General features: G+C 43.8%; 2 protein-coding genes across 4 annotated transcripts; one reads left to right on the top strand and one right to left on the bottom strand.

The window, feature by feature from the left end:
- Window positions 1-21,223: 21,223 nt before the first annotated feature.
- NIM1K (NIM1 serine/threonine protein kinase) lies at window positions 21,224-33,252 on the top strand (the record flags this gene model as incomplete). Of its 2 annotated transcripts, XM_084278898.1 has the most annotated exons (4): window positions 21,224-21,294; window positions 21,855-22,093; window positions 28,383-28,651; window positions 31,020-33,252. In XM_084278898.1, 4 exons carry the CDS (start codon window positions 21,224-21,226, stop codon window positions 31,767-31,769), a joined length of 1,329 nt encoding a protein of 442 aa, XP_084135024.1. In that variant the 3' UTR covers window positions 31,770-33,252. The 2 variants fall into 2 exon arrangements, with proteins under 2 accessions (XP_084135024.1, XP_084135023.1); XM_084278897.1 differs by lacking the exon at window positions 21,224-21,294 and having other exon boundaries at window positions 21,802-22,093.
- A 142-nt stretch (window positions 33,253-33,394) lies between these two features.
- On the bottom strand, window positions 33,395-44,490 carry HMGCS1 (3-hydroxy-3-methylglutaryl-CoA synthase 1). Of its 2 annotated transcripts, none has more exons than XM_084278896.1 (10): window positions 44,447-44,490; window positions 39,435-39,892; window positions 38,918-39,043; window positions 38,246-38,410; window positions 37,357-37,525; window positions 37,063-37,233; window positions 36,181-36,287; window positions 35,779-35,904; window positions 35,357-35,520; window positions 33,395-34,977 (listed from the first exon to the last, which is right to left on the bottom strand). In XM_084278896.1, the coding sequence occupies exons 2-10, from the start codon at window positions 39,880-39,882 to the stop codon at window positions 34,885-34,887; spliced, it is 1,569 nt and encodes a 522-aa protein (XP_084135022.1). In that variant the 5' UTR covers window positions 39,883-39,892; window positions 44,447-44,490; the 3' UTR covers window positions 33,395-34,884. The 2 variants fall into 2 exon arrangements, with proteins under 2 accessions (XP_084135022.1, XP_084135021.1); XM_084278895.1 differs by lacking the exon at window positions 44,447-44,490 and adding an exon at window positions 41,412-41,446.
- Window positions 44,491-60,948: the final 16,458 nt, after the last annotated feature.

The following is a 60,948-nucleotide window of genomic DNA, read 5'->3' as shown; positions in this document are numbered from 1 at the left end:
GTAACATCCCACATTTTTCTATGCCTGATCTGTCTTCAGAATAACTAAAAAAAGTTACTTTAACACTAAAGTGTGTCTGGCTGTACCTCCGTGCGCCATACCCTGTGCCGGGCTGTGGGACGGGGGCAGGGATGCCCACCCGCCACCTCACAGAGGGAAAGGGGCCTTCTGGCCTCCGGTGGAGGGGGTGGGTGGTGCCAGGGTGGGTGGGTTTACTTGCTATTTAAATGCACATTATTTGATAGGCGTGTGTTTTATCTGCCCTCTTATGCTAAGGCTAATTGGAGCCTAAAGGCAAAATACCTTTAGTCTAAGAAGTCCCATGTTGCGTTTAACGTACAAAATGTGTGGCCGATGCCATGGAAGGAGCCAGGACGTGCTTCAGTGTTTTCTCTGTTAGGATACTGCTCCTTATATAGTGTCATCTGTTCGTATTGCTTTAGAGTGGCTGGCAGAGTTACTGTTAAACGCATAACCAGGCGTCACAAGGAATTTGTAGTTTCAGGACTTCCTCTTTTAAGGATGTAAGCTGACATTTCAGTGGATTCATGCATAATAGATTTGTTGATGTCATGGGTGCACGTGTTAGCAGCATGCTCGGATTGTTCCAAGAAATTTTGATTTTTCAGGAGGAAAATTACAAACCCAGTACTCTTTTTCGGGGAGAAAATGCAGAAGGGTGTTTGTGTACGTGAGCATAAAAAACTGAATTTAAAAAATACCATTCTATCCAGAAAGGTCCTAAATGACATAAGGGTTTTTTTTTTTTCCTTGCACTGGGTAATGTAGTTTAAAATATTTTCTCAGAACTAAAGCAGTTCCAGAGGCTGAGCAACCCCATGCCTGTAAAGGAGCAAATATTATGGTTGAGATTTTGTGACCACTTAAGTATCTTTTAATGCATTTAGTTCAACAGGTACTTTGTTTCTAAGTAGTATCTTATCCTGCAAATAGATGAAAGGACCTCCAGATTTTAGTGAGTTTTAGATACTTGTTCTGTTTGGGGATTAAGACCTAAAACACCTGAATATGCCAGTTTAATTATTCTTATAGTTACTTGCTTGGGATATTTTGAAATTGTTGTTTTAAAAATTGCAGCTTCAGGGGTATTTTGAAAAATGTCCATTTCTGTGTCCTTAGCTTTGTCACATGAAAATACTCAAAATTGTTTTTTTAATACAGGGTTTGCACTATTGCAAATGTGAGTAATTTGTTATAATACATTCCAGTCTACCGATTCTGTTTTGAAGGCAATTAAGTTGCACTGGAAAAGGATTGATTGCTCATATTATAGTCACATTGAAATCAATTAGCCCTTTGCTAAAAAGAATTTTTCTTTGGGTCCTGTAGGTTGAACTCGATGGGAAGATTTTTCTGGCCTGGAAAATGAGATGCTCTTTGCAGTGGAGGCACTGCAAATTCCAGCTCCAGACACAGAGTGCTGACCCAAGCAGATACAGCATTGTGGCAGCTGTACTGCTTCCCCTGGGAGAAGCACAAGTAACAGAGGTGGTTGTAAGATGGGTTCAATGGGTGCTCCTTGCAGGGGGATGTGGGTTTGGTTTTCTGGGTTAGGTTTTGGGGTTTTTTTTTTTGCAGTGAAGTTACACGGGTGGGGGAACGTACTAAATAAGAGCACGTGAATTTGAGACATACTGACAAGTGATGTGATTAGCTCCTTTTTGCATGGCAAGTCTTGGCTTCCAGTGTTATTTCAGGGGTCTGGAAGTCAGGAGTGATAACTTCTCTTCCTGATTTTTACTGTTAGGCAGGAAATAAACTTTAAGCATTGAAACTCTTGGCTAACACTGAGAAAATCTCCACTATGGCTCCTCTGTGTGTTTGGAAAAGGTAGTCCTTCATGCATAGACAGCTTTCTTTTAGGACACTTGGCAAATACTAATTAGCTCAGCCTCTGACTGGTCCTACAAATAAATAAATGGCTTTTTTTTTCCCTGTACTTTATTATGGTTGCACAGATGAAATAATTCTGAAAGCAGGCAGTAGTGGAACTGAAAGCACTGCCCAGATTTCTGACTTTTTTTCCTGGAGCACAAAATCAAAGATTGTGCTCACGCATGTGTCTTGCTTCAAATACACAAATGTGGGATATAGAGCAATAGTAATTTTATTTTGTTTATAAAAACTACATATGTACCATAGAAGATGAATTTGAAACCTTAATGTTTTCTGGGAAATTATACATTTGAGATAACATCCAAGAATGTTTCATTGGTTGCAGCATTCGTTTATAAGATGAGCCTCTTTTTCCTTCTGGTTGCCAACTGGCATTTTAAACTGCAGAGAGAGTTAGAGATTATACCAATCTAGGTATCTGCAGTGAAATCACTATCAGTATGCCTGGGCTGGTGATAAATCTTGTTAATGCTGCATGGAGACGTATCTGCTTGGAGAGGATTAGTGGGATACATTTTCTGCTGGTTGTCATGACAACCATAAATCCATGCAGCTGTACAAGGGTGTGTTAATCTCTGCAGTGTAATCCAGTTTCCAAATTAGATCATGAATATTGAGCTGCTAGATAACAGCTGGTTTAACTGCTCTCCATTTCCTTACCTTAAAATAGTGCCTAGAGTCCAACCCATGCACCTCCAGCCTTCTAGGAAAGACCTTGGAGCAATTTGTTGCTGTAACAGCATGGCTTGGCTTAGTGTCCCAAGCCTATTATTTTTCAGGTGTTTATAGCAGTCATTGTTCTCACTCTATATTGCTGTGTCATTTATGTTTTAGAGATAGTTTTAAAAGTTTTAAGTACTGTTTAGTTCCTTGTTAAGATCTTGTTATTACACTGTGCAACAATGTGTGCTGATACTATCATGACTTTAAAATCTTTTGTTGCAAAATGAGAAAGTGTTTAGTCTGAAAGGAAGTTAGAAAATGTAAGTATTCTCTTCAAGGTGACTGGGCTGTGCTTGAACACTTGTCTGGCACTGAACAATTCACAACTACTCCTGGTTTGAATTCACCCCCAGTTATTTTATTAGTTTGCAATTACTCTGTTATAATATCCAAAGCTTTTCTTATAGGCAGCTGAGATGAACATGTGAACTAGAGTTTGTGAAGCACTTCATTGTCTGTGAAAGTGAATTTAACCAGGCCCAGCTCACATGTGCAGGTTGGCCTCTGAGATGCTGCATTTGTGTAAAATGACAGCGCTTTCATCCAGAATATAAACCACCTCCATATATAAAATGCTGTTTTCTGGAGAGCACAGTTGAAAGAATCCACTTTTCCAGGTTTTGCAGGAAGTGGTTGTCTTCTCTGCCCTGTTAGGCCACTGTGAATTCTTTCTGGGCTAACAGCAGCATGAAACTGCATTGACAGTTACACAGGAGAGTCCATCAGTGCTTCTCATATTTGTTTTTGTCTTTATACATGAAAGAGTTGTGTAACTTGTTTTTTCTTATTGGTTGCAGGTACCACAGAATCCTCATCTGGAAAACAGGATTTGCAGAAGTCAAGTTGAAGAGTGTCTGTCAGCTCATGCTCAAATTCGGTCTGATATTCAAAAGGTACAAAAATTACTCTGTAAAATCGAGCCTGGGGCTCTGCTCTTAAATAAAGTTCTGCTTCTCTGGCCAACCATGGCATAATTGCACCAAAGGAGAGCTGATCACTTACCAGCATCAACAAATGTAACAGTTAAAATGAGTAGTCAGTGTTTAAATCCCAGTGGCTCATTTTCATTACCATTTAATAGGCAAGTCTTGCTCTTCCAAATGCTCTGAAACAGGCAAGAGGAGCAGGAATGAACATGAGGAGGCAGTTAATGCACCTTCCTGTGGGGTGTCACGCTGCAGTGTGCAGTGGTGGCCTTGAGCAGCTCTCCCCCAGGCTCCTGAGGCTGCCTTTTTTTTCCACTGTGCCCACACTGTGTTTGCTTCATGTTGATGTTTGTGATTGTCCCTACCCCAGATTCAGCCACAGAGGGAAATGGAGGGTGGGAAGCAATGAGACTGTGCAATGTTTTTTCTTCAATCTGTTTTTTTCTTCAATAGATTTACTATTTTAGGGTTTTCTTTCTAAGAATGGGGCAGAAGGAGAAAACACTTCTCAAACAATTGTTTTAATGTTCTGCCTGTATCTTTGATTTGTTAATTTTCAATGTGTCTTTCTAGAGAGTAGTTTTGGAAGAGAAAGTGAAAACAGTATTTAAAATGTTCTAATGATCCGGCAGGTAGAGATGTTGATTTGTGAACACAGTATCAGCTGCTGCTTCACATTGTCAATTTTAATAGCTGCTTCTTCATAAAGACCATCATTATCAAGACAATACAGTGCAAGAGTGTAGGTGATTATAGGGGGAAGTTTTTTACAGAGAGAGCAGTGAGGTGCTGAAACAGGCTGCCCAGAGAGGTGGTAGATGCCCCATCCCTGGAGGTGTTTAAGAGCAGGTTGGATGGAGCTCTGGGCAGCCTTGTGTAGCTCCAGGCCTCGAGGTTGGTGGCCCTGCCTGTGGAACTCTATGATCCTTGGGGTCCCTTCCAACCCAAACCATTCTGTGAATCTGTGATTCATAGTGAATGGCATTTGCTGTGCCTGCTTCTTGTTTAGGCCTCTACTGCACAACTGTATCCCCTCTTGAAAAGTAAACATTAGGATGAGCTGGGCAGTAAATCTCTTGAGCACTAGTACTTCCTCTCAGCAGTACACAGGGCTGTTTCAGCTACCAAAGAACAAGCTGCAGCGGTGTGGGGATTTGAGTTCTCCAGGAATGATCAGCCACTCTGAGTGTTATGCTTTCCACTCATGCAAAAAGCTGTCTGGAAAATTTACAAGGCATTTACTGACAACTTGCCCCTTGTCTCATAGCCCATAACTTGTTTTCGTGTGGGTGTACTGCACAGCTACACCACCACATTAAACACAAACATTGCAGACCTTTGTAGCTTCATGTCTTGCACCCTTCTGCTTGGAAGCAATCAAATTCAGTGTGGGCTTCCTTCATCTGTGCTGCAGCAGCAAGGGGAGGGGAGTGCAGCTGTGCTCTTGTCCTTAAGGACTATAATTGTATCTGTCATTGGGACTGCATTTCTGCAGGTGTCATCCACAGGCTGGGGGTGCATGTGGAAAATCTTAAAAAATGCTCAGATTCTAACAGCATCAGATTTAAAAAAAAATCAAAGGAAAGCATTTTAGAAGTAGTCCTAATGCAAAGTGCCAGCTCTTCTGCAGTGTATCAATGACTGATTTTTATCTTAATTTGAAGTATAGTCAGCTCCATTTAGTGGAGGCGATTACTTCTGACAGCAGTTCAGTTGTAATTCACTGACAAATTCTTGCATCAGTAATGAAGATTTTTTTTTAAGTATTTTGTTTCAAGCTGCCTTGCTTATTCTTCTTTATACTCCCTTGGTTTGGGGCTGGGGAGAGGGGCAGTTAATCCCTTTGTTTTTTTTCTGTCCCAGGCCCCTTTTGACTGTTTTATACCACTTGAAACAGCTGGTATCTTGCTGAGTGAAAAAAAAAAAAAAAAAAAAAAACAGATGCAGGTTTTCTTTCAGAATCCAAGTGCAAGAGCATCAGTCAGAGCTGGGTTTGGCCTTTTTCCCAGCTGGGGATTATATCATCCTCTTTGCTGTTCTTGGTCTCTGGTAACCCAGGATTTGATGACCTCCTGAGTACGTGTTTGGCAGAAAAATAAAAGCTTAAACTTAAGAGATACCTAGAAGCTAGCCTTACACTTCACATGAAAATGTAGCCATTAAGCCAATTACATTGAATATTTATGGGATTATAAATTGGAGTTGCCAGAACTTCTGTACTCAGTGGTCAGAACAGACACATTGCAGCTGAGGAGTAATTCTTGATAAACATCACACTACTTAATTTTGGTATCTTGCAAAATGCTTTAGGTGAGGCGGTGATAGTCTAGAATATAAATTTTGTGTGTAAATTGCTATGTGGGTCTGCATCAATGTCAGTTAATTGCCCTCCCCCCAAGCCCTCTAGAAACTTGCTTTAATGGTGCTTAGAGGTTTTTAAGGCATGCCTGTAGGATAGCTGAGCAGTGACTGCATTCTCCTGCATGGTGAAAGGCTCCATGTGGAATCCATCTTAAGGGTTTAGGACAGAGATTCAAATACACTGTCGAAGTCTGAATAGGTGCTCCAGCCACAAGGCTACTTCATGGTAGCTCTTTTGACCAGGATTCTGTTGGTTTTGTTTAAAAACATATGAAAATTGGTTTAGTCCAGATGTGGTATCACCTCAGGTTCCTTAAAGAAACAGAATTCTCATTGTCAGCTCCATGTAACCAACACATGAGGTAATGCAGGACATTTATGAAAAAAAGGAAACTGTCTTGAGATATTAACTCCTGTGTTATTCATAGGGAAAAGATAGTGGTATGAGTGAAACTTAAAAGCAGAGCCAACACAGCACTAACAAGAAGGATGTAACTTTCTTAACAGATGTATTGTTTCAGAAATTTTTCAGAAATTGTTTCCTTCAGAGAAAAGCCTGCCTTGGCAGGTTCCTTGTTTTCTTCGTTATTTTTCCTCTGTTCAGTCTGATCTGAGAACTCCTTACCAATAAAAGCCTTTACATGGCTGGATGAGTACATTAAATGATTTCAGACGTGCTGTGTTGCAGTGGGCTGCCCACAGTGACAGCAATATTTAATTAGAAAGTGCTGCAACTGTTGGCTCTACAACATCTGGGAACGAATGGGAGAAGACGTTTCCATTAGCCTCCTCTCCATACTTTGCTCTTTGCAGGCAAGTGAGGAACAAGCACTGATGGTTTGTCAGGAGTGGTGCCAGTGGTAACAATGGCAGGTACTTCAGCGGTCATCAGGCCCAACATGGGAACAGGAATTCCAGCAGTCCCCAGTTCTCTGGTGATCAGTGGTTTTCCTTGAATATTTATTGTCTCTGTGAGTCTGTGGTGGCTATCTGCCCACGTATGTGCCTCTGTGATAGGTATATTGTAAGATTCTGATGAATTTGGGATTGGAAGAGTGTGAAATGGAAATGTTGAATTCAGGGGGGAAAGGTTGAGTGAGCAAGAACCCTTGAGGTCACACACTTGCATCTGACTCTGCTTTTGTTTCACTGGTGCCGTGTTTCACATCGAGCATGTGTTTCTGTGACATGTGAGTCCATGAAATAAGAAGGGCTTTCTTCTGATTTAATGTTACTATTCAGGTCACCTTAGAGACAGGCATAATTGTCTGCATGAGGAAAAATGCTGAGAAAAGTCTTAAAGTCTTAAAGTCAGAGCTAGTTTTGGGGAATGCATTCAGTAAATGTATCTGGGCTTTGAAGGCTTGCAGACTTGGCAACCGTCTTGATGTTGTGACTGGCAGTCTGCACAAAACAGTGCTACAGAAGAGCCTGGTTTCTGACTGCTGCAGCACAAAAATGAGACTCTGTTTCTTGCTCATATCAGAGTCTTTTTCCACCAGGGAACTGAGCTTCAGCTTATAGATACTGAGACAACAATAAGTTGCAATATAGTTCTCTGGAAATTTTTGTCTTTCAGGAGGACTTTGTGAAGACTCACTACATTTGGCACCGTTAGCACACAGAGTTCACTTCTGGGTTTGGTCTCCACTAGTCCTCACAGTAGCAAATACAACATGATGCATGTAAGGGATTTCAGTGCTGCAAACAGGCGCTGGCTCAGAGAGCCTCATGACTTTTAAAGCTGGACTCTGATTCTGTTTGCATTTGTAATCAAATTTTACATCTGCTACCGTAATTTTCATTTGTGTAAGACAGTCTTCTGAAAGAGGGATTGACAAATGTGTTTCTATACAGAAGAGATATGGATCAAAAGATGTCTGTTCTGAACCTTGGAGTGCAAACACTAGGTCATCTGGTGAAACCATTTAAGACGGGATGAAAAAATGCCTCTATTTACATTCATTCTTTTTTTCCTCCGTGAATTAGTATGCCTGAAATTAGAATTTTGAAAATCTAAGTTACTCTGAAATAATGGAAAGAAAACTTTGTTAGAACTAGGATTCTCATATGGGCAAAAGGAAGAAAATTCAGCTTCATCAGGCCATATTAGAAGTCCCAGTATAAATATTTTTAGTCTACTTCAAGATACTGCAGAACTTTTCAATGAAACCTCAGAATTCTGTCTTAAATGTATTGTTGTAATACAAGAAGTTCAGAATTAGCAAATGTATTGCAAAAACTCCTTTACATGATAAGAAATTCTATGCTGGTAATAAAATAGAAAAGGTAAACAGATTCCATCTTCTTCAGAAATGAGCCTACATCATTTGTATCTCAGCCTTCAGAATAGTATCCTGGTTCCTCCAGCAATCTTTCAAGTTCAGCTCCCACAATTTATGAAACTTTGTGGTCATCTGTGTGTGTGTCTTAGGCATACACTAAATACTCACTAAAGCCGTTGGCTTAACCTGTTTACTTCTCCAAAGTGGACTGTACATACAAGCAGAAATTTTGTACATTTGTTTGTTGTAATGGAAAAATATAAAAACACCTTAAAGGAATATCAGGAGTATCATCATCAAGGGTAGCAAGCAGGAGCAGTGACATAGTCTAGAGTAAGTTAGTCTTTGTGCACATCTAGGTTTATGTTCATGAACAAAACCAGAGCACAGCACACAAAGAGAGGTTGTCAGTTTGCTTTGGTTTTGATTTAAGAGTGCTCACAAATGGTGTGTATATTCAATTCTGTACCACTCCTGTGAAAAATTCTAGAGTTCTATGTGAAGATTGCATGGGGTGCAGAATACAGGCTTGATGCTGGCTTGGAGATCGGAACAGGCTTTCAGAGTAACAGTTCACTGGGTTTTATGTTGAGTACTACCACAATCACTGTAGTAAATAACTATATCTTTGCCTGCTGAGTGGTTAGTGCTACCTCCAGGTTTTAAAATGGACAAAACTGGATGAAGTTCTTTCTGCTCATTCGTGCCAGCCCTGTGGTTTAGAAGTTATGCAGGTAATATCTTTCCAGTCCTGTGGAGCTCTGCACATTGTCACCAGATTAAGTGGTGTGATTAGCTGGATTTAAGTGCTAATTTTATTAAGAGGATGCAAGAGACATACATTTTATTTCTTTTCCTCTCTCACCTAGTGCTGTGTCACTGAGAAATGCTGCTGCTGTAGGGAGACAGAAGAATAAATATTGATGATGGTTCAGTCAGAAACCAGGCTTTGGAGGACCCAGAAAAATTTGTTCATTTTTACATTGGTGACTGAAAGGCTTATTGCCAGCAAAGCAAGCAGTTCTAGCTCAAGGCACTGTTGACTGTGTTTTCATGTGGTATGTCATCAGATATAATTAAAGACAGTTTTGTGTCTACACTGAGCTGCCTGCTAGAGGACTGCTTCCAATACACCTCTTTAGGTGTTTACTGTGAGTCTGCTTCCTTAGAGTTTTCAGACTCTTAATGGAACATGGTTTCTAGACTGAGGGGATAGGAGACCAAACAAGTCCCCTCTTAGCTGTAAATATAGCTATCTGTTAGAGCGAATTTGGGGTCTTTTTCCCTTCTCTTCAGGATGCACTGATCTTGTGCTAGGAGGAAATAGTCTTTGACTACTGACCAGCTCTCTTGAACCCCCTTACCCTCTAGATCCCTAACCCATGGAACTCTCCCAAGCATGTCTTTGAAGAAGCTAAAGTTAGTCCTCCTGAAGTCCAAGGTTATACCCCTACTTTTTTCCCTGCTTCTTCCATGCAGGGTCCTGAACTTCACCATCTCATGGTCACTGCAGCCAAGACTGCCTTCAACCTTCGCATCCCAACCAGTCCTTCTTTGTCTTTAGTACAGAGTCCAGCAGCACCCCTCTCCTCATGGGCTCCTTCATCACCTGTATCAAACAGTTACCATCAGTTCTCCCTAGGAATCTCCTGGGCTCTGCATGCCTGGCTGGGTCGCCTTCCCAGGGTGGTTGAAGTTCCCAGTGAGAACCAGGGCCACTGATCGTGAGGCTACGTCCAGCTGGTTGTAGAAGGTCTCATCAACCTCCTCCTGATCTCTGCATCTTTTACATACTGCAACTTATCGCAGTCCTGTTTTCTGCTGTTGCTCTGTAATGCTAAAACAACATGTCATTCGTAAACAGCTGTAAAGAATAAAAGGCTTTGGTTTTGAGTTTACAGTTCTTCACTATGCATTTTTTTAATAATCAGGGTGGTGGAAGGGTGCTCCTCTGGATAGTATTGCATCTGTCATGTGGGAACATGACCTTTTACTGCCAGAGACTGGTTGTGTCCAGGCTGCCATCCTGCCCAGCACCTGACCAAGTCACAGGGTTTGTCCTGTTGATTTCCAGCTTCACTGCATTCATATTTCAGGGGAACATTAAGCATTTCTCATTTTATTTTTTCTTGCTGGCCATGTGGTGTTAGCCTGCCCATGTGGAAAATCTCAACAGGCCATTCTTCTTTGCCTCTTGTTCCCATTTTCCTCTGTTCTCAAGTGCTACCCTAGAAACCTTATCAGGTTTTATAACTATATTTTTAAGTGTGCAGCCACTTGAACTGCAAGTGTCACTGTGATACAAAAATAGTATGGTTTTATACTCATCTTTTATTTTCTCAGTATGCTTTCCTGTGAATATATAATTTCATGTGCATTCTACTTAAACAGCAGTTTCACTCTTAACTGTCTTGACAAAAATCCCACCCAGTAGATTTTCTACTTAAATTAAAGTGATAAATGAAAAAAGCCCTGTTCTGCTCAAGGAACTGTCACCATAAAAGTAGTACTGACTCATAATATTTTGACTCTACATTTTCTTTCTTTTTTTTTAACACGAAGTATGAGCTAGTACATCTGATTGTTTTCTACTGTTTTTTTACATTTTATGAAGTAAAATAAAAACAGAGAGTTTCTTTCCTTTCATTGAGTTGTGCTGCACTGAGGCATCTATCATGTGATAGAAGGCTGCTAGAAAGGGGTAAAGCATTAAGCAAATCCAGGATAAATTAGTCAGTGAATGAAATTCTAGAAGCGTTATATTGTCATCTATTTAAAAATAGATTGCTATTTCAGAACTTTAGTCTAATAGGAATATCTCATGTCTTCAGCATGTCTCTGTGCTCAGATGCATTTCTGGATTCTAGTCTGGAGATTTCTTCAAGAAGTGAACTGAGAGAAGGTGAGGAACTGGAGTATCTATAGACTTTTGCATAAACTTGGCATTTTTGATTGTGTGATGTGGATGGTTGTTCTGAAAGTATAGATGCCACGTAACTGCAGCAGGGGGAGTGGATGTTTGCAGGGGAGATTATGGTTTAAAGATGTTCTAAAATTGGATTATGCTCTACTTTTGTGTATCTTTCTTTTTGCTTCATTAGTGAACTTCTGCTTCCAGAAACCACAGAATAAAATTCATATCTGTGTTATACCATAGAGTAGGACTTCTTCTCAGCTTCCACTTTTTCAAGTTTGTCAGAACTGGTCCCCAGACTTGAACATTGAATGTATTATTTTGTTAAAATGTTAACAAGTATCATCTGTCTTAGCTTTTGAGATGTTTTGTGGTCTTCTGTGTCATAAATTTTTCAATCTTTTGTATGATGGTTCAAATGCCACATGATACAAATTTAGCAGTTCCAAAAATCTTTGGAACAACAGTTCCTTTTCCAATGGATTTAATTAGAAAAACTAAATGGGAAGAACACTGACTGTCCCAGAACAGATACTCAAGAAATCTCAGTAAGATTAGCTAAAGAAATTAAATTCTAGCCAAATTTATTTATATTGATTCAAGTCAGGAAAGCTTTTGCTGTTGTAATGTGGTATGAAAAGCAGGATGGTTTTAGGGATTTAGGATGCAGCAGCTTTCCAGCATGACCCTAACTTCCAGTGGATCAGTAGAAAACTGTGTATTGCTCAGACCTCTGAGGTGTTCCCAGCCAGAGGAGTATTGGTCTGTGCCTGCCCTCAGACACGGGCAGCCTTCCCTGTCCTCAGACCCTGTCTTCCCTGCTGATCCTTGCTGCAAGATAGGGCAGTTGTCTGAACATGTTGGGGTACTGGCTTCTTGGCACACACTGCTGTATTTGGGTATTTTGTCTGAGAGACAATATCATGAACTTTTCAAGGCTCCAAACCCAGACAAGGAAAAAAAAGGAAAAAAAAAAAAGTCACAGCATTATGCTGCAATGCTGAAGCCAAGGTTGTGAAAGAAGAGTAAAATCCAGACTTGTTTTCCATCTTGTTGGGGTTAATATTCCTCACTTAGGATCTTTAATGTGCACCACAGCAGCTGAAACTGAGAGAACAGTTCGATCTGTAGTAGGCTGTCTTGAGTGTTGCTTGCTGCTATCACAGTGTTTCTCTAGATCCCAGTTTCATAAACACCCATCTGTGGTGGTTTAACCCCAGCTGACAGCCAAGCCCCATGCAGCCACTTGCTCAGCCACGCCATGGCAGAATGGGGGAAAGAATCAGAAGAGATGGGGTAAGAAACAGAAAAGACCTTGGCTCCATGTAAGCACTGCTCAGCAGTAACAAAAATGTCTGTGTATTATGAACACCCTTTTCTGCACAAATCCGAAACATAGCCTTATACTAGGTGCTGTGAAGAAAGTTAACTCTATCCCAGACAAAACCAGCACACCATGCTAATTTCACTTCTGTTCTCACACCAGTAGAGGCAGAGTCTTTAATTGGCAACATTTCTTTGATATGCAGAGATTAGTAAGTTATGACCTGTAGGATGTAAAATAAAATCAGATTGCTTCCTGCTAAGCTTCTTGCCAAGTCTTGAAGACTTACTATGCATTAAGCAGTTTCCAGAGGTTAGTTGAAGCTTCAGCGATTCTGGCAAGCTTGAGCTTATTCCCCGGCATGGCTCTGTGCCTGCCAAGATTGTGGAGGATGTAAGGATAGCAGACCTGGTAGCAAGGCATTGCCCAGTGCAGAGGTTCCTCAGTACATGGTGTCCAAATACATGTTCAGGGGCAGGACCCAGTGTGAGGAGTGGGCGTGCTGCATGGTGAGAGGACCACACTGGGCTGGGAAGGTGGCATGCTCATAAATTGCTAGGGAAAAAATACAGCCAGGACTCCTTTCCTTTTCAGTGTTATTTTCTGATGGATTCCAGAGAGTTCCAATCTAATTTTAGATAAAAAGTACTAGTATTTGTCTTTCTATCTAGATTTTTTCTCTAAATGTTTTAAAAGTTGTCAGTACAGTAGTAATTTTGGGACATACACAGTTGGCGAGGACAGAGCAGCTGCAATGACACTTTCAGGGGATAATTCTTCAGCAGCACTTGTAAAATGAAACAGTCTATGGCATTGCTCTGTTTCTCCATGGCTCCTGCTGCTTGTTGACTACATTTATGCCTTCTTTTAGTCAGGCTCAGTAATACAATTACTGCAGTACAGTGGCTTGTTAATGCTGATTCCAGATAAATCTCACGTACCTCATGCATTACTTGGAAAAACTGGAAATGCCAGGCAATATAAAGTATGTTTCAGAGATGCATAGACTCATGGAGTGATTTGGCTTGTCAGGGACCTCAAAAGTCATCTGGTTTCAACCTTCCTACCATGGGCAGGGACACCCTTCACTGGACCAGGTTGCCCAGAGCCCCATCCAGCCTGGCCTTGGACACTGCAGGGACACAGGTTCTCTGGGCAGCCTGTGCCAGAGCCTCACCAGACTCACAGTAAAGAATTTCTTCCTAATATTGATTCTAAATCTCCCCTCTTTTGATTTAAAACCATTGCTCCTCAACCTGTCACTCCATGCCCATGTAAACTCTCCCTCTCCAGTTTTCCTGTAGGCACATTTCTTCAGGTACTAGAAGGCTGCAAGAAGGCCTCTCTGGAGCTTTCTCTTCTCCAGGCTGAACAAGCCCAACTCTCAGCCTGTCTTCACGGGAGAGGTACTCCAGCTCTCTGATGATCTCCATGACCCTCCTCTGGACTTGCACCAGCAGCTCCATATCTTTCCTGTAATGGGAACCCCAGAACCAGATGCAGCACTCCAGGTGGGGCCTCACCAGAGCAGGGCAGGAGGGCAGGATCCCCTCCTTTGAGCTGCTGGCCAAGCTGATTTTGATGCAGCCAAAAGTTTCAAAGTGCAGTGCAGAATTTATAGCTTTCCAAACATCTACCTGGTAAATAATAGCAACTGCTTTTCTTCTGCCCAGATCCACTCAAAATTTACCTTATGAATCCTTAGCCTTTTACAGCTCAGTACTTTTCAGGAGTGCATATATGTTGATTATCTTATAGGAGGTAACCAGAGTTATTTGTATTTGCTAGTGCCCATCTAATAAGTAACTGGGGAACAGTGAAAGACAATTGTGACAGACAACATAAACAAGAACATTTTCATTTTTATTTTGTATGGAAACACTGCAAATAACAGCAGGGTGATTTTACTGCAGGCCATCTGCTTAGCAATGCATATCTGCCTAAATAGACAGTAATTTTTTCCAAATAAGTAAAGATTTATTTCCTCAGTGATTTCAGTGGGTATTGCCTACTCTTTACTTCTTCCAGGACAAAATTTACATGTAATTCAATTACTTCACTAAAATGAATTTGACTCGTAGGCTTTCAGGGAAAATAAAATAAATTCTCTGGAAATGGTATTCTTGTACCACACCTTGCATTTTTGCCAGATAAGTTATTTTATTTTCAGTGAAACATTATGGGTCAAATTCATTTTAGTGAAATACAAAGGCTAATAAAGACTCTGTTGCATCTCTGTTGCCTCAGAATACATATTTAATGGAGACTGATTGTACCTAGGAAGAACAATTCCGTGGCAAATTGACCAATTTTCATTACACCTTGGTGAAAGAAATAAAAAGAGATTGGCGAGGTTAAAGTTTTGAGAGGGTAAATTTCATTTGAAAATACAGTCAGACTGCAAATCAATGCCTCCCATGTATTTCAAAGACCTGGGAAATCAATGGGGTCTATTAATAAATGCTTTTTTGTGTGTCTTTGCTTTTAATGCAAGTTTCTGTGCAATTCAAAGACTAATTAATTCTCTCTTTAGCTGTTTTTATCATGCAGTGCTGCAAAAGGATGAAAGGGGTTTTTTATCCCCCCATATTTTATTTTCTACTTCACAGCTCTTAAAACAAACTGCTAAGCTAATACATTCTGTTGATTGCTGAGTGGTTTTTTTTCTTTTCAATTTAGCCCATGCAGTCTGCAGACTGTGGATTTGAGGTTAGACTCCACCAGTTAGATTTGACATGCTCAGTGAGACTGGGGCTTGACACCTCAGCACCGAGGCCTGACACTGGCGGGTGCAGCTTGTCCTCCTTGGTGCTCTCATCCAAGAGCTTATGCCAGCACATTAACAGACAACACCTGGGGAGATGGAAAGGTGAGTCTGGGCTGCAACCTGATACCAGTATTGCATGAACTGCCTGTCAGTAGCCCTCGTTGCAGGACGTTTGAGCTGCTGCTGTCATGCAGACAGACACCAGTACAGGTATTGCCCTGCAGATGCGTGTGCTTACGCTGGCCCATACTGGTGGCCCACCTGCTAGGTCGCTGTCTGTGGGCCAGGTTGTAGCTGTCCCTGGACACAGCCAGTGACTATCTATTAGAGATCATTGTGAGGTCTTTTAGGGGTTGATCACAGATTAGGGTACACACGTGGGTTTTTCCTGTTTCTTCTCTTTAGTCTTGATGAGAAGGTCATTGGACTAAATGGACATGGGAGCTTGCTTGGATCTATAAGCTTTCCCCACGGTAACCTGTGCTGAGTGGTGCTCTTTGTGCTCCCACCTGTCTCTGGTCAGCAGCTCTAACAGTGAACTGATCAGGTGAGATCCTTGAGTGAGACCTCAGGTTCCATTAGGGAAATATCCGTTTGTCTTTAGGGGTCCTTCCCAGAATGAACCCAAAAGATGAGGATTTTAGTCTTTCTGATGAGACTGGGAGAGCAGTTGATCAAGGACGCACGTGTATGCTGCTTCAGTAGGCAGGTCTCAGGCTTATTAAACTTACTGATAGTTGTAAAGTCCATTGTCTTCTCCTCTAAGGTACAATTGTAGAATAAATTATGGGCTAGAAGTAGTGTGTTCCAGGGTGGGTTTGTTTTGATGGGCTTTTTTTTCTTTTTTACACCAGAATTTCTTATTTTCTTGTTTTAGCATCTGTGTAGAATAGGCCTTTTGTTGTGTTGATGGAGTCAGAACAATGCAATCATTTGTCACCTCCTCCTGCTTCCTTTCCTGGTGCTGTGGCAAAACTACAGCACAGAAGCCATTGAAGGTGTTTGTGTTGTTTCATCAAGTAATGTGCAACAGGAAAAGTAACAGTCCATGATCTGTCTTTTTTTTTTTCTTAGCCTTCTCTTTGTCATCTGTAATGTAGTCTTGTATCTGTGGTCTGTGATGTGCATACAGGACAGCAGAGTGCTCTGTCGTGGCTTTTTGTGGCAGCACAGCTTGCCACAAGTGGCTGCAGTTTCCCTGTGTCCACACAGGTTGTTGTGTGGCAGCACTGGGAGTTTGGTGGGAGAGATGAAGGTGAGTGCCCTTGAGGTGTTTTGGCACAGGAGATCTGCTGTTACAGTGTGACCCCCAGAGAACTGCTTCTATGTCAGTACCTTGTCACAACCTAAAAAGTGTTAAATGAAGAAATGGAAGGAGTGAATGCTATAACTCACTACAATTCATGTTACAGGCATTCTCTTACAATATTGTGTCTGTATTAAACAAAGAGGTTTTCATTTAACCTGAAAGGTAAATAGACCCCTTATGCATTGTCTGTTATATAGGGCCTGTCTCCCATTTCACTGTCCGAAATGACTCACTTCCATTTGGTACCACACTCATTGGTTATAAAATGTTGGTTATACAAGTGTGTACAGTGCTGGTTTATATTGCCTTAGCCAGGGCTCCTGCATATGTTAATGCTCCATATGCAGGAAAACAATGTCATGTCTTAGGCAAGGATATTTATAACATTAGGAATGATGCTGATTGTGTCTGTTTTTCACCAAACAATAATTGGCAAACTGAATGCTATGCTGACAGTAATAATTCTGGGATGTACTGAAATGGTTTGGCATGTGAGCCTGGGCAGAGAGAGCAAGTTGTTTCTGGAGGCTCTCCACAGTCAGCACAGTGTTCATTTTTCTTCCTACCTGAGCTGGGAACACACAGGTCTGTGTTCAGCAGGTCTGTGTTCAGCCTGTAACTGTGCTATATTGTCTTGAAGATTTTTTTTTTCTTTTTCTTTTTCCTTTGGTTTTTTTTTTTTTTAGAAAAAAAGCTCATAGGAAGCTCTGGGGTGCATATTTTATATAGTCACTCTGTTTTGTGGCATTCAGCAAAATAACACTGAGAGTGCTTCTTACTCAATCCAGAAAATATGCGCAGGACAAACCTTGAACAAACACTGATTTCCTTTGGCCACATCAGCCATGCACTGAACCAGTGTCACTTGAGCAAAAGTACAAAAGCAGAACTAGTAACTTTCCCTGTGTCAGTGAACTTAGTAGCTGCACAGACTGGTCTCCAGTGCAGGTCTGGGATCTCAGATAATAAAAGATAGGTCTTCTAAACATAGGAATATACTGGGTTGTTGGTATTTCCTTGCAATAACTGAACTTTCAAAGCTACAGTTAAAAAAAGGGTGTCGATATTTTTCTTACAGATGACTTTAAAAAAATCCCTGCTATTTTAAATTCAGTTCAGTTCCACACTTGGCTCACAGTGAGTATAATGCACTAAGCAGGAGACAAGCTGTTCTTCAAGGCAAGTCAAATCGAGCTAATCCTCTACCCTAGGTAAATGCCTCCAAAATCCTGCTCTCCTCAGGCCAGGCAACAGAGGGGCTGAAAAAGGGACTGTAGTGAATGTGTTGCAATATCTAGTGGCATTCACATAGAAAACCCTGTTACTCTGAGGATTTGAGCTGTAGAACATCATCCAAAGTGACTTCTTTCACATTCCCTGGAACGGGAGCTGCAGTTTAAGCACACAAAGATGAATGGATTTTGCCTCTCTGAAAGACAGACTAAATAAAACAGACCAAGTTGCAAAACACTGCTTGGAGCCCTGGTCTTGCTGCTTCTGTATGCTCCTTTCAAAGCTTTTTAAAACCAGATCACTTTTATATGTGATTTATATAAAGAGATCTCTTTTTTCAGTTTGATCCTTTTCCTTCCATTCTAAATGTCCTTAGACCTGTGATGCAGGCTTTGAATTGCACCTGCAGCCGAAACCTTGAGGGTGAGGGTATTTTGTGCTTAGAGTAGGAATAGAACATCAGTACCTGGAAATATTTGAAAATCAACTTTAAACAACAGCTGTGTTGGCCTGGCACAGGTCTTAAAGGATTGATGCCACTGATGTCTCTAGTCACTGTATCTTGTCTTGCTTTTTGTAGTTTGGTTTTGGGTTGGGGGTTTTTTTCATCATTGAGTTTGGTTTTTTTAAGTAGTAATTTGGGCAGATAAATTTTCTTGAGGTTTTTCAGGTTACTATCCAGACAGACTGGAAAAAAAAAAAATGTCCTTCATTTTATTTGGATGACTTAGGATTTCCTTGTTTCTCTGGATTTCCTTGTTTCTCTCTCCTCTCTTAGAATTACTTTCATTTGCAGTCAGTGCCCTTTTGTACAATCTTAGGGTGGATTTTACTGGTTTAGATTACAGGAAGGGACGTAGGCCATAAATAGATGGTATACATTCTGCTAACACCAGGAATACTGAAATAGCTCATCTTAAAAGACAGGGGAAACCTAGCCAGTTGGCCAAGCGCCAGGAGATTGCAGGATTGACAATTAGTGGGAAGTCTGAAACGGAGATTAATGGTAGGCTGTGCTCTAAAAAAGCACATGTTGGGTCCAGGACAAATTTGACAGTGGCAAATTCTGGAAGAGACATGTGCTAAGGCCTTAATGCAGTTTTGCCTTTCTCCTGGCACCCGTTCCCAAAAGGTCCTGGCATTCTTGTCCGGTGTGTCAGTGATACTGAATTTCACAGGGGCTGGGCTGGCGCCTTCTCGGCTTTACCGAGTGTATTCGGGAGGAGCTTGTATAGCTCTGTCTGACAGAAATCCTTATGCAGCAACCCTGTCCATACAGCCTGCTAACTGCAAAGGCACTGCTTATTTTTGAGGGATGGTCTTTATCTCAGTGACTTCTAATCCTAAATGGACTGGCATTTGTAAGACTCAGGTATCAGGAGCATCCTGGGGCGGTTTGGTCTGTTTTTTTCCTTCTGCCATTAGTAGTAGTTTTGTGTTTCTCTTTCTGTGGGAGCAGAATTGCCCGTACCTGCATTTCTAGAGTGCTCAGGCTATAGCCATCATCTACAGCTGTTCTTTGGTAAGGTGATAAGGATGTCACAGCCCATCCAAAGACAGTTAAATAATAGTTTATAACGTATACATGGTGCCTCTGACATTGCTCACAGAGTTTTCCAGACTTTTTGCATGGACAGCTGGAGTTGCTGTGGTTTTCCTCAAGATGAAACAGCAGAATGGTAACAGAGTTCGGCCTCTCTGATGCCTGAATCACTGCGACAGGTTACAGTCAAGAAGTGGCTTTTAAAAGCCTTCCTCTGCCAGACTGCTGTCCAACACCATTAAAACTGTGAAATACAGTTGAGTTTCATATAAATTTTTTGTTATCTAAAATACTCTTAAAATTGTGATGTGGAACAGTTTAAAACAGAAAACAACTATGAGGCAGAGTTCAGGCAATCCTGCAAGAAATCCTTTCCCCAAATGGAGAACAGATGAAGACTGTAAGGTTTGAGTTTGCTTGGGGAGGGGGTGTCTTCCCACATAGGTATCAAATAATAAGGTTAGAGGGAACATTTGGGTGGTGCTAAGTGGGGCTGATTTGATGGGAGAATACCGAAGACTTAGTTCAGTTGCCACTCAGTCTCATCTCTACTAACAATTTCAGGATTCGCCAATAGTTGTTGCCCACATACAGTATTGGTCAGGGCTTTGATTCTGTTTAGATCCAGATGTTTTCTGTCATCCATGAAAACAGCCCCTTTCTTCAAACAGGAGTAGAACAAAAAGAGTAACAAGAGTTCAAAGGCTTCAAGCAACAAGCACATTGTCCCTCCATTCCAGTTATAAACTCGGTCAGCTGTAAGTTTGCACACACACAGTCAGAGAAGTGACAGGGAGAAGTGACAGACCCTCCAGGGCCCTGAGGGCCAAGAGAAGCCAGGTTCTCTGCCTCTACCCCCTGGAATTGCTGCTGTTGACCTGGCTGCAGCACGGAGAGGTGAAGTGACTTGCAAACTCACTCAATATGTATCCTGGGGCAAGGAGCAACTTCTGGCAGCATCTGTCACCTCAGCCTCTCTGTAGAAGCAGCCGAGAGCTTCTTTGCCACTCCAGTTCACATTTAATGGAGTCATGGCCAGATGCCTCTTCTTTGCCCTTCTCTGGTGCCTCTGCCCACTCCTCCCTTTGCTTATGCAGGAGATTGGGGTTTAGAGGGCAGCTCCACCTGGCAGTGTCACATGCCCTCTTCTAGTGTGGCACCTTAGGTGACTGTCTACCTTCCCTAAGCTCCAGGCATTCAGTTCCTGGTCTAATTCTCTCCCCCTCAATCTGGTGAATCTGTACATGACAGCAGTGAGGTGTCTCCCACATTCATCAGTGGGGTGGTGCTGCAGACTGAGAGCAGAGGAGGTGAGCATTGCCACCGCCTGCACTATCTCAGTGCTTTTGTGCCCAGCTCACCACCCTCAGGCACGCAGTTGCTGATCAGTTCCTATTTTTCAAGGTTAAAGAAGAAAGGTAAAGAAGAATAAAATGGTGTACTGCTTTAAAGGTAAGCGATTAATTATCTATTTAGAACAAGGGCATCTTCATCTGTGCTGCTAGGCAAGCAGTTAAATTGGTGAAATGGTATCTGGTGTGCTGTCATTTAGTGAAGCCTATGGCTGTTATGTAAAGGTTTTAATGACTTTCTTCATCTGTCTGCTTAGGCACACCGTGCGTCTGGCAAAATTTTGAGCAGGCTCAAGGCGTTAAAGAAAGCTCATCTAAATAAAGGAGGGTTAACGTGACATTGCAGTTACTTAATCCTGTATTGTCCTGCCATGTGACTGCAGGGATACTGAGGTGCAGCGTTCCTGTCGCCTGGTGCACAGATTGTGCTTTTACCATCGTCTTCCAGGATCAGTTGCTTTGTTAAACCTGCCATGGGAAGGAAACAGAGAGGCAACAAACTTTTTACAGCAAGGCTTCAAGGCACAGAGACATTTCCAAGGCAGTGTGACAAGCTCACAGGCTGAAGAATGAAGCAAAGGCAAATGCTACGTTCAGCGCTTGGACTGGTACCAGAATCAAGGATAACTGCGCTCTTAAGGTCAGCTATTCAAAATGAACTGGAAGCATTTGGATTTATTTAGAGCAGTTCATCAGCTATTTGTTTGACCTTTATCTATCAAGTTAGTTTCCAGAGGGGCAAGCTGAAGCCTGGAAATTCGTGTCAAATGTTTTGCATGTGTCAAATGTATTGCACAGACTGTGAGCAACTTGCCACTTCTTTGCACAAAGTTTACAGTTTTAATTGCAAAGCCTCTTTTACCTTGTAGATGAAGATCACGACACACTAAATTGTTTAGTGAGAGATGGATGTAAATAGCTTCCAGCTTTATCTCTGATTTCGAACAGAACTGCAATATGTAGATATGCCAGATTTTTTTTTAAAGTCATTTCCAAGCTAATCCTTGGACTTTTGGTAAGCTGCTTTTTTTCCTAAGTTTGTCACAGAGTTGAGTATTTGCAGGAGTGCATGTTTATACAGAATTCTTCCATTTAAACTCCTCATCAGGACATCTTGCTAAATGGGGAAGTGATTACCCTATAGACTATGACAACAGGATATGTGAATGGAGGAAGTCTTGGAAAACACCGCTACTCCAGGTGGCACCGTGAGGACAGTGGAGAAGATGATGGACACACGGAGTGCTATGGAGGAGATGAAGTGGACAGGCAGCACAGGCTGACCCCATTTGAGAAACTAATGCAAGATATGTCCCAGAATGAAAAAGTGGTGAAAGAATTAACCTTGGGAAAGAGAATTGGCTTCTATCGAGTCAGAGGAGAAATAGGAAGTGGGAATTTCTCACAAGTGAAGCTTGGAATTCATTCCCTAACCAAAGGTAGGCACTGCTAAGGGAGTCACCTGTGCCTTAGTTCTGTACATGTACAAATGGACCCCTTTGGGAAGAAGGGTGCTGTCTGAACCTTAGATATACATATAGTTTGTGTGAATCTTTTTTGGTGGTTGAGTGAATCTATAGGCAGGGTCACAGATAAATGATTTAAAGGAACTAGAAACATTTTCTCTAGGTGACAGCTATTAGAAGAAAAACTAATCTCTGTACTTGATGGAGTTAATGCATCTCATCTCACAGCTCAAACACTTTAAAGCATGGTGTTGTCCCCTCCCTCCTACAACTTGTCCTGTCCATCTGCCCTGTTCCCTGCCCCAGCTCATGGACTGCAGGGCTGCAGGTGGTGAACCCCCAGGGCACCCTGACTAGGCGTGCTCCTGCCCACAGAGTGAACAAGGTTTCCTTTGTTTCTTTGCAAATTTTACTAGTATCACCAAAGCTTTTGTTTGGTCACAGTAATTTTGGTGAGAAATTTTATTCCTGCTTTACTGATTCATTTTCAGGCAGTTCATTCTTGTAAAAAGCTGGGACAGGGCTGTAGGTGTGCATTGAGCAGGTGCATGGAAACAAACTCTGGTACAGCCAAACTGCAGTTTGTGGTTTTGCCCTTTTTTTTTTTTTTTTATAATATGGAAAAGCACCCTATATACTGCTTCTATGAAGAACTCAACAGGCTAGGTAACTGCAGTGAACTTCAGCTATAAGTGCTGATTCTTCATCTGCCTCTTAAAATAAAAGAAACTGTTCTGATTTTCCCTTAGTTTCCCCCACATCTTTGTACGTTATTATCATATCGGGTTTTTTTTCATTCTTTCCAATTTGCTTGATGGTACTTCCCTGCATCATCTTACATGTGAGAGAAGGAGATGCACTCCAAAGCCTTCATGCTGTATTACCTGTTGTTACTTTCTCTAACCAACTCTTTCGGCCGAGACTGCACATGTGTGAAAGCTCACATTTATGCCTCTTGTGCAGCAGTTGTTGTGCTGGGATTTAAAGTGGGAAACTGGTGGTATTTATTTTTTCCAAATTTAAGCCTGTTCATGCCTAATGGTTGCTTTAGCTGGGTGTGGGGTTTTGGGTTTGCTTGTTTCAGAGAAGCATCTCTGCTCCACTTGGCCCACAGCTAGTTATTTCCTCTTCTGTGATTTTTTTTCTTGCAAAGAAAACTGTCTTGTGCTTACTATTGAAGGAAATAGTGTTGCTGTACTGGGAACAGGAAGAATGCTAGTGAAAGGAAGTTATAAATTTGATCTGGATGAACATTTTACCTGCTGAACTTACTTAGGAGAGAGGTTGCTTTAGCATTTGAATAGACCTGAAAACCAGTTTTGAACGTCAGTGAATACAGTAAGCTTGGACAAACCAAATACCAAACCCATGTTTTCTTTTTTTTTTTTAAAGGTTCTTTTGGACCAGAGGTTTCTAAAATTATTTTTGATTGGTTTATTAGTAGGTTGGGTTTTTTTGTTAAAATGTTCACTGGGGAAGGAGTTAATTTCTCAGTACTAAATTTTGTAACTGTTGTAAATGTCTTCTGACTCATCTCTACTCATGAGCTCATCAGTGCTCATTAAATACAGCGTGCAGATAGGAGAACAGGAACACAGACATGTGGGCACATGCATGCATACACTCCACCACCACCTCCCACAAAGAGGATTTCCCTTTTTTCTCAGTAGATGTACATCATTGTGTTGGTATTGAAGCGATATTCCTGCACTACACATACAATATTTTTTCTGATTACATAAATACAAAGGCTGATTGTTCATGCTGTGTGGATCTCTGGGGTAGGGAGAAGTTTATGCGTTGGGGGGGCTGCTTAGCTCTCCAGTTATTGTCATGTTAGGTTGTAAGTGTGGTCTTTCTACTTACATGTCACCTTAGATTAAAAAAAGGAAACGATTTTGTTCTTTACCAAGATGAGCTTCTATTGCAATTACATGTATGTGCTGTTCTGCAGCCCTTGTGATCTGTCACAGCAGGATATGTGACAAAGTTTTCAGGAGGGAAAGACAAAAAACTGCAGGATCATACTGGATGAAGAACCTTGTCTTGGTTTCTTAGAGGATGCAGGAAAATGTTTGGTGCTAGGATGTGTATTAGGTTGTTCAGCATTACCCGCACTATTTACCTGAATATTGGCAGAGATTTTCTCCAGAGACACGTAGGATTGCTTGCTAAGGAGTGCTAGGTTCCTAAGCTCTGTGTAACCTCTATTTTACATACCTTCCAGCTGGCAAAAGTAGTGTGAGAGCACAGCAGAATAGATGCAATTAAGAGCAGCCAAACTTCACAGCTAATAAAAAGGCAGTCTAATGTGAAACATCAATTGCAAAGGCAGGAATATCCAGGCATCTAGTTTGTGGGGTTTTTTAAAGCAGTTTTAACTTGGTTATGTTTGTGCTTTGTTTCACAGAACTTTAGGAGTTGGAAGAGACCTGAAAAGATCATTCAGTCCCAACCCTGCCTCTCCCTGCCCCCCACTCCACCAGAGTGGGATCATGTAGACTAAATCACACGGGAATGTATCCGGGCAGGTTGGCACCCATTGCCCCTTGTCTTGTCACTGGCCATCACTGAGAAGAGCCTGGCTCCATCCTCCTGACACTCACATATTTATAAATATTAATAAGGTCACCTCTCAGTTTCCTCTTCTCCAGGCTAAAGAGACCCCGCTCCCTCAGCGTTTCCTCATAAGGAAGGTGTTCCACTCCCTTCATCATCGTGGTGTCCCTGCGTTGGACTCTTTCAAGGAGTTCTATGTCCTTCTTGAACTGAGGGGCCCAGAACTGGACACAATATTCTAGGTGTGGTCTCACCAAGGCAGAGCAGAGGGGGAGAAGGACCTCTCCTGACCTACTAACCACACCCCTTCTAACACACCCCAGGATGCCATTGGCCTTCTTGGCCATGAGGGCACATTGGTGGCTCATGGTCATCTGCTGTGCACCAGGAGCCCCAGATCCCTCTCACCTACACTGTTCTCCAACAGGCCAGTCCCCAGCCTATACTGGTACCTGGGGCTGTTCTTCCCTAGATGCAAGACCCTACACTTGCCCTTGTTAAATCTAATTAAACTTCTCCCTGCCCACCTCTCCAACGTGTCTAAGTCTTGCTGAATGACAGCAGAATCCTCTGGTGTGTCAGCCACGCCTCCCAGTTTTGTTTCATCACCAAACTTGCTGATGGTGCACTCTATTCCTTCATCCAGGTCATCAATGCATATATTGAATAGTACAGGTCCCAGTACTGACCCCTGAGGGACCCCATTAGATACAGGCCTCCAGCCAGACTCTGTCCCATTGATCAAATCTCACTGGCTTCTTCCCTTCAACCAGTTCTCAATCCACCTCATACTTGACCTTCCAGACCACACTTCCTCAGTTCAGCCATGAGGATCCTGTGGGAGATGGTGTCAAATGCTTTACTGAGGTAAAGGTAGACCACATCTACTGCCTTACCATCATCTATCCACCTGCTTTTATCCTCTTAAAAGCCTCTTAGATCAGTCAAACATGACTTCCCCTTGGTAAAAACATGCTGACTGCTTCTAACAACCCTCTTACCCTTGATGTGTCACAGACAGTACCAAAGATAAGTCTTTCCACCACCTTTTCAGGGATGGAAGTGAGGCTGACCGGTTTGTAATTACCTGGGTCCTCCTTCTTGCCCTTTTTGAAGACCAGAGTAACATTTGCTTTCCTCCAGTCCTTGGGCACTTCTCCTGTTTCTCAGGTTTTAGCAAAGATGATGGATAGTGGCCTATAAATGACTTCCTCCAGTTCCCTCAGCACCCTCAGGGGTATCCCATCAGGACCCATGGATTTATGGATGTCCAGATGGCTTAATTCATCCCTGACCCCATCCTCATCTACTGAGGCAGACTCATCATTTATCCGACTTCCTCTGGGGCTTCAGCCATCTGGGGCTCCTGCAAACAGTCTCCAGGAGTGTGGACAGAGGCAATGACAGCATTCAGTAACTCTGCCTTCTTACTATCCTTAGTCACCAGTGTACCCACCTCATTCAGCAGAGGGCCTACACTGCCTCTAGCATTAGTTTTGTCTGCAAAGTATTCAAAGAAGCCCTTTCTGTTATCCTTGACCTCCTTTGCAAAGTTTAATTTCAAAGAGGCCTTAGCTTTCCTAATTTCCATCCAACATGTCCTGACAACAGCCTTATACTCCTCCCAAGAGGCCATCCCCTCCTTCCATGACCTTCCTTAGACTCTCTTCTTACACTTGAGTTTGCCCAGCAGTCCCCTGTTTATCCTTGCAGGTCTTCTGCCTCCCTTTCTTGACTTCTTTCCTATTGGGATGGTTTGATCTTGAGCTTGGAAGAAGTGCTCCTTGAATATGGACCAACCATCATAGGCCCCTTTTCCTTCCAGTACCCTGTCCCATGGGATTTCCCCAGTAGTTGCTTGAAGAGCCCAAAGGTTTCCTTTTGCTGTTATTGCATGCACCACTTCCTCCTGAAATTATTTCGTAACCTTTTCCTAACTTCTCTTATTTAGATTTCAGCTAGCTCTTTTCAAACCTCAGCTGCACATAGTCAATCAAAGCTTCTTCTACCCAGTGTTTTGGTAAACAAGCTGCTTGCTAAAATGCCCTTCTGTGCAGCACTGCTGCCTTGCAAGGGCAATACAGGATTTGTAAAGCAAGCATTTTTTTTTGGAAACAGAACAAGTTTAAAAAAGAAAAGGGGGGTATAAGGTTTTTACACTTTAGGTGGGCTGCTTTTCTTTGTGCATCATGCATATGCAGCTGCAATGACATAGATTTAAAAGAGCTTGGTCCTGATTTATGGTGCCATGTGAATAGGACCAGGCCCTTCAGTTCTAATCTCCTTTTTTTTTAAACTCCTTTTCCTTTCAAAACTTTGTAGGAAAACTGTCCAGGAGGAATGGTAAATTCCAGCAAAAAGAACGGGCATGTAACCTAGAAGATTTTTTATGCCCCCAAGTTTTATAAATCAAGCAGTTTCATAGTTAAGATTGTAAGAACTTTTATCCCTGTAGTATCTAAGTATTTTGTTGTGTAAATGTTACCTACTGAGAGCTGATGCTATTTCTTCTTTAGGTGCTGAATATGCTACCAACGTGACAAGGGGTTTAGTCTCTCACCTCTAGGTCAGGAGTCAGAGCTCTGCCAGGATCAGTGTCGTGTGTGGTTACCATCCAGTGGCTGCTGCTCCTCTTGATTCACCATCAGCACCAGGCAGGAGTAGGTGCCTGTTTTCCTAGGGGGCTCACGGGAAAGCACAGAACAGGTCAAGGGGAAGCAGCAGGAGGAAGACTGCCCAGTGCTCAGCATGGGCTCCTTCTGAAAACAGGCACATCAGAGGGGGGAATTCAGCACTTGACACAAGAATTGCATTTGCCACACTTTATTGGGGGGCATGTGTGTATCAGTTTATGCTTGTATGTTCCTCAGAAAGGTTAATATACCAAACATGGAGTTTTCTTGATCTGTACAGATGGATATATGCATATATATCCATATCACTTTCTTCATATACGTTGAAATATTAAACTTGAGTTGAATAACTTTATAATATCAAAAACATTGATTTTCCTGTACTATGTACAGTACCAAGAAAAGAACTACTCATGCATGAAGATGTTGGAAAAACTGGCATAGGTCTCCTGAGAAAGGCAAGCCTCTGATTTTGGTAGCTGAGAATTTGTGGGGGTGTATGATAGGAGGTTAGGGAAGAGTTCTGGAAGTCACATCCATTTAAAAACATCTCTCCATTATAAACTTGCAGGGTTACAGCCAGAGCCCAGAAATTACCCCCAAGTTTGTCTGTCCCTTTGTATGCACTGAAACAAAGCACCTACATTTGCAACACCCTCAGTCTGCAAGTACCAGGCTCAGGCCTGGCTCATCTGAAGACCACTGGGCTCACAACGGAAGAGAGAGCGCACCCTTTCATTACCAGCATTGGACACCCAAAGGAGATTGATGCTTGTAACCGTGGCCATCAGGCTGACAGGAGTAGAGCACACTATGACAGCAGATGATTTCTTTAGCCCTTGCAATGCTCTACCAGCCCTCAGCCACCTCAGCAGTGAGGATGATGTAGACAGAAAGGAGCATGGCTGTGTGTGAAAGATTAAAGGGTTTAGCAGGCCTCTCCAGCTTAGCTTATGCTGATCAGAGGTGAAATCTTACTGCACTTCTATAACCAAGCCTTGTTGTAGGTGAAGAGACTTACCATTTGTACCTATTGCATTAACAACATAGAAACCCATTTTTCTTTTCAGAGAAAGTTGCAATTAAGATTTTGGACAAGACAAAGCTAGACCGGAAGACTCAGCGCTTGCTGTCTCGTGAAATATCCAGCATGGAAAAACTGCACCACCCAAATATCATCAGGCTGTATGAAGTAGTGGAGACGCTCTCAAAACTGCACCTGGTGATGGAGTATGCAGGAGGTGGGGAGCTCTTCACTAAAATCAGTACAGAAGGGAAGCTGCTAGAAACAGAGTGTAAAATAATCTTCTCCCAGATTGTGTCTGCTGTGAAGCACATGGTAAGCTGTTCTTCTTCCACAGACATGTTGTCCCTCCACTCTTAGCAGATTTTGTGGATGTATCTTTTGGTTTTCAACTAGCTGCTTTACTGCTACTTAGGTTTCAGACCCACATTTCCTAAGAACACCACCACTGGAGAAGACCTGTCTGAAAGGTATCTGAGAGAGTTTCACATCCAGCTCAAGCGAGTTACTGCCTCTGTGCTGACTGAAGTAGGAGCACCTGGTGGGTGGACCCATCCCTTTAGCAACAGCATTCTCCTGGGCCACTTTAAGTTGCTGTAGGCAACAAAACTTGGTTTCCTCCCTCCAGCTATTTCAAAACATAGGAATGGTCATTCCTCTCCTAGAAGGTGTTCCAGAGAAGAGGCTTGTTAGGTGTTGCAAACATCCAGCTTGCTTAATAATGTATGTGGGAGACTGGAACTTCAGACAGTTAATTCCTGGTGCTCACTTTGGCACACATCTGTGAAGTTAACACCCAGCAAATCACTTCCCCTTGCTTAGTCTTCAGTATTGCAACTGGATTTAGGATACTATTTGGGTAGAGCCCAAAGCATCTTATAAAGCCAGAACAGGAGCAGTTACCTACTTCAGCACCATCTCCTCTGAACTTTGCATAGCAACTACAGCTACTTCAAACAGCAGCGTAAAAACACGCTGCTGTGCAAGTTCGAGCCGAAGCAGTATTTCCTAAACTTGGCTCAGGGTGCCCTCCGGTGGCTCGTGTTCTCCTGCCACGTAATAGGCACTGAAAAGCAAGGCTGTCACCAGGTCAGACGTCTAGAAATTGCATTACAAACTGCTTGTGCATACATACACAGTATGCATATTTATGTATTTTGACCGAATGCTCGTATGTGCTGTAAGTGATGGATTAGCATCAGCACCATTAGGGCAGGTACTCAGCAGCTACTGGAACTTTACATTTCAAGATCACTTATGTTTCTTAGCACTAAACCCAGACCACCAAGCTGGCCAACCTCTTCAGTGGTACACACAGACTTCTGCAAAACCTCTTACTTTTGCTAAGCCATCAAATCCAGGCTACTTAAATCCCATCTCACTGCTGCCAGTCCACATGAGGACAGAAGATCCCTGCCTGTTACTGATGACAGTTTACAAGTCTTAGGATGCTGAAGGGCTTCCTTTCTGCCTCCAGATATATGCACCTTGTTATGTCAAAGCATAGAACAGAGTGCTCAAACACATCCAATCCTCCCAGTTATTTCAAAGATGACACTAAACCCTTATTTAATCAAGACAGACATATCACCACTAAGCAGAGCAAATTCAAGTCCTTGGCTGCTACTGCCATTTCCAAAGGGAAAAATTCAAGTTACAGTGTGTTTATTTAAGATTTCTAAAACTAGAGGACACCACTGAACTTGGGTGTTCTACAACATGAAATGCAAGTCACAAGGCTGTGGTTCTTTTCTCCTGCCACCACCAGTTCCTCATTGACGTTAGAATGCACAACAGAATTGTTGCAACTTACTTCACCTGTGATTATGTTCACTTGGTGAGGTAAATGCTGTCATGTTTCAAGTCTAGAAGCTTACAATATATGCAAAAAAAGAATTAGTAAAGAAAAAATATTTTTCATTGCTTACATTACAGAAAGATAGTAATTGCAAAAGCAACTGAAAATACAGATTTTGGTTGTGAAGATACCTATTCTTGCAGGGTTAGCCATAATGCCATCAGAACTCTGGAGAAGAGAAGGCTGCAGGGGACCTTATAGCAGCCTTCCAGTACCCGACAGGTGCCTATAGGAAAGCTGGGGAAGAACTGTTCCCAATGTCATGCAGCGGTAGGACAAGGGGTAACGGTTTTAAACTAGAAAAGGGGAGATTTAGGTTGGATATTAGGAAAAAGTTCTTCAATATGTGGGTGGTGGATCACTGGAACAGGTTGCCCAGGGACACGCTGGAGGCTCCATCCCTGGAGATTTTCAAGGTCAGGCGTGATGGGGCACTGAGTGACCTGATCTAGTGAAGATGTATGTCCCTGCTTCACTGCAGTGGGTTGGACTAGATGACCTCTAAAGGTCCCTTCCGACCTTATGTATTCTATGACTCATGAAAATAGTTTGTATAGTAACCAAGTGACTGCTGTACTTGAACAAACCAACCTAGCATCCTTCTTACCAGCTTCTCCACCTACTGTATTGTTTGCCTATCAGTAGAAAATTAAGTTAAATTTGTTCAAATCGTTTAACCATTCAGTTTCACTGCAGTGCTTACTGTTCCACTTGGTCCAAGGCAACTCCCTTTCTCCTGTGTGGTAATCAATCGATGGTAACAGCAAGCCACTCGGGAACTTCCTTGTGAATAAGCTAATACACAACTTTCCTCTCGCTCTACAGCATGAGAATAACATCATTCACCGGGACCTGAAAGCAGAAAATGTCTTCTACACCAGTAACACCTGTGTGAAGGTGGGAGACTTTGGATTCAGCACAATAAGTAAGAGAGATGAAACTTTAAATACTTTCTGTGGCTCTCCTCCTTATGCTGCCCCCGAACTCTTCAGAGATGAAAACTATGTTGGCATTTACGTGGACATCTGGGCACTGGGGATACTGTTATACTTTATGACAACAGGTGTCATGCCATTTCGGGCAGATACAGTGGCCAAACTGAAAAAGTGCATTCTTGAAGGGACATACACTTTGCCTCCCTGCCTCTCAGAGACTTGCCAGAAACTGATAAAAGGAGTCCTTCAGCCAGTACCCACTGAGCGGTACTCTGTCAAACTGATTATGAACAGTGAGTGGATGCAGGGAATACAGTACCCAAAACCTCTACAGCCATTTAAGCTGGATCCGAAGTATTTATCAGAGATCAGTACACTCAAAGAGGAAGAAATTGAGGTGAAAAATATTCTGGAGGATCTGGGGATCACAGAAGAGCACATTCAGAATAACCGGGGCAAAGACGCTCGCAGCTCAATAACAGGGGTCTACAGAATTGTTCTGCACAAAGTACAGAAGAAAAGGGCACTGGAATGTGTTCCTATCATGTCCCATCCAGACCCCAAAGAGCAAGACGTGAGGAGAGGAATAAGTTCTTACACGGGGATAAAGCACACATCCAAGTTGTGTTCTATTTTATAAATTACCACTGCAGGCTTTGTACTCAGCACACTTAAAGGGTTTTATTAAATTTTCACAAGTTCTGTTGTACCATTTTTTGTAATTTTTGAATAAATCAAAAATGCCTCATCTCCTTTGCATTTCTCAAGTTGCAGCAATGCGCTAAAAGACAAGAGTTTTCATGCACTTGTTTGTCTCTTGCTCCAAAGACATGGTACAGCCAGGGCAAGATCCCCAAGTAAGTGAAACAGGTAAGGTAACCTTTTAGTAATGGCCAGAATTTAAGTTAACACACCTGGGATATCCTTGGTCCTGGCATGTAACACCTCATGTCCTAAGAAGTTTCACCTCGACACAACTTTACCACTGCGAACCAGGACTGAATTTAAGCAGAAACCAGACCACAATCTAAACAACTGCAAATTCTTCTTTAGAACTTCTTCAGCGAATTAAACATCATAAAATGTACATCAGAGCTTTTTTTAATTATTATTTTTATTTAAAGAACCAGCAATTCTGTTGTTGACCAGTGTTCCTGATTTGTCACAATTCAGAAAGGCAAGTCAGGATGTGACGCAACAGCCCCGCGGGTGTGGTTGCAGCTCCCAGTGGATAGCAGGCTGAGCAACCTCCGACCATCCCATTACTTGAACAGTTCTGACAGATGAGAAGCCCTTGGGCTCCTTCAGTTGCACCCTGATACAGAAAGACCTAAGCACACTCCGAAACTCCTGTAAGTTTACATTCTTGCTTTAGCACTAGGTATGGGGAAGCTGAATGCAGCCAATAGCGAAACCCACTTACATACTGAGCATTACAGGCTTGTACGAACTCCTGACATGCTACTTTGGCAACAAAGGGTGGTGGAAAGAGGATTTTGATACTCTTGAGAACGGCAAGTTAAAAGTTGGATAGTCTGACAGCTCTTGTTCTAAGCATCAGTTAGATGTAACTAACTCCTACCTTCAGCTTTAATTGCTTATTTTGTACTTTCAATGCCATCATGTCCAGTGCAAATGGTGGAAGTACAGGCGCTGTCCATCTCTGAACAGGCATAGTGGACATGCCTAAGCCAAGAGGTAGAGCTTACCGGATTCAGTTAAGGCAAGTAAACTACTACAGTGTTTAGAGAGGGAAGTACAGCTGGTGCTTCCAAATTTAAAGGCAGGATGCCTTTTCTATTATGGGGACTGATGAGATGATCAGTTCATTTTAAAAGGAGTAATTAAATGTAAATGAGCCGCAGAATGACTGCTAAAAGCCACCCATGAGAAACTGGATTCAATGAGGCTCAGGTAAGGCCAAAGCAAGAACCAATCCCCTTTCACAGTGTTTCAGAGCGGGGTGAAACAATACCACCTTTCATAAGACAGTAGTAAAGATTAACTGTATTTCATAAGCTGGGAATGAATTCCCCTACAATAAACAGTTTCCATATGAAAGCATTTATCTTGAAAAAAACAGCCCTAAAATAATCTTTTTGCACCAGCCTAAACATCACTTTCTTTCCACTCTTGGAATGGAATGAAAGATCCAGAAGGTTCACACTGCTTGTGAACCCACAACTGCAGGTTTTCACTCTTTCCTTCCTGTTAAAGGAAAAATTGCATCCTGAAAACCCAACAAGCCAGCACTACTGCACCAGGTTTCAAATATCTCAAACTTTATTTTAAGGAAGGATCAGCCTCACAGACCACGAGGTCCCTGGGTTAACTCTGTGCCAGTAGCTCACTCCTTGGCTTGTCCACTGCCAGCAATGGACTTTGTTCCATGGCAATTTGTTTTTCTGGTGCCAAGGTAAGTTTCACGAGGGCAACCTAAACCAAAATACTTGCAAACACTATCATCATGCACCATTGCTCCATCATTTTCAGCAGAACAAAGATTAGTTTTCATCAATTTATAATAAACAACTGTCTTAACAAGGCTTGACTGTACAAATACAGCAAGTTATCAAATCCTAGTGAGTGACAGATAATACAAACACTTCATTACACACAAAAAAGTTGTAATTCAACAGACAAGTCAGGTTCTGCTACATTATATTAAATAATGTAGCTTTGTAGAATTAGCAAAGAAATAAATTCAACAAAACTTCATTCTGTACATTAGCTCAATTTAAATATATATTACAAGCTTACAAGGCTCATGTTATAGTTCATTTCCAATCTGGGCTTTAAAAATCTACCAGAATAAAATCCCCATTAGTATTGTGTGCCTACCACTTGCAAAATGGATAGCATTTAGCTTGCATATGGGAAGGGGGGAAGGAAGGAGGGGAGGGATAAAAGACCCCATGCTTACAATACTACCAATAGTGAAAAGGATGTCAAAGTACAAAGCCAAATTTGGAGTTAGAAATAGTCTTTTAGAAATGCATTATATAAAGAACAGCGAGAGGCCAGAGCTCCAAAGTGATCTTCCTCCCTTCCTTTGCCAATTAAAACAGCTCTGCAATAGCTAGAAGTTTTACTTGAAAATTCTGCTGCCTTAAATATGTCTACTAAACAGTCCTGAAAGGTGCCAAATCCAAGACTGGAGAGAGAGGTTCTATTCCAGCAGTGAGTTTTACTTGATTCTATGCCTTTCTGAAAGCAATGGGGTGATGGGAGGTAGACTGGGGGAAGAAAGGGAAGGTGATAAAGGGAAAGAGAAGTGCAGTATTTGGAAGATTGACTGGTTACTGTCAAGGCACTGAGAACCCTAACGTTAAAAGCTTGGACTAGCTTGCCACACACTCGAGTACACGTAGAACTTAACAGTGTAGCTTTCAAGTCATTTTACATGGACAGAGCAAGCAGAAGATCCTATGTACAAAGACCTTGTAATAAGAGTACAGCTACTACTCAGCAATTAAAAAAAGTTCAGACATGTTAAGGGATCCACACAGCCCCTGGCAAGTCCCTCCATCTCCAGTATATTCATGGGTTTAGTGTTCTGAAAATACGATAAATATGAGTACGCCATGTTTTGACAGATCTTTTCAAGGAGCTTAAACAGTTCTTCCATGCTCCAATGAAGTACTACTGCACACTGAAACTTGAGCACTACTGCAATCCTTTTTCCCTTTCTCTCTCTCTCTCTCTCTCTCACCCTACCCTCACACGTTTTTCATTCCCCACCTCACAGAGGTATCTTAATGTTCCCCATTGGAAATGGCAACAGTAACGCCTTCAGATTCTGTTGTTGCAGGGATTCTTGGCACTTTCTTAGCAGGGCTTGGGATGTGCTAAGAGGAAGGGAAAAAAACCATTAAATACAGTTTTCTAGTTCACAGACATTCATACTTCATGACTAGTCCAACTCTCAAACAACATTCATGCCACGCTGGCCAGCTGGGTCTTAAGTCAATCTGATCGGTCATGCTTCATGCAAACTAATTATGTGGAAAGAGCCGGTTTGTTCTGGTTTCACTCTTATTATCATGAAATGTACTTTTTAAAATCCCCCGTTCAGTTTTTGTACTTCTGTCTTGCATGTTACACGTTAACAAAGGATTTAATAGAACTTGCTAGACCACCTCCTCCTTTAACATACATGCACATGCTGAGACAAACATATAAACTGTTCCACCACTTGCATCAAAGAAAAGAGTGCTGAGTGTTCACCTCATGAACGGCGCCTGGGTGGACAACTTCAACTCCTGCCTCCAGAGGCCCATCACCCAGAAGTGGGCGCCGCGCATAAGTTCTGCGGTGTTTCTCATCCACACGCACAAGGTACCACGTCCCCTCAAAGAGATCTTCCACCGAACACTGGGGAATATAGTTGGCTGTAAAAAAGCCAGTAACACACCGTTAGTCCAGTTCTGGTGAGAGTTCCACACCACACAGGCCTTTGCAATTCAGATGTAGGAAGACATTAAGAACAAGCCTACGTTTTAACTTCAGCCACCCTGGGCCTAAGAATGCCAGCTATTCAGAAGCGCCAGCTATTCAGAAGCACCCCAGTCATTTATGAAGTCATGGGAATTAAGTGATGAGCACGTTGCTCTAAGACTAGCAACGATTAATATTTACAAAGTTCTTACCCAAATGATGCGTTTCCTGCCTGATCTTCATGTTTTCAGCAAAGACATCAGGTGCAATACACTTTCTTGAGTCAAGTCTCATTTTGAGATCAGAAAGGCTGGCAGTTATTTTGTCCAGTCCAGAACCTATGACACAAAGGCATCACCTAAGTTAGCACCAGTGATTAGAACTGCATGCTTGCATTTTCAGGCCCGTTCAAAATATTCCCATTTACTCAATATAAACATTAGCAGAGTATGAAGGATGTTATTCATCTGCCTAAGGAAACACTTAAACGTTCCCTGGAGCTGGAACATCTTCAGTTTAGTGTAATTACTCTGCTAGGCATTACTCTGGTTTACTTATGCTGATGGGTAGCATAACGAAGCCTTTGCAGAGGCGAGCTGTTTCCTTTCACTCACCTGGAGTAGCATCCTGTGTAACTCTGATGGAATACAGGGTAGCAGCAAAACCAGAGCCGTAGGAGAACACGCTGATTCTCTGTCCCGCGAGCTGCTCCGGGGAGTACCTGTGAATCAGGAAATGTTTCTTTTAAGGGAGAATTGAGCCAAGGTGCCAGTTTTATATAAGTAGAAACTACAGCTATCTTAGAAAGAGCAGCCATCTGATTATACTGACTACACTACACACTGAGCATGCTATCTGCATAAATGGTGCCTTCTAAAAACACGATTTCAAACACTGCTGTTTTAAGTTCCACAGCTGCCCAAACAAAACAAAGATATGCCCAGAGTAAGGTTACCTAGAAAGCCACTGATTGTCATTAAAGGACCTAAACCCTAAAATGAACCACCCCATCTGGGAAGGCAAAGTCAGAATAAAGACAAAAGGATCCAAGAGGAAAGCTTTGATTTGAAATTTACATGAAAATGTGCAAGATCCTAACATTGCAAAAAAATATTAAGTAAATGATAATTTAACTTGGTTTTGCTTATTATAGTGAAACAGAAAAGGCCTTCTGACACTTTTTTTTCCACTACAGTGTTTTGGGTTTTTTTCTGTAGGGAGAGGAGGGCAGAAGGTTGTGCCTGGGAAGAGACACAATCTTACAAATAAGGTCCTGTTTGGAAGGCAGTAAGGAGCTGTTTCAGATCAGCTTCTGACACAGAAATTTGGAATCTGCTTGTCTCTGCAGAGTAAATGTTTAACTTCAGTCTTTCTGCTAAGGTAATCTAGTAGGTAAAGGTTTGCTAGATGCTGCTTCTACAAAAGACTTTCTGAAACAAAAACATTTTATGTGCTTATACATTAAAGGCTATGACTGTTTCCAATGTTATGCTTACTGGGCCAGAAGAGAGGCAAGGCAACCATAGACCGACGGGGTATACATATTTCCATTCTGATTGGACACCAGTAAGGAAGCTTTGGTTTTCTGATTGAAGAGCTCTGCACTGGCTTTCATAAAAGCTTTTTCCACATCTCTGTCAAAATACGTATCTTCAAGTTTTACATCCCTATGAAAAATACATATTTAAAAAAAATAATTCAGAAACATAAAACAACAGAAAGTAAAACCAAACCTTGGATGTCTAACAAATTAAGATTATGTGAATAAGGAATAGAGCAGCCGTTCTCACCTGAAAGCCTCCAGACCACTGAAAACACCATTTGCTGTTTCTGGGCTCTGGTCACTGAGAAAGTCATTCAGCAAGAGCCTGGCCACAGATTTTTGTACCAGTTTACAGTAAGGAGAATGGAAGATCATGAATCCAAAGTCGTTCAAGGTGAAACGCCTGTCTGTCCCCTCTGAAAGTGGCAGAAACGTTGCATTACAAACGATGTCTGGTACTCATTTCAACCATGAAAATAAAATAGGGGCTGTCAGGATTCCAGTGACAGTAACACATCAGCATGCAAGAGGCAACTAAGACTATTGCTGGCAAATTCATTTAAGATACTGCTGCTACTTCCATTTTGAAACCAGTTTCTTGTTGATCTTTCACACCAACTAACAATGTCTGCACTTACTCTAGAAGCTATAAGCTAAACAAAACCTCCGCATTCCTACCCAGCATTTTGACATCCTAAGTTATCTATGTCATTTAACTGTAATCCTCACACCTGTGGCTTAATATAAGCGAAGCAATTACTAAACATTTGGGCTTTAAAAAAGAAATTGTATCATTACGTAACATTTAAATATTAATTAACCCAAACACCTTAAGAGCATGGGTGGAGGGGTGAGTAATACTCTTTTAAGCAAGTTATGGTATTTAATGCCAACAAAAGCCTGTTGAGACTACTGCTTTCTGACTAAGTACCTGATAGTCATTCCAGAACAGAAACACGTTTCTTACGGAGAGAGCAAACATTTCAATCAACTCAGAACACACAAACACAAAGGAAAGAACCCAATTACCAGTCTTTAGACTGGATGCTAAAAGCTGAAAACGCATTGTCTGTGTAGTTACACATTCATTCCAGCATTTGCCAGATCTTGCAACGTCATCAGGTGAGGCTACATACCCTTTTGCCACTGGGCGTGGATTTTGTTGCGGTAGACAGTATAGCAGCGATCTAATGCACTGAGGTAGCACTGTATAGAGAGCTTGCCATCAACTACAGGGTACTCAGAGACCATGTCTGGCTTATAGAAGTCATACGCATGCTGCATGTGGGTTCCACGCAACCCTGATGGACAGAAGTTGACAGAAGTTGAAAACTACTTTATTCAGCTGCTTAGAGTCAACACATCACTTCACATGTGTGGGGAAACAAGCAATGTCTGGACCCAGCCAACGAGGTTTCCACAGCACTTCAGGCCCTTCAAGGCAGTGTTTTCACACAGCCCTCAGCTGCTTGTGCAGTATGGCAGGACTGAGCATGACAAACACAAGTTACACATTGTTCTCATTACTTCGCCTTGGAAGTAGAGTGCGGTGTTACTCTGCTCTAGTCCACTCTTTGTCAATTTTAATGGAGAATCCCCAAGGAAATAAACAGATAGGAACATCCTGAGCTCTTCCTTACTGCCTCCTATTATGGGATTTGTGCAAGTCAGCCCAGAGCAAGAGGAGACAAAGTACAATTTCTCACGTTACTGGGAGTTAATCCAGCCCTCCACCAACCCCAGGGAACAGGCCTCAGAATGGCTCCAGTCATCTGGCTCAGCAGTATTTGTTTTGTCACAGGACTAACCTCTCTCAAAAATTAACGGAGCATTTGGACCGACCAGCATAGCCACAGCACCAGCTCCACCTGTTGGCCTGGCATTCCCAGTGGCATAGACAGCGATGTCTCCAGCAACCACAAGTGCATAACGTCCTGTGAAAAACACACAGAAATAACCATGAGGAACAGCCAAGAATCCAGCATGTTTTAACATCCATCAGCAATTTTTAGACCTTGGTTAAAGAAGAGATGACCTCAAGATTAAGGGGCTCTTCAATCCTGACTTGCCCCGCCTCCTTTCAATTTCCTGTCAGCCACCAAAGTTTACAGGAAAAGACCAGTGATTATTTACCATGTCATTATTTTTTTTTGCAATGTAACTGTAGTAACAGCAAATGCCCACAGATTTTAACAAGAAGACTTCAGAAGAGAAAAAGTTTACTCTCTGGGTTTTATATGCTGAAACAGGAATGCTGTCATTGTAAGGCAGACTACTCAAAACCAGGGGATGATGTAACTTTTCATGAAAATACCCTGAACTTACCATCCCAAGAACTGGACTCAATCCAATTAATAGCATTAAAAAGAGCAGCAGTGCCTCCATAGCATGCGTTGGTGGTGTCAATTCCTTCCACATCTGTGTTACCAGACTCTTCAAAGAGCTGCATGAGGACAGTCTTCACAGATTTTGATTTATCAATTATCGTCTCCGTTCCAACTTCCAATCTCCCGATACAATCATAGGAAAGGCTGTTCCTTTCCATGAGCTTCTGAACCACAGTCAAGCAGAGAGAATTGATATCTTCCCGGTCAGAGCAGAACCCCATCTTTGACTGGCCTAGCCCAATGGTGTATTTCCCAGCATCCACACCATCATACTTCTCCAGCTCTGTTTGGTCAACATACTGAGAGGGAAAATATATTTCCAGTGCCACAATTCCCACATCTTTGGGCCAACAGGATTCAGCATTCACTGGAAGAGACCCAGGCATTGTGGTAGATCTTTAGGGAAAGAAGAAAAAAAGAGAAAGAAAAAAAAAAAAGATGATTTTTTTCAGGTATTCTATTTGCAAGGCTTTGCCTCTCATGAGACTCTGGTCTGAGCATACTGTAAACATCATCAGGAATTCCGTAGCAATTTATACTCAGTCATTTGTATTTATTTTAAAGTGAAAGTACAAATTTCAGTCCTGGAGATGAACAGCTGTAGGTTAAGACCAAGTTACTTCACTGAAGCAAAACACACGCTTAACAAGCGTGAAGTGTTTGAAAAATCAGTCATAATGTTCATTAATCTGCTTTTGCTTATACACAAAGCCTCAATTTTACACAACCATGTCAGACATGCTGGATTTTTTTAAAATAAACTTTGCTAGTTGAGAAGGTAAGTTTAAAATTCATTCCTTACCAGGAAATTTCTGCCTTAAGATAAGGCAGTGCTTTTCAAAATCATTTTTATTTTTAAACTAAGCAACCTAAGGCACTCTGTTTTTGCAGCTGCAACAAAGACAGTGGAGGGGGAGGGTGGTGGAAAACCTGAAGTGGTTTTTTTAATATATTTTTGTTTGGTATTTTGCTTGTTTGTTTTCAGCATTCTGGAACCCTGCAACTCCTAACACCGGGCCTGAAGGCACATTTCACAGGCTGAGATGCACACACAGGAATTCTCCCCTTCAGACCAAGTGTTCCTGTTGTAACCCCGTGACTTGGCTGTCACTGCACTGAAGGAGACACTCCGGCCTCTGGTACATCCTCGGCCCCTCCGCCGCTCCCCAGACCACCACCAACACCTCGCGCTGCTCCGCTTGCCCCTCTGCTCAGCTGCGTGTCCCGGCGCACCGGCCTCGCCCAACCTCGCCTCTGGCACCGCGAGGCCCCGCATAAGGCAGTAACGCCTTTCTCTGCGGGAACGACCACGTCACAGGACGCGTGCTGACGTCAGCGTTGAGGACACATCGGAAGTGTTTTCAGAGGCAGGTACAGCCTTACGTAAGCGCGCGCGGCTCACCAGCCACTCTGACAGCCCCAACAAAGTTCCAACCGAAATACGAGGCGCCTGAACAGCCCGTTTCATCTACAGGCACTTCTCCTGTGGCCTTTCGTCACGCAGAGACGCGCTGACGGCGCGCTGCTGAGCGAGCCCCTGCGGAGCGCGACCCCGGGCAGCACAGCCCTGCCCCCGCCTCAGCTCACCCGCCCCTGGCCGCCACCGGGGCCTCCTCTCCCTCAACCCACCCCGACATGAAGCCCCGTTGCCCAGGCGACGCCGCGCCGCTCCGTCCCTCCCCCGCTGCCGGGCCGGACGGTCTGAGGGCACCGAGGGCGCCCCACCCGCCACGCCTCAAGGTTATTCGTGACCCGGCCGAAGAGGCAGCGACCGGCCACCGGAGGTGGCTCGGAGGCAGGAGTCACGTCGCGCCACGCCGCGCCGCGCCCCACCCGCGACGCGGAGGCACTCGAGCGCGGAGCGCGGCCGTGCCCCGCCACGCCGCCCCGCACGACCGCGGCGCCGGCCCCTTACACGTTACGGAATCCCATGGCCAGTTCCCGGCACGGAGAGCCGCGCATGCGCGCCGGCGCCGCCCGGCTGGGAGCGGGCATTGCGCTTGCGCGGGAAGCTCGCTCCGCCTCTCTCCCCGGCGGCGAGCGGCAGGGCGGTGGCGCTGCCCGCAGTCCCCCGCCTCAAGGCGGGGGCGAGGGCGTTGCCTCAGCCACCTCGCCGGGTACCGACGCCAAACCCAGGCGGCTTCGGGGCTGCGGGGTTTGTCGCTGCTTGATACGGTTTCTGCGCACAGGTACCACATTCGAACGGCCCCTCACTGACATAGCGCAGTGCGAAGAGGCGACACTGGGGGCTTTTGCACGGCTACGCCGTGGCAGGCGGTCCTGTCTCATAACTAGATGAGCTGCAAAAAATAAACCCCAAAAAACAACCAACCAAAAAAAACCACACAAAGGAAACTGGTTTCCGCCCCCAGGAAGTTGGTGCTGGGCAGGACTAAGGTTTTGCCATTTGCCATGACACAGCGGCAGGTTGACGCTGTTAGAAATGGGGCGGCCATCACTGCTTTCCTAAGGCCACAGCCGGGGTGGCATCACCAGCAGTCCAGAGACTGCTCGGGAGCTGCAGGTAAAGGCTCACACTACCTCTCAGGAGCACATCAAGGAAGTCGTGCACATCTCCTGGGCCAGAGTGTAGCACTGAGGTACAAAACTTCCTCCGAGACCTGTTTTACCCCAGGTCTGCCCAGGCACTGCAGGGGAGAAGGCCAACACTTCCCAGCTCTCCTGTGACTGCAGACACACTACAGACAGAGACCCCGAAGTACCAGCTGGGAAAAGGACTTTGAGGTCCAGCTCTCCTGGCCGAAGACATCCCACTTTCCTCAAAAGAGGACTCAGCAGGGTGCAGGAGCCTCTCTGAGGGCAGGCTTTGTGCCCAGAGCAAAGCTCATTTCTTCTCCAGGAGCCCAAAGGTTGAAAGCCAGAGGCCACAGAGGCTCTTAGAGGCTTAATTTTACTTAAGTTTCACAATGAAAGCCAATGCACACAGCATGTAATGGACTTGGCCTGTAATAGCCACAGAAGAACTGTTGCTTTTAACTAGCAAATTGTTCAGAAACCCAGCATACCAAAAGGAACTGCATTTCTGGTGAGGGCTGAGGAAAGCTGCTCTGTTTCCTCCCTGCAGAACTTTGGTATCAAAAGTGGCATTTAATTCATACTGCTGATTGCAGTTCTCATCAGGAAACTTTCTGCAGAAAACCACCAAAGGAAGGCTTTTTCTGCTGTATTCTCCTGGCTCACAAATATGCCTACCATAGTGGCGTGGCAGTCTGGGCTATCGGGCTGTACTGCATTCAAAACATGGCTTTATAAGCTTGCGCAGGAGAAAATGGGACATATGACATCAAGTCAGTAGTTACAGGAAAAAATTGTTTACTTGATATAAAACAAACATTGTTTTGTCCTCCTGGTCAACCAGCCAATAACATTCCATCATTGATTTTTTTTTTTTTACCGAAAATTAAAGCGTGCTCAAAAGTACTATTTCTTTTAAAAGACTGAGAGCCCAAATGCTTCAATATAAAGAAATGAGAAGCCTGCTTTGTTTTGTGTCCATTAAGATTATGCAGGGAACAAATGAACAGCATAAAACACCCACTACTTTCTGCAAGTGTTGCCAGAAATACGTTTTCCCACAACAGCTGGCAGCTTTTGTTGCCTTTGTTACACATTTGAGAACATCCCATTAATAATTTGACTTTATTATTTCCTGCATAATTCTTTAAATCATACAGAACACTTGAGAGTGAGAAAACAAGCACCCAGCCTGTTGGCGACAAGCAGAGCAACTGGTAACTCCCTTCGGCGTTTTACCTTTGGATTCTGCAGGTGAAAACAGAGCCACTTCAGGCTGTTTTTCAGAAGTTGAACAGTGATGATCCGGCAGCTTCAGCTATGACATCATCTAGCCATCCCCGCAAAGCCGAAAGGTTTGTAGGTACCGAGTACGTGCAAGACACCCATCACGCCAGGAGAGGTCACTGCCTCTGCCTCCGCGCCTTGCCACGGCACGGACCGCGCATGAATGTGGCATCCCCGCGCCCAGCTCACCACTCAGACCCGCTGGATGGGTGCTACGTGGGAAACCGGCAAAACGCGTCGAAGCGCCGGGCCGGTACCTTGAATTCATTCGTGAAGACCCGTCCGCATCGTGGGGATGCCGGGCACCACCCCCCCGGCACATCCGACACCGCGACTCCGTTAGGACCACGGGTGGGTGCTGGGACGCCCGCATCCGTGCGACAAACGTCACCAAGAAAGAGGGCGAGGGCATCCCTGGGGGCAGCACCGGGCTGCCTTCGCCCTGCGCGATGGAGGGGGGTGTGTGGGGGGGTGTCGATGGCGTGAGCGGGGGGGGGGGGAGCATGCCCACCCCGCCCTTCCCGGCTAGGGTGAAAGCCTCGGTCGTGGCACCGAGAGGCGATTAAGGGGCTCGCCGAGGGGCGCAGCCGCTTTCAGGCTCCTTTGTGGCCCCCGAGGCGAAGGCAGAGCCCCCCAGCAGCTACCCACCGTATCTCATGGAGACGGGAGGCAGCACACAGAGCGCCCGGCACCGGGGATGCTGCCTCTTTTCTTGAGGCGCTTCCCCCGCCGACTGCCCCGGGCAGGGAGCTCCGCACGCCACGCCACGGTGATGCTCCATGATGCCACGAGCAGCGCCCGGCGCGGCGTGCGGGCAAACACCTCCGCTGAGACGCCACTTTTTGCTTTTTCTTCCTATTCCGACCCCCCTCCCCCCGCCTTTCCTTCTCTCTCCTCTTGCCGCACTGCAGGCACCACTTCAGACGTGCCTGCACCCCCGATAACACCGACCCCGGCTGCGCCCACCCATCCCCGACCCCGCGGGCGGCTCCGCAGCCCCGCCGCCCCACGCGTGCTTCCCCCACCGCTGCCGAGGGGAGGGGGGAGAGGCAGGGGCCGGCTCCCGGCGACGAGACGGCAGCGCACGCCGTCCAACCCAAGAGTCTCCGGGTACTCAGCCGCCCTTACCTGACGAAGGCGATGGCTCCCGCTGAGGCTCGTCGATCCGCACCTTCGCCCGTTCGCACGCACAGGGGAAAACACGGGGCGCCGGCGTGCGGCGCCTTTAAAAAGGCCCGCCGGCCCGCGCCCTGAGCGGCAGCTCCTCCCGCCAATCACAGCTGCCACCGCCCAGGTCCCGCCCCTAGGCCGGTCCGCAGCTGACAGAGAAGGCGGGGGGAATGGTGTGAGAAAGTGACGCGGCGTGGCCAGAGGGCAGCGCGCCAATGAGGACGCGACAGAGTCGGCGGGCGCTCAATGGGAGCCGAGCGGTGAGAGGGGGCAGCCAATGGGAGCGCGCTGCCGACCGCGGGTGAGAGTAGGACGGCTGCCGGTCCCCGGCGAGGCGAGGAGGCGGTTGCCTGGCGACGGGAGGCCAGGCCCGCCTGCGGCGAGGGGCAACGCGTGGTGTTCCCGCGGCCCTGGCCCTGGGCCGGGGGTCCCGGCGGCGCTCGGAGTTGAGATCGGGCGCGTTAGGTCCGCGGGCGAGGGTCAGAGAGGCGGCGGCGGCGGGCTGAGAGGAGCCCCGCGGCTGTTGGGGGTCGCAAGGGCATGAGGCGCAGGCCGGGGGGGGCGGCGGGAGGCCGTGGTGCTGGTACTTAGCCTCAGGCAGCGCGGCCCCGTGCCCCAGGCCTGTGGCATCTCCCTTACCTATGAAACCTATCCGCAGGCCTTCCCCTTGGTGGGCCAGGACAGGGCACTTGGTACGTGCATGGGGGCTCTGCCAGCGAAATGGCTTCATGGAGGATGTGATGTCCTGCCCTACCTGCCCTGGAGCCTACAGTAACAGTCCCTTCCCAGCTTGTTAAATCCCTAGTGTGCCAAGTCAGATCTCATGGTGTTACTGTACAAATTGACAGTTAGCTAATGCGTGGCTTTCCCCATGCCACCCTCTGTAGCCTTTAGGTCCTGTGATGATTTATATCCAGCCAATCCATTGCTGCGCAGGTTACTGAACATCTTCAGAGAAGTCCTCCCTTCCAGTGCTGGGAGTACAGACAGTAGTTGCAGACAGAAACTGCTCAGTAGAAATCACGCACAGATTTTAAAGCCTGGATAGCATGGATGTAAACCACCACTCAAGTCAAAGAAATACAGTCCCTTAGCAGCCACTGCCAGATTCCATGAGATCTAATTGCTACCATTAGCAGAAAACACCACCTTGCTCGCCTCACACAGTATCAAGGTATTAAAACAGTGTTATTTCCACTATCTTAGGGGCAGGTAGAAATAATGCAAAAGAAAGAGGAAGACTGACATTGAAAGTGTTAACTGCTATCATGTTTGTTCCATGTATTTTGAACTTGTAACTGCTGCTATCGTCATGTAAGATCACAGATTTGTCGTCTAACTCTTTGTAGTACAGAGATTGAGAAACACTACTGAGAAATTGGGAGAAGTTTTGTTTGCACGTGTTACCCTGCAGTCTTCTGATAAGCTTATGCCAGCCTGTGCACAAGCCAGTTCCATTTGTAATTCTGAAAAAAACACATTGACAAAATGCAAACTCAATAGGCCTAGGCCATGGTGTAGTTACATCATGTAGACACACTGTTATCTTCTGTGCCTACAGACCAAACAGACTTCATGTCAGAAAAGTTGAACTGCTCTGGCAGTCTAAAACTTCAATTCCTCCTTTTACCTTCCTATCACAAAAAACCCCAACCCAACCCCACCCTCCCAACCTCAAAATAAGAACAATTCAAAACTAAAGCAAAACCAGAAATTTGTTCTAGACTTGCAAATGAGTTCCTAATGCTATTCTCTCATTGTACGCTTTGGTAGCAAAGTGTTTCCTGACATTGGGGTACTTGGCCTGCTTTGGCTTTATTGAAGAGCAGACACTCAGGAGGAGATGAAACAGTGCATCCTGTTGAATTTGTGGGAGCTCACGTTAAGGCTGTAAGTGCACCTCAAGACCTCGCAGCCCCTTCCCCACACCCTGGGGGCTTAGGTGCCTGTATGTGAGGCACACTTCTGTAGCCTGGGAGAGGCCTGCAGTGAAGATTGCAGTGCAATGAGGAGCTCTCAGGGACCAGCTTGCTGGTCTCTTCCACTACACTTGGGAGCTGTGTTTGAATGTGAGCCCTTGTCTCAGAAGCACTGTGGGTGTGCCTATGCCTGGGTATGTCCCTTGCTGATCTTGACCCACTGACATGACATCCCCATTTCACCTCCTACCTGCTTGTTACTACAAACTCATCCAAAAATCTGGGGTCTTGGCCTGACCCTGTTTGCTGTCACTGGCCCTGCTCTGCTTTTTTGTTTGGGCACTGTGAGAGCGTGCTGTTATCAGCAAGGTCACTGGGCTGCCTGCCTTCTTGTCACATTCTGCTCCTGGCTCACTCTTAATTTGCAGAGCAGCCTGCCCTTGCTGCTCCCTGACCTGCTCGCTTGTAAGCCTGCACTGACATGGTGGTGGGTTTTTTCCCTGGTAAATGTCATATTTGCTTTCAAGATGGTAAAAGCAGAACTGGGTTTTGCCACTGTTTCTTTGTCTGGATTTGTGTGTGTGTGTGTGTTTAGTCAACATTAAACACAGGTGTAAATAGCAATAATCTTTATTACATCTTCACACATCTGATAAAAAAAAAAAGATGCCAGAATGACTAAGAATAGCTTAGAAAGTTGATCCATGTTATTGTTCTTTTTTCTGTGGTCCATGGTACAAGACAAGGGATGACATCCTGTAGTCTTTGACATTAACTTTTTGAGTTGTAGAATAGTGTGACATAGACACGTGTAAAATAATTGCTGTTAATTTAAAATAGTGCATTTGCAACACCACCACCCCAAATCAACCACCTAAGCCAATAAAGCTGTAACCATGTTCTCCCATTGTGTCAGTACGGAGGAACATTTAAAGACTGCACCCTGCAGATGATGAAGGAAAGCTAAAAAGTAAAAGGTGACAGCTTGACAGGCAGTTGCTGGATTTTCAGAAATGTAAAACTGAGGTTAAGGACACAATGCAGTCCCAGTTTTTTTAGCAATTGCCTGAAGTTAAATTCGGAGACTAGGAATCTAATCTGCACTGCTAAAAGCAATGTATTAGTCTCCTCAGGATGTTTCTGGATCCAGATGCTAATTTAAATTTACATCAAGTCCAGACATCCTCCTCTTGCAGACTAGTTTGATGACTAATTCTTTATGGCCTAAGATCTACTGTTTTTTCTTATTAATCAGTACAATTAATTTTATAATTGTTGTCAATAGCATTATTCTTTTTACTAAGTTTTATGAGGCTCCTATCTGCTTTTCCTATCATTGGGTGGATTGTGAGGCAATACATACAAAAAATTGCTGTTGTTTCTTCACAAAAGGATCTGCCTATCCTGCTATTGCGGTAGACTACAATTACTTTATATTAATTTCTCAGAAAGATTTAGGTAATAACATTAAAGTTGTTGGTGAATCTTGTTCCAAACGTCTTACATAATTAATTATAACCCTCTAACGAAATTGTGCTCCAGCCATGTGATTGCCACCATTTCCAGCTTGTGAGAATGCAGGTAGTTTTCCTTTTCTGGCTCTAGAGCTTAACCAACATGCCCAGGGAGATTTTTAGTTGAGACTGTGTTTGGTAATTTGGACCAGTGTACCAAAATGAATGCTGCACCTCTGTAACCTTAGAACTGGAAACCTGAGAACAGAGAGCTGCTTTTAATAAAGATGGTCTTACCAAAGAAACTCAGCATAACTCACAATAGCCTTGGGGCATAAACAGGCTCACATGCTGCTAGTGAGAAGACAAATGCACTTGCTCTTTGTTAAAATCCGGTCTGTTTTGATAAAAGAGGAGTTTGAATTTGAGTCTCTCTCACCACACTGTGCAAAAGTGGGTGGGATCTCCTAATCCAGTACTGTTTTGAAGGAAAAGTGTTTGCTGTGCAATGACTCACCTTTTCTTGTTTTAAGCCAGTGTATCAAATTCAGGGTGCCGATTTTGTCTCAATAGATTAACAGGTTTTTCACTTCTGTTTAGTAATTCTTAATTCTATCTGTGACTTTTTTTCCTAAAGCCTCCTAAAGAGATAGAGACCATCACTTTAGGTTAAGTTAGTAACTCAAATTAAGCAGCCAGATGATGAAATCAGTTTCTTAAAACCATTTAAGAGTGTATTTATTGGAATTTTCGTGAATACCAGTTATAGACCTAATTTGGATTTAATTCAATGGGAGAAACACTTCCAAGTCACCAAAGTGTTCACTGGGGTTTTCAGATGCAGCCAACTACATCTTTAGGCACCTAAACTCATTGAAAAAAGAGCTTTAGCCAACATTTTCAGGGAAAACAAAGTCATGTGCTGTAACTATCTCTTCCACAAAACAAGATGTTGAGATGACTTTACTGAAAAAAGTATTGATTTATTTTGTTGCCAAGTACAAAATAGCAAAGGTCAAAAATAATGCTCAGGTACAGAGAGTGTGAGGTCGCCTAAGTGAAGGTTTGGAAATGGGACCGTTTTTCTTTTCTGTATTTGTGTGTCACAGTTCAGGGATAAGTAAAATTGTACTAGACAGTAGATCTTTCAAGTGCTGTTTTGATACTTCGTATACCAATATCAGGGAAGAAAGTTTTTTAGATTGAATGACCAGTAGAAATTATTTCTAATTTAATTCTGAAAAGAATGCAGACGAACCCAAACTTGGAACACAGTTGGCAGCTGGGAGATGACCTCTACCATCTCATAACCTCTCAGTTGGATTCGCTCAATCTAAGATAACCTGATAGGAAAACACACACACTCTGAAGAACTGGTAAATGTAAACAAAACTATCAAAGACTGTATTTTAAAGTAGGTCCAGTAAATGCAAATATTTCAATAGTGGTTCAGTTGCAGATCTGTCTGGGTCTTAAATACCTTAAAATATTTGTGATGTCCTAACAATCCAGTTATTAAAGGCACCGAAAATGCATTTAGATCACAATTCTATATAGTATTCTTAAGAGCATACTGCCCTGTTCATTACATTCATCAATGACTTGGATGAAGGGATGGAGTGTACCCTCAGCAAGTTGGCTGATGACACAAAACTGGGAGGCGTGGTTGACACACCAGAAGGCCTGTGCTGCCAACCAGCAAGATCTGGACAGACTGGAGAGCTGAGCAGAGAGTCACCTCATGAGATTCAACATGGGCAAGTGTAGGGTGCTGCACGTAGGGAGGAATAACTCCAGGCACCAGTTCAGGTTGGGGGCTGACCTGCTGGGAAGCAGCTCTGTGGAAGAAGACTGGGGATTCCTGGTGGACAGCAGGTTGGCCACGAGCCAGCAGTGTGTCCTCATGGCCAAGAAAGCCAATGGGATCCTGGGGTGTATCAAGAGAAGTGTGGTCAGCAGGTCAAGGGAGGTTCCCCTCCCCCTCTACTTTGCTCTGGTGAGGCCTCATTTGGAACATTGTCTGCTGTTCTGGGCTCCCTGGTTCAAGAAGGACAAGGAGCTACTGGAGAGGGTACAAAACTGGGTCTACAAAGACTGTTGAGGGATTAGTACACCTCTCTTAAGTGAGGCTGAGGGACTTGTGACATTTTAGCTTACAGGAGACTGAGGAGGGATCTTATCAATGCTTACTAGTACTTGAGAGCTGACTGTCAGGAGGATGGGGTCGGTCTTTTTTCAGTGGTTCCCAGTGACAGGCAAGAGGCAATGGGCACAAGCTTTAATATAGGAAGTTCTACCTAAAAATGAGGAGGAACTGCTTTACTGTGAGGGTGGCAGAGCCCTGGGGCAGGCTGCCCAGAGAGGATGTGGAGTCCCCCTCTCTGGAGACATTCAAAACCTGCCTGGATGCTGTCCTGTGCAGCCTGCTCTAGGTGATCCTGCTCTGGCAGGGGGGTTGGACTGGATGATCTCCAGAGGTCCCAACTGCTACCCTTCTGTGATTATGTGATTCTGTGAAGAGGAACTGCAGGGTTATAATTACAAACACATAGCAGTAATTGCTGAACAGGTACAAATCTAAGATTGGGTTGGGGAGGTGTGTGTGTGCAGGAAAGGTGACAGTACAAAGAGGTCACAACTGGGTAGCAGATACTGCTTTCCAGACTGGAGAGAGAGCTGCAGCTACACCATGTTCTTTCAACCAGCAGAGTACAGGTCTGCAAGCTAGACTGTATGGAGTTCCCCTTCCCTTCCCTTCCCTTCCCTTCCCTTCCCTTCCCTTCCCTTCCCTTCCCTTCCCTTCCCTTCCCTTCCCTTCCCTTCCCTTCCCTTCCCTTCCCTTCCCTTCCCTTCCCTTCCCTTCCCTTCCCTTCCCTTCCCTTCCCTTCCCTTCCCTTCCCTTCCCTTCCCTTCCCTTCCCTTCCCTTCCCTTCCCTTCCCTTCCCTTCCCTTCCCTTCCCTTCCCTTCCCTTCCCTTCCCTTCCCTTCCCTTCCCTTCCCTTCCCTTCCCTTCCCTTCCCTTCCCTTCCCTTCCCTTCCCTTCCCTTCCCTTCCCTTCCCTTCCCTTCCCTTCCCTTCCCTTCCCTTCCCTTCCCTTCCCTTCCCTTCCCTTCCCTTCCCTTCCCTTCCCTTCCCTTCCCTTCCCTTCCCTTCCCTTCCCTTCCCTTCCCTTCCCTTCCCTTCCCTTCCCTTCCCTTCCCTTCCCTTCCCTTCCCTTCCCTTCCCTTCCCTTCCCTTCCCTTCCCTTCCCTTCCCCTCCCTTCCCCTCCCTTCCCTTCCCTTCCCCTCCCTTCCCTTCCCTTCCCTTCCCTTCCCTTCCCTTCCCTTCCCTTCCCTTCCCTTCCCTTCCCTTCCCTTCCCTTCCCTTCCCTTCCCTTCCCTTCCCTTCCCTTCCCTTCCCTTCCCTTCCCTTCCCTTCCCTTCCCTTCCCTTCCCTTCCCTTCCCTTCCCTTCCCTTCCCTTCCCTTCCCTTCCCTTCCCTTCCCTTCCCTTCCCTTCCCTTTTCCCACTCTTGATGGCAGCACTGCTATAGTCTAGCCTCAGTTTTACTTTTTTCTTGCCTACAGTGTCAGCTTGACTTTGCTCCCTTCTTTCTGCAATCTCCAAAGCTTTCCTGACTTGTCTTTACCATGTGGGAGTATTTAATCATTCTGCAGGTGAAACAGTCAGATGGTTTGCAGGGGCCTCAGACTTGCCTGCATCAGCCTGGAAATTTCATTGCATACTCTACTCCAGTGAAATTTTCAATATCTCTGGTAGACCTGGCATGGAAATGACAGTACACTCCATATTTTAGTCAATACTTAGGGTACATAGTATATACTCATAAGAGCACTGTTTGCATTGATGGAAAAGCTATGAGGAGCTGAGTTGCCATCATAAACCCACCTAGAAATCTGTGACTCAAGAGGGAAGTGTGAAGATAAAATCTGGAATCCATACCACAACAAGAGTAACAAAATAAGTAGAACTGCCAGAAACAGTAAGGTACTGATGTCATAGTGTAATTTATTTCTGCAGTTTAGTGTTCCTGGTGACCTGGGCCCAAGGGGCTTGGATTCTGCCTCGTACCCACTTGACTACACCTGCATGGTCCAGGCTGTGCAGCATCAGGGCGCAGATAAAATGGAGCAATGTGCCATTTCAGCTTGCATCAGCCAGGGCTGCATCCTCTGCTTCCCCTGCATGCTAAACACGGCATTTGGGAGGAAGAGCTTCTGTGCATGCTTAGAGCCAGAGAGAGCAATCCCAGCTCCTGCTCCTGGCAGGTGGCTCCCTGTGTGTCATTTCAGCAGGCAGAGGATGGAGCAATGCCAATGTGCGTGGTGTGCAAAATATTCCCTAGAAACTAGGAGAAGAGCTAGATGAATTGCCTCATCCCTGTTAGGAGGTTGTTGGCTCATCAGAGAAGATAATTACGGTTTTTGTTTTATCTGTTTTGGAAGGAGTCAGTTTCTTTCATCAGACAGGCATCTGTGGGAGTATGGCACCTGTTCTGTAGTGACCTTGCTACAGATGTTCATCTTTATTTAGGGAACCTGTCAGCAGCGGCTTCTGTCTGCTCTCATCTGCTGTGCTTTCTTCCCATGTTTGCAGTATGTGGTTAGATATGACAATTACAAAACAAATACCAGAGACAACTTTGGGAAGCTAATTTAAGTCAAATGCAGTGAATGAAAACAAACAATAATTAGCAGGGGAAGATATGGAGGAACAGAATTATGCTGCTATATTAAGTATTTTTCACTCACTGGGGTAATTATTTTAAGTATGCATTCTATGACACTTACTCTTTTTAGCAGTTTTCCCTCGTTTACTGCTTTCCACATATGAGTCTCTGAGGAAAAGTGCCTTTGCCTTTTGTACTATTTGTGGAAATAGTACATTAGTTTTCAGTTTCCAAGGAAGGAGGGAGGGAATTGGAGGCTGTGCTAAATGAGAGAAGGTAGTGCTGTGCAGCAGGTGGCAGGCTATGGAGTGGACAGCCAGGTTGGCATCATTGTTAGTGTTCAGAGAAAAGCCTTGACAGACCTCAGTGCTAATTATGAGAAACTCAGCACTGAGTGTAGGAAGGACCCAGCTGAAGGATTTGACTGGAGAATTGAATAAATAAAAGCAATAGCAATTATTTTTATTGCATAGCTCTGACTGCCACACTTTGAGTCCGATGAACAGGTTCAGTTTATTTCATGGTATTTCATGGTATCATAATTATATTTCATGATAATAACAGCTGAGAGTGGAGATTGTTTGGACCAAGTAAAAAATATGTGGTTATTTACCAACTTAAACTGAACTGCTATCTTGAAAGGTGTCTTTAAAATTATGTAGGAAAAAAAATTAATGACGGGAAAAATAGAAACAAAATAGGCAACAGCTCAAAGACGATTCTAGACAAGGAAGAATAAGGATGAAGAATGGGAATGGGAAAGTGGAGTGATGAGAAGGAACTGCATACTTGTATGTTAATGTAGAAATCACAGGGGAAGTAGCCACAAAAGCAGGGAGGAAGAGAGGAGGTTTTAAGTCTACCAATATGGCTAGGAGGTACAGCAAGCACTGGCTACAAGACAGTCAGAAACACCTTGTCATTTGACAGGTAATCTGACCAGCATCATTCTTATGTGCAGGTAATGTTTTCTGACACTGCTTTGTCTATCACACAGATGCTGAAAAGTCTTTTAATGCTACAGTTGTCCATCGCTGATGAAGTCTCATATCTTTGTTCACAGGGCTGTATACCTCAGGCATCTTAATCATCGGACTTGCTTCATCCCGTTACTGTTGCTTTCCTTTCTTTTTAATATTTTTTGGTCTTTTCTGCTTTCTACCATGAAGTTTCTTTCTGTGAATCTTGTGCTTATTCATCTTCATCCATCTTTCAACTGTCCCAGTCATCCGCGGGCTCACACAGAACTTTCTGCCTCTTATGTAGAGACTGCCAGAGCAAAAGTTGGTTGTCAGTTTCAAAGAAAAAAAGTAAATCCCCCCCACCTTTTTCAAGTGGCCAATACTTATCACTCACCTATGAAGACAACTAAGTTAGAATTGGTTGATTTTAAACTACATTTTATACAATATCTATTCACTTTTGTCTGGTTTTAGATATGTAAAAGTTACTGTCTAAGGTTTATGTGCTTACACTCATCTTCCAAAATCTGAAAAAGCTTTACCACTTCGGTGGGTCTGAAAAACACCACAGTGCAAACCAGTATATTTCTGTGGTCAGTAAAGAAGTAGACCACTTTATTGTTATTGTTGTCATAATCATCAAGCAAATGTCTTGAAGTAAAAAATGTTTGTGATTTCTTTGAAATGTATCAATTTAACCCAAACAGTGATATGGAACCAGGTTCTCCCCTCCCCCCCAAAAAAAAACTTCTGTGACAAAGTAAAGCAGATTTAATGAGTTTAGGCAAAGTTTGTAGAGGATCAAAAGTTGGAAAAAGCAGAGAAGTCTTAAGGTGCATGAGTCATTTCTTCAGTCTGGAAAACAAAGCAAGTGTCAAAGTTAGTGCAGGCTGAGTAAAGACTCAATGTTATTACTGAAAATGAAATTCAGTTGTAGTAATCCAAAGTTTAAATAGCACAAGGAGGGACAGTTCTTAAATCACAAATCACACACAACCTTGTTTTTCAATGAATTTGTGTTAACATTCTAAGATTCTACTGGTTTAAATGGTGTCTAATAGATTTTAATTTAACAGTACCCATTGCACAGTGAAGCACACAAAACATCTCTTACATAATGGCTTCTAGGTGACATAAGCCATCCGCTTTCTGGATTTCAAAATTCTCTAATCTTTGGAGAATTCCTCTTGAAACTTCATTTGAAATTTCTGTGCAACAGTTAAAGGCCCCAAGGAACAAATCTGAAAGAGTTAAAACAATGTTAGAAACAAGATGTCAAGGGGACATGTCATGGCTTCACTTCACAGAATCACAGAATGGTTAAAGTTGGAAGAGTCTTCTGGAGGACGTCTGGTCCAATCCTCTCCTCAAGCAGGGACACCTGGAACCGATTGCCCAGGACATGTTTGGACATGTTTTTAATATCTCCAGAGATGGCGACTTCACAACATATCTGGGCAACCTGCTCCAGTGCTTGACCAACTTCGCAGCACAAAACAGTGTTTTCCCGTGTTTAGATTGAATTTCGTGTGTTCTAACTTGTGCCCATTAGCTTCCTGTCCTGTCAGTGGGCAATACTGCAAAGAATCTAGATCTCTCTTCTTTCATTCTTATCAGCTATGGAAATGATGATTACAATATCTGGAGAACTCCCTTGAGCCTTCTTTTGTCCAGGCTGAAGAGTCCCAGCTCTCTCAGCCTTTCCCCAGTGAAAGATGCTCGAGTCCTTTCATGGCCTTTGTGGCCCTTTGATGGACTCTCTCCAGGTACTCTATGCCTGTCTTGTACTGGGGAGACCTGAACTGGACCCAGCACCCCAGATGTGTCCTCACTAGTTTTGAGTAGAGGGGAAGGATAACCTTCCTTGACCCTGTGACCGGTACCCCCACTTTTAACCCCTGGTAATGTGATTAGCACAACTAACTCCATTTTATGAGGCAAGCAGCCATTCTTTGTGAACCAGTGAGTCACATATTTGTTCTCTTTCTCTTATTATCAGGCCCTGAAATTCCCGTGAACTAAGCGGACAAATGAAACAAATTTCTTCTTCCTTACTGGTCCCCAGCATGTGCTCGTGCCTGGCACTATTCCTCCTCAGATACAGGAATCTCCATTTACCTTTGTTGAACTTCATGAGATTCCTCTCTGCTCTGTTGAGGTGTACCTATAAGGCAGCAAAACCACGTGGTGCACCAGCCACTGCTCCCAGTTTTTTATCATCTGCAAACTTACTGAGGGCACATTCTGTCACATTGGCCAGGTCATTAATGAAGATGTTTAAGAGAATAGGCCCCCATGTTACACCACTGGTATCTTGCTGCCAATCGGACTTTGTGTCACTGATCACAACCTCTGGGCCTGGTTTTCCCAAGTTTTCAGTCCTACTAACTCATCTAACCTGCACTTTTTCAGCTTGCCTATGATGATGTTATGGGAGATAGTATCAAAGGCTTTGCTGAAGTCAAAATAAACAACACCCACTGCTCTCTACCACCAAACTAGTCATCTCACTGTAAAAGACTATCAGGTTGGTGAAGCATGATTGACCCTTCATAAATCCATGCTGACTACTCCTGACCACCACCTTGTCTTTCAGATCTTTGGAAATGCTTTTCAGGAGCATTTTCTCCATCAGGTTTACCAGCCTATAGCTCCCTGGATTTCCATTCTTTCCCTTCTTGAAGACAGAAGTGGTATTTGCTCTCTTCCGGTCCTCTCCCAGTCACCATGACTGTTCAAAAATAAATGACGGTGGCCTCACAATGATGTCAGACAGCCTCCTAGCACTGGTGGGTGGTAAATCCCATCTGTCCCTGTGGCCTTATATAGGTCCAGTTTTTTCAAGAGCTCCCTAATTTGGTTGTCCATGGGATTTTTCTAAGCAGGTCTCTGAAGAGGTTGTAAATTTGCTTTCCTGAAATCCAGATCCATGATCTTGCTTTTTTCCTTACTCCCATTTCCTAGGAACTCGAATTCTACCATCTTACAGACACCGCAGTCAATGTTGCCTCTGACTTTCATGTCCCTGACCAATTCTTCCTTGTTTGCAAGTGTCTGGTCTGGCTGAGCACTTTTCTTTCTAGGTTCCTTGAATTCTTTTGCCTGAAAGTGTCACCAGTGCACTTGAAAATTCTTGTAGATTGCTTGAGCATGGCTGTGTTGCTCTTCCAGCAGATATCAGGGTGTTTAAGTCCCCCATGAAGACCAGGGCCTGTGAACATGAGGCTTTTTCCAACTCTTTGAAGAAGACCTCGTCTACTTTTGGTCAGGAGGTCTATAGCAGACACCTGCTACAGTTTCACCCATGTTGTTCTGCCCACTATTCCTGACCCGTGTCTCAGTTGGATCATCATCAATCCCTACATAGTGGTCTGCTCATTCCTTTCATTCGCTTGCATGAAGGACAAGTCCCCCTCCTCACCTTCCAGCCTGTTCTTCCTAAAAAGCCCATATATAAGCCATCCCACCTAATCTCTGTGATGCCAGTGAGGTCCTAGCCTTGTACCCACAGACAGACTTCTGACTCTTGTTTTCTCCTCATGCTGTGTGCATTGGTGGAAGTGCATTTCAGAGGGGTGCAAAGGGTTAGTTATCTTTACAGTTTATGGGATGAAATACCACCCCCTCAGCTTCTCCCACAACACAAATGGGTGTTTTGTTGTTTGCATAACAGTTTCCTCAACCTTTCCTTGTACACACATATATAAAGGCTTGTTACAGTAAAATAAAAAAAAAAAACAGAAATAAAATACTTACGTGTTTTATTTGTGGAGGAAGATCACCAACATTAATGACACAGGAAGTGTCAGGAGTATAATTTAAAAGCTCTTCCTTGTGTGAGGTTGAATCAGGCCTATTATTTTTTGTCTTAGAAATTATTAATGCTGTGCTGGTTTTGTGTTTTCTTTTGCCCTAAGGGCTCCCATGGTTGAACGTGCCTCCCCTAGGGAATGATCTCCTGCAGAATTTTTCCTGCTTGCTAATACCATCTTGAAAATAAGAAGTCACCAAACCTTACAAAGCAGATCATAACTCTATGTTCTAGCATAGAAATAGATCTTCTAAAAGGGTTTCCTTCTATCAGCTCAAGGATGAGCAAAGCATTGCAGCTCAGGAATTTATCTAGGATGCGAGGCTCTCATGAGCAAACAAAAACAAGGCTATCACAGCAAGGATCTGTGTCCTTGTCCATGAACTAATCTGTGAGAAGTGGGGAGATAGCCTTCTTCTTATTTTTGTTTTCTAGCCTGTAAATCATGCTATTCTTAAATAAACATTTAGCCTTGTAGTGCCAGAGTTACAGAGCAAGAAAAAAAAAAAAAGCAGCAGGAGAATCAATTTCAATTCCTGTAAGCAGGAGATGAGAAATCTGTTTATAAAAATGTTCTTGTAAGCAATAAGAGTGTGCATTGTGTTCCTTACAGGAGTGCTCACTGACCGCTGGAATAATAGATGCCAACAAAGCTGTAGCAGTGAGCTCGAGCAGCTAGTGATGCAGCAGGAGTCACAGATGACCAGTCAAACTGCAGCTTTCAAATCGGTGGGATTGGTGACAAACCCTGGGGTTTCACAGTCAGAAGGAAGGGTGAAAGAGAGCAGCTGGCAAGTTGCCTCCTCGGCAACCCAGAGAGGAGGACTATAAATAATCATACAGTGCAGAAGGATTAATTAAGTGTTGAATGTTACCTGTATTATTTCCCTGTTGTCTTTTGCTTTTCTCTCTTCAACAGTATACTGCTTGTGAAGCCAATTAATTGATGTTTGCAAATGGGAATTCAGCTCACTGAGCACCACTAAGTTTAATTTTTTCCGAGGGCTCAAGGCAACATAGGTGATGATAAAGTATGAACTTCTGTTGTTGCCAGTCAGCTCCTGGCAGAAGGATTTTGTGGGATAAGAACTCAAGGAAGGTAATTGTACCTTGAGCTTGTACCTGAGTTTGCTGTCTGTGCTTCTGGAGACATCTAGCCCTGTGCTTCTTTGGGGTCTACTTGGCCAGGCCAGCACTGCCAGCCTCCCAGAGGGTATTTCAGAAGGTCTCAGGATGAGCCAGCTGTCTCCCTGTATAACACTGTGCTAGTCATTTACATGCTTTACAACTCAAAATTAAGAAATCAGTATTAATGTACTTTTATAGTTTTATAAAGAAAAATATACACAAAGTCATGTAAGGAAAACAGAGGAAAATTCTTGATAGAGCCAGGTGGGCCTATGAGTTTCTCACTGGCCAGTCATGACAGACTGCCCTTTTGCAAGGAACTTAACCAACAGGAATTGCATCGTTTAGAAACTTGTTTATAGTTGTATCTTTATAACTAGAGTAGCAGCTTTAGAACTTAAAATTTTAGAGTGAATTCAGTTATGAGATGCTCAGTCAGTCTTTGAATTGGAGCATTAATCCAGTGACATGTAATTCATGCAGATATGTGAAGTGCCTCTCAACATGAGAATGTGCCACAGACCGCATGTGGAACCAGTGAATACAGCACCAGAAAGCAGGTTAAATTTTGTATAGAATGTGAATGAGGTGGTGCTTGTGTTCTTGCTGAAGAGTCTGTCCTGGCTTTCAGCTGAGAGATTGTTCACAAGAGGCTGGGAGTGGACAGAGCCAGGACAGCTGACCCAGACTAGCCAAAGGTGTATTCCATACCATTACAATGTCATGCTCAGTATCTAAGGAAGGGGAGGCTGGCTGGGGAGGAGGGGTTGCTGCCTAGGACAGAATGAGCCTTTGGTTCTAGCTGGTGATCCACTTTGTGTTTTTCTGGGGTAGGTCTCATTGTCTTTGTCTCCATCTACTTGTGCTGTCCCAGCAAACTGTCCCTGTTCTCCTCCTTGTCCCACCTGTGGAGGGGTGAGCAAGTGGCACAGTGCTCAGCTGCTGGCTGGGTCTGGACCATGACAGAGGCAAAAACATTTCTTATGGAGACTTGAGAGCCTGCTAGTCACTGTTTATTGGAGGCGTGTGCCTGCAGAGGCTGCCTTGCTTTCATCGGTTTATATGGGTTTTTGCCTTGAGGATGATCTGCACTGGGGTTTTTTTGATGAAGCTGTCCCTATTAAATAACATTTTTTTTAGTTGTTGTTCTGTGCATGAGCGTACAGCTATAATACGGAAATACAAATTAAGTATCTTTGAATCAGGGATGATTACATGGCATCAGGGTCTTTTTGTCAGACTGTGAAAGTGTCATTAGCAACTTTGTCTTGACAAAAGCACTTGTGATAGCTGGTATCTTTTTACATGGGAGTCAGTTTTAAAAGTGATTCAGTTTCAAAAGGTTTTTTTTGTGGGGGCTTGTGGGTTTGGTTTTTTTTTTTTTCTGAGTGTGAAAAGCAGTCAGGGCAGTGAGCCAAGGAATTCCCGTATCTCCCAGGAACCCCAGGAGATGGGTGCTGCTCTTCTGGAGCACTGAGTCATCCCATGGTTTAGTTGCCCAGTCCATTATTACTGTAACTGCATCCTAATTCTGCAAGTAGGAAGGTACCAGGAGGTAATAAGACAATGGTTTCTGCTCAGCCCAAAACCATAAATTTTTTTGTGGCTTCAGCAATTAGATCAGGCTGGTTAGTAATCATTGGTCTAAAGAGCAGTTAAAAGGGAAGAACTGTGGTTTTCCACAAGGATGTTGGCATGGCTCTTTGTGTGCCATTTATCAGTCAAAGAGATTTTTTCAGTGCTGCCCATTTCATTTGCGCCCGTGGCTCACTGGCACAATCAGAAATCCACAGCTGTTTACCCAAAAATTATGTAGCTTTCTTGTATGACACTAAACCTCTCTTCCCAGAAAGCTAAAGGACCTGCTAAAAGGACTGACAAGCTTGAGACAGGTTCACTCAGGGGTTGCTCTTTTGTTATTTCAGCAGGTTGCCTTATCTGTTTTGATATTTCTTTCCAGGGAAATCTCTGTTGCTTTTTAAATATTTTGTTTCACATTTTTGTGTGCCATGTAAATACTTTGGTCTTGCAGAAAAGTCCATTGGAGCAAGTTAAGCACTCTTGGAGAGGGCAGGCAAGATATTAACTGGGAAAATACCCTCACTCGTCCCACCTTCTCCCCAAGAATGCAAGCCACAGATGGATGTGGCTTGTACAATACAATGGTGCTGATCTCTTCATTATACTGGATTTATTTTACGTGCTAGGTATGGCTCTGTCAATTCCAAAGAATTTGGGAGAAAAGAAAGCCTTGCCTTTCTAGTGAGAATAAGTTGTTTCGCACAGTTGAAAAAAATCCACATTTTTTTCCTTAAAAAAAGAAGAAAAAGAAAATACCCGAAATGCTGAATTATTTTACAACAGTGCTTCTTGCTCAAGGTATGTAGCAGAAGAACTTGATTTCAGCTTCCCATGGTGACTTGCTTACTTGCAACCCTGTCAAATCTTGGTGACAGTCAGTAACTTTCTAAGTGCTGAAGGGATCACAAGCAGTTGGCAACTAGTGATTGCTGCTTT

Source organism: Gallinula chloropus (assembly GCF_964237585.1).
Source record: "Gallinula chloropus genome assembly, chromosome: Z".
Classification (NCBI taxonomy): Eukaryota; Metazoa; Chordata; class Aves; order Gruiformes; family Rallidae; genus Gallinula; species Gallinula chloropus.
This window is presented reverse-complemented; position numbering and strand designations above follow the sequence as displayed.

Coding starts and splice junctions, on each gene's coding strand:
- HMGCS1 (XM_084278895.1), bottom strand. Junction 39,044..39,434: donor TGAGTCCAGTTCTTGGGATG/GTAAGTTCAGGG, acceptor TGTTTTTCACAG/GACGTTATGCACTTGTGGTT. Junction 38,411..38,917: donor TCCGTTAATTTTTGAGAGAG/GTTAGTCCTGTG, acceptor TCTGTCCATCAG/GGTTGCGTGGAACCCACATG.